Source organism: Berghia stephanieae, chromosome 1 (genome assembly GCF_034508935.2).
Source record: "Berghia stephanieae isolate SIO BIC M18660-M18661 chromosome 1, UCSD_Bste_1.3, whole genome shotgun sequence".
NCBI lineage: Eukaryota > Metazoa > Mollusca > Gastropoda > Nudibranchia > Aeolidiidae > Berghia > Berghia stephanieae.
Genome location: NC_088360.1, coordinates 99382171 through 99453301, shown reverse-complemented (window position 1 = coordinate 99453301; position 71131 = coordinate 99382171). Strand labels below are relative to the sequence as shown.

The window sequence follows — 71131 nt, the reverse complement described above, 5'->3', positions numbered from 1 at the left end:
AGGGTTTTACGGCGCTTGCAACACATTAAGGTCATATCAGCGCCAGTAAAAAGGAAGAAAATGGGATAGTAAAAAGTTCTAGAATTACAATTAAAGCACCCAAGAAAAGGTAAGACAAAGGGGAATTTGTTCAAATAGGAAACAGATGTAGATTCCAAAAGCAAGCACACTATCAAAGTACTTAGCTTGAGATCACCTATAAGTCCTATCGAGACACAAGCACAAAATCCAACAAAGAGGAACACACTCAAATACTTACATTATACATTTAAAATAACACATACAATAATACATAACAGAGAGATGATTTACAAGGAAAAAAATATCATCCCCAAAACAATAACTATGCATTTGACTGTTTCCCTCCCAGCCAGGACTCCGACCAGGGCCAGGAAAAAACCAAGTAATTTCATTCCAAGACAAAGATAGAAAGCATGTTGGAAAACAGATATAAGGGGATAGAAGACACAGTATGTACCTCCCTGCCCACTATGGGAGAGAGAGAGAGAGAAAATAAGTAGGAGTGAAATATCTGTTCAATGTTATAGTTATCATTTAACGTTATAACAAGAATTGACATATTTATGGACAATAAAGATCTATTATTATTATCATTATTATTATTATTATTATTATTATTATTATTATTATTATTATTATTATTATTATTATTATTATTATTATTATTATTATATACTGAATTCCGTAAATATTTTTTTTGTTAAAAGGATTTAATTTGCCCATGATGGTATTTTCTAGGGGGCAGAGAGTCTGACTTGTTTTCGGCAACTACTAATGTAGGCAAAATCAAGTGATCGAATGGTGCCAATGGTGTACGAGTCAGTGGCATATCTATCGGTTTTTCAACAGGTTCACATTTCTACCAAGGATTCAACCCTATAAAATACCAGATTGAGTCTGTGGGTCACATATTATTTGTATTTCTTTTTATATATATACAATATTATCATCATTATATATTAAATATTTTGTCATATTCGAGCGGTGTGGTGTCCGTGATGTCATTTTCATATTGAAATAATGTAAACATAACAGAGCAGTGTTAGTACTAGCAAGTCACTGATTTCAAAACAATACAACAATGCATCTTGAAGCAATCGTGAAATATAACAATATACATGTAGTAATACTTTCACTTTCAATGTTCCTATTCATTGTATCTCCTCTGTACACACAAACCAAATGGACAGCCAAAAATACAAATGATATTAGCCGAGGACAGATCTGGATGATGAAGGGCCGTTACTGTAAAATCATCTCTCATATCTCCTTCTAAACCTACGCGGTGAGGAGAATGAGGCCAGAGTGAGAAATTTAAATTTTGAAGACTTTCTAATACTCCTTTCGTTTTTTTTATTTGAGGAGAGGAGAGCAAGTTGATGACGAATTAAAAGTAGGGAGAGGGAACGACATAGAGGTAGAGGAATTATGATTTCAATTTTTCAGTGGGAAAGGTTTGTTTGTTTTTGTTTTTATGATATTTGCAACTCTATAATGTTATTTCAGTACCAGTAAAAAGGGGAGATGATAGAGAGAAAAGTTATAGTTGTGAAGTATAAAGCAACGATAAGTATTGAATTGTAGGGTTTAATTTATTAGATGAAGACAGATACTGTGGTCGTTTGGGGTTTCCCTTTTATCAACAAAACACGATGAATAAAACATTAAGGACGAATGAGACACGTGTGAATGGCGCAGTAAAGGTATAAAGCACCAAAGTGAAAGCAAGACAAAGCGGAGTGGTTCAAATAGGGAACAGACGATTTCATGATCAATCATCGATGCAACTATTTTGACAATTCCTAAAGGTGCCATCTAGGCACAAGCAAAGGGTCCTGCTTTGAAGGATACACTCAAATGTTTACAAAGTACAATATATTCATCTGTAATACGTAACAGAGAGATGATTTACAAGGAAAAAAATATTATCTCTCAAAAAAGCTACTATACATTTGACTGTTCCCCCCTCTTACGATCCCCACCAGGACAAGGAAAAGAAACAAGCAATCTCAAACCAGAACAAAGACGCTAACCACCATGAGAGGTCGAAAGACCCCACCCTGTAAAAGCTATGTAACCTACTTGGTAAAAATGCTTTAGTGCTTAAATACCAATACCCTTCAGGTTCAGTTATTAACAACAAATTTGTTATCCTCTCGTGTTCAAAACTTATGAAAAATATGAATTGGCACAAATGGCAATGTTTGTGTGCAGTGGGTTAAACAGTGTTTTTGATACTTATAACGTCTACTAACTACACACTACATCAAAGTCATAACAAGCACATACAAAGGGCGTGATGGCAAGTAACAGACACATTTTATGAATTGGCACTAATGGCTAATGAAGTGATCATTGAATGAAATATGGATTAGTATGACAAACCAAATAGTGCTAAAAATTATCAATTGTGATGCATCGTATGAATCTGGTATTGTGTCGGAGAGATGAAGAAAATTGAAACAAACAAAACTAACGCTCTTTTGTGAAGCATGCATTTTAACTTAAATTTTATAACATGATTTTGAAAGTCAAGATCAAAATAATAATAATAATAATAAATGGCTTTTATATAGAGCTTTACCCCGTTGTCACAGGCTCTAAGCGCTTTACATTGATATAAAACAAAACATATTACAGTGAGATAAGTGTGAAGGAAACGTGATACGAATTCAATTTAACAACAACAAAATATGAAAATAATATTGCAACATTATGACGTAAAAAGATAAAACTTTAAGCGAGATTTGAACGTTGTCAACGAATCCGAGCATCTCATGTGTGATGGGAGAGAGTTCCAAAAATGGGGGGCCGAAAATTGAAAAGACTGTTCACCTATTTTATATCTTAACCATCATGTTTTTGTTCCCACATGACAGTAACCATAAATAGATGTCAACTTGAGTTGTAATAAATATTTTAGATTTTTAGATGAACTAAAGTAACATGTGATTGCTTTGTAGTGGTTATTATATTTTTTTTAAGGTGGGGGGGGGGGGGTTAATTGTTGTGTTTTATGTTTTGATTTTGATTTTGCATTTTTTTTAGGAGGGAGGAGGGGGGGGGGGGGAATTATACAATTGTCTTTTTGGATTTTTTAAAAAGTGTTATTTTTCTTTCTTTTTTTGTTTTTTGTTTGTTTTATTTTGCAAAGCAGATTTCTACGTTGATTACAATAATACTTAAATGCGCTTTCTCTGTATTAATAAAAATATCGAACTTAGTACCTTTAGGGATAAAGCAATGAGCCACGCTGCCCCATTTTGTCATGATGCATCTTCAAACCACCTTGAAACCCCGTTAAAGGGGATCATACCTTTCTTTTGCACACTACACCATGCCATGCTGAGCAACACATCCCCTTCTTTTTTTTCCAATACAATCTATGATAAAGTTTCTTGTGTGATCTTAAAATCATTCATACAATCAATATATATCAGTCAATAGGTTGCATAACAACAATTATACAAATGAAAAAAAAATATATCTTCTTAATAAATGAAGAACATGCATTAACTCGGTTATGCATTATCTAAAAAACTTGAATGAAAACTTAAAAGTTTTAAAACATCTGAAGAATGTTAAATAAAAAAGGCAGTAAGTAAGTAGAGTTTGGGAAAATACTATAAGTAATTTCACAATCCCAAGCTTCAAGCAGTCCCCACCACTCTCTTTAAGAAAGCAAAACAAAAAAAAAAAAATATATGAAAATTGAAAACAAATGGGAAAATATCTAAAATTCATAACGGGCAAATTAATACTTAACTGGTGAAAATATGGAAAACAGTTCAATAAATTTACTTTAGGAAATTTCTAAATTTCAAGGTATTTACTGTAGGGAAATAGCAAGACACTATATTAGATCTCCCATCACAACAATAAATGCCCATGGAATGGAATTTCTCCCTATTTCAATAGCATTCAATTGTGACCCACCATCTCAAAAAAGGTATTATGTCGAGATGGTTTGTGCCTCTAAAGTGAATTTGGAGTTAAAAGGATATGAAACAAGAACTCTGAGTTGATTGAAATGTAAGAATGTACTTTTATCCTATATCATAACATATAGAAATTACCTTTATCCTCTATCATAACAAATAGAAATTACCTTTATCCTCTATCATAACAAATAGAGATTACCTTTATCCTCTATCATAACAAATAGAAATTACCTTTATCCTCTATCATAACACATAGAAATTACCTTTATCCTCTATCATAACAAATAGAAATTACCTTTATCCTCTATCATAACACATAGAAATTACCTTTATCGTCCATTATAATAAATAGAGATTACCTTTATTTTCCATCACAATGAATAGAAATTCTCATGTTATCAAGTTTCATGTTTGCAGCTATACACTCAATTTCCAGTACCAAGCTCACCCCGACATAATATCACTCTTGAGATGGCTGGTCAACTTTATTGATAGTGCCAATAGTTTGCTACCCCTTGAATTGGACGCTAGTCTATCACAAATTACTTTCAGTCAGTTCAACTAGACCCTATTCCCAGAAACATAAAACATACACGAATGTTTCCTTTTAGTGAGTCAAGACCTGAGAAAAATTTTTTAAAAATAATAAATAAAAAAAATAAACCAAGTAATATTGTTTCAGGAATAGGATAGCTACATAATAAAAAGACACAGAGGAGTGAAATAGACAATATCAGTATCACCGTCCAGCATTACCCTGTATTCATTGTCGCGTTATAAAACCCTGGAATGTGACGTCTTTTAAAAGAAAAATGTATCCACAATGCCCATCTGATGCCTCGCTGCTAGAAGATGTGGACCGTAAAAAGGAATATACAGAAATAAATATGGACTAATAAAGCTTCAAAAAAAAAAAATATATCAATCACAGAAAGTTTCGGCTCAGGCTCAAAACCCTTCTTCAGCAAATAACACATGAATATACCGATTTAAAATCCAGATGGCAGAAAGTGTTTGACACATTTTGACCTCAAGTAACAGGATCTTGAAATGACATTCTTTCCTGCTGTCGGTCCGGATTTCAAGTATATTATCTTAATATTTTCAGTTTTTAAAAAAAATATAGACTGTTGAAGGGATTTGAGCCCGAAACGTTCCATCTTTGGTATATTTTTCTATTTCAAAGCTGTTATAATATTCAATTTTAGATCAATAGTTTTTTATACGCCAATCTGGTTATTATGTCAGAATGAACTCGAAAAAGAAAATTGAGTGTGAAGTCAAAATGATTAAAATAAAAGAAAAATTAAAATATTTGAAGTTTAAATTTTGAGAACATTTTAAAAAAGACAATGCAACTTCTCCAAGAACGCTTGTCATGTGTGTTTAGATCACATGACTATTCCTGCCAAATCATGGGCATGTGGTTAGTGGGTTGGGCTTTAATATAAGCTGAAAATAATAATTTTATGACATGTGGCACTTGTACGGTTAGAGTCTGACGCTCTTTATATATTGGTTAAAATTTTGGTTTTAAGCATCTGGTCCATTCTGACATAAAACACCGTTTTGAGACGATGAGTCACAAATGTTAAATGACTTTTATTTGTTATATTATATGCTGCTATTCACTGACCTATATGAAATGAATATATAGTTAAAATATATGGATGCATAGACATGCACCTTGTATTTCAATTGCTCAACTATATCATATATATTTAATTTGTGATTGGAATATCATAATAACAATATAACATTATACATATATCAAACTTGGCCAAAAAGATGAAGATTAAAATAAATAAATAAAGACTGACGACATGTACAGCATCAACATACTGGTACCACAATTTTCCTGTTTGAAATAGAGAAATAAGTGATATTTATTTATTTTCAAAAGACTTGTAGAAATGTTTTCTAAAAGCAGAGATAATATCAGTGGTAAAAACAATTAAGTAATCTTCATTGTATTCTTAATTCTGAGGGGAAAAAACAAGCTCGTTAAGCTGATTATTGAGCTATAATACAAAATTATTTTTAAAAGGCGGGAATTCTGTTTAAAGACGTAGAATATGTCCGAAAAGTTTCCACCTTAGCTCAAGAATTTGAATTGACAACAAGCTTTCGCATGTGTGGAGTAGAACAAACAGAACCAAATTTCATTGGTGAAAATCTACCCTGTTGTATAATTCAGGCACATGAGCATTGATCGAAACTACCGAAATAAAAATTGACGCTTTTCATAAAAATCACTTAAGACGTGCACTCGGCATACACTATCCTGCAAAGGTATCGAACAAAAGTTTATATAAAAAATGTGCAAACAAACATTAGTACCAACTGAACCAGTGTGTGTGGCAAATCAGAGGTCAGTTTTGAATAAATGTTGATGATTGATAAGAAGACATCATCATCCAATATCCTTATCAACCAATCTCTCCAGACAGTTGATATCAGGCTAGTGAAGTGTTGCTACAAATTCATACATGATAACAAAAAGTTATGTCACGCTTCTACTCTATCGCCAATGTACTTCTCATCTAATAAACAAATTGTCATTTTGATACATACGATGGGCATGGGTGTCATCATGCCTCATAGGAGACAAAGTAGATGTATGTCATGATAGGATAACAACACATGCTGTAAATCTTACACAAGGTAAAGTTTTGAAGCTCAGATCTTGAACAATAAAAAAATAAAAGGAAGAAAAAGATAAAATAAAAGATGGAGAAAAAAATCCCCCTCCGTCCCTTCCTGGAACAACACATTGTCCCATTATACAAATTTATCAATTGGAAAACTGTGCCCCCCCCCCCCCCCCACCCTTCTCCTTCCAATAAAAACCAAAACAAAACAAAACAAAAAAAACAAGATACACAACACACGTTGTCACCAATGGTCTTGCTACAAATAAAAAAAAGATTAGTTATCACGACTAGAGTAATCTTTGTGGCCTGTTCAAAGTCACAAATTTCGATTCTTGAGCTATAAACCAACAATTAATTGGATAAGTTGATGAAACAATAAGATGAATTACGTTCACCTTATGTAACACATGGTCACTTACTTCCATTTATCGTCTCAAGTAAAATTGATTCATTCATCGTAACAATAGCATCAATGTTAATGCCAAACAATTAATTGTTACTTGTAGGCAATGAGCTTCGATGCAAAGAAAGGAAATGCTAATTTCTAAAATCTGTGCTAGTTTTCACTTGCACCTATTGCTATTCCTTCCTGAAATATAAATTTGTACACAAAAAAATATTATTTTACTCTAATGTCCCTGAAATTGAAATCTATTATGTATTCAAATAGGTCACATCAAGTCTACACACAATATGTATTTATTACTCATCTATCCACACACCACACAGCTAATAATATAACATCATTGCAAGCACACGGAATGATGGAATGTTTGATAATACAGGTGCAGCAGCAAATTGGACAATCTTCGTCCTCAGTATAATATTGAGGTGACAGAGCCAAATAACATTTGTCAAAGTAACACACGTACATTTATGTTATATAGAAAGTCCAGAAAAATGGTAAATATGTTAAGTCTGATGGGAATTATATAATAAGAAAACAACAACAACAAAAAATGAAAAAAACAAAACAATAGTAATAATAATACTTAAAACAAACTATCAAATAGCAAATCCAAAACTTCCTGCTCAAACTCACGAGATTCACAATTTCGGTTGGTTGGATTGCAATGAAGTGAACAGTTAATAGTTGTCTCGCTTACTGACTATGTAATATTTTCACTCTGAGCAATTTGTTGTTTTTTTCTCAAGACTTCACTGCTGATATTGAGTAATATGAGATGTGCATTAAAATAAATTGTTATTCAGAGCCACAAGACTCATGGAGCCTAAGTTCACCCTGGTTTTGATCGTGTTTTAAAATTAACATTAACAATTCCTTACTTCCTCCTTTGGGCAAGATGCTAGTCTTATCACAAAATATTTCCAGCACGATCTAAAGGAGTCAGCTACCCAATCACTGCAGGGTGGACAGAAGGGTCAGGAAAAAAAAACAAAACCTTCAGGTCCCTTTGCTTGAGAGGCAAGTACTGTATCATCTGAGATACGGACTTCCCAGACCTGCCTACTTGGAATTGGAAAAAATCGTAGTTTTCAGGGGTTATAACATAGTAGACATTATAACTACCATTACAAATTACCAATTTGTGTTTAAATACATTAAATGAATGCTTTAAACTCCTTTATATACTAACTCTGGCAAAAAACCCCAAAAAAACTTCGTTTTAGAGAAATTTATTGAATTAAAGATCTTTATATAATTGTCAATTAGGGCCAAAAAATTCGAATTTCTACGAAATTTTCATAGTAGTAAGCAGATCCGGGCCTCCCCGCCCCCTCCTTCCCCTAACACTCCACCCTCTGAGCATTACTGCTCTTCATATTTTAAACGCAACACACCAAAAGTTCAAATTTACAAGTGAGTCAGCTTCATCTTGGTTTATAAAACAAACATAAGTCTATCTCAGACCCAGACTCCAAAAACTGTATCTGGACTATTAACAAAACAAAAAGATGTATGAGCAGACGTAACTGCATGGCATGCTATAAATACACACATTCCTTTCTTCTTAAATATTCATTTTTTGTTAAAGAAAGCAAATAAAAAGAATAAAAAGAAAATAATACATATCACGCAATACTAATTTGTAAGGTAACAAACAGTCTATCACATTTCATTAGTAATGTCTCAAGATAAAATAACAAGTGATTTTTTCAAAACTCGTAATCTCCTTATATTTTGAGTTATCAAGTTTTAACTCAAAAAAGATTTTTATCTAAGGCTATTATATCTATGATTAAACATCGATTTGTTGTTAGTTCGAGGATATTTTTGAGTCAACGAAACCTGGAAATAAAGTTTTCATTTTAAACTTGCTCATTGGGCAAGAATCTCAGAAAAAAAGTTAAAAAATTGACTTAAAACGAGTTTTGGAAAATCACTATTCACATGTGTTCACCCTCATACTTGGACAAACACTTCATTCACATTCCAAAAACCACATGTCAAAAAATTGACTTAAAACGAGTTTTGGAAAAACACTATTCACATGTCTTCAACCTCATTATTGGACAAACACTTCATTCACATTCCAAAAACCACACATTACATAAAGGCACAGACATAATACGATGGTACATACATACACTTTGACAGTCTAACGCTGTTAATATTATCATGTAAAAGAGATTCTAAGCTGATAAAAGCAGTGGACTACAAAAAAGTAGTGACCAAAAATGAACAAAAACAGCTTCAAAAAAAGAACAAAATACCAATCACAGAATGTTTCGGGTTTAAAACTATTCATCAGCCAGTGACAAATACAGTAAAAAAACATTAATACATCACTTAAAATCCAGGAAAGTAGTAGTCAGCGAGGATGAACTCGAAATGTGACCTTTAATTATTCATGTTTATCCTGTTTTTGTTATAGTCTGAAGAAGAGTTTCGAGCCCAACACTTTCTGTGTTTATCATCTTATTCTTTTTAGAAGCTGTGATATTCGTTTTTGTTTATTACTAATGTCATCATGGTAAGCCAAGCAATCTCAAATGAAAAGGACACATTTTTAAATGTAACTTTGGCTTCTTAAAAAAAAAGTCAAGTAACTCTGTTAGTCTGGGTGCCAACTCACTTAACCCTCTCGTGTTTAGATTCTTTTTGGGGGAATAGATAATGAGTTCCCTATATGGCCATGTCAATCATGTAGACATCCTTTGATGATATAAGCCTACTCTTTGATATCTGTAGTCGCCTTTTCGTTTTCTACGGTCACTCATGGCTAAACTCCGCCCAGAAACGATTTCATAGGTCCGTCCATCACCAAATTTCAAACTTTTGTTCTCGTGAGTTCTTAAGTTTTTGACCGAAGAACGATTGGCTACTGAGCATCTTGACCCTTCAACGATTGGTCGTTCTGGCAGCTCACGTGTCAACAGCCGTCAACAATGAATTGAATCATCGTTTAGGCAGTGGAAGACGGCCATGGAATAGTTGCGTCACATCGCCACGTTGTTGAATAAATTATCCAGGCATGGTCGATAGGTAAAAAAAGCCAAATTATGTTCTAGTTACATTTGAAACAAACAAAGTATATCACTGATCTCGTCTCTTTGAGATATAAAGAATGATATAAAAATCAAGAAAATCGGCCGATAAATAAAAAAGTTGCTAAAAAAAGCTAAAATAAACAAAAGCAATTTTTAAAATCTAATTTATTCGTAAAACAGTTGGTTTTCAACCGATTTTTATGAAACAAAGACCAATGTACTTCTTTTTTCAAGCTGATTTCAGCAATGTGACTTTCAAATTCCTCAGAATTATATTTTTTACTTTTAGATTTTAGCTTTTAGGCCTACTCAATAAGGTGTTATATTCCTTGCATAACAATAGCGTAATACATCGACGGGGAGAAGCGTCTTTGTTTCGGCCAGCTGGATAGATAGCCTGTGATTGGTCGAAGACTTTGAAACGCTTGATTCACAATTCTACACGAACGGACCCTGGCGGTCTATCAAAGAGGTGTAACAAATTTATTTACCGACTATTTTTCTTGGTGCTAAAATTACAAAGTAATAATTTCGCATCAGAAAAAATAACTCTGAAGTTCCTATCTCTTTATTACAATAAAATTGATACCTCGAATGACAAAATCGACCCACAAATAAGGGAGTTATAAATCATTCATAATATTTTTTAAAGTTTACAATAATTGTCTTCAAAGTCATTTTTCATCACCAAAGTCGTAATTTTTTACCGATTTTTACCAAACAAAGTGCAATGTCAATGATTTTCACCCGCACCTAAAATAGAATTTAAATCGCAATTTCTACAACATATTTTCTTTTCTGTCGGCAAATTTATAAAAATCAAAGCTGAAAACACCCTGCGGCAGTGACAGGGCCTGTCATTTCCTTCACAACGATTGGATTTTACTTACTGAGGTCAGTCTTGGCTACCCCGCCCATGAATATTATGCCGTTGTCGGTTTTTGTCGGGTTGAATCTTAAAGAGTTAATAATGAATCTTTAAAGGCGATATGAAATAGAGTAGAGAGAGTAAGATATTGTCACGATAAATCATGTTTGATTAACAGGGTTAGACTGTACCATCAAATCTCATTAAATTCCTGCAAACAGTAAATTTCATTCATATCCATACAGGCAACCTTTCAGTCTTTACATCTTCTAAGGGTTAATTTCTTTCAAATTCATTCATGCAGTCTTAACATCTTCCAAGGATAAATTTCATTCACATTCATTCATGCAGTCCTTACTTCTTCCAAGGGTAAATTTTTATTCACATCAATTCAAGCAGTCTTTATGGCTTTCAGTTCTTCCAAGGGTAAATTCACTCCCATCCATGCAAGCATGCAGCCATTATAGTCTTCAGTTCTTCCGAGGGTAAATTTCATTCACATCCATACACACAGTGTTTACAGCTTTTAAATCTTCCAACGGTAAATTTCATTCATATCCATACACACAGTCTTTACAAATTTTACATCTTCCAAGGGTAAATTCCTCCATGCAGCCATAACAGTCTTTAGTTCTTCCAAGGGTAAATTTCATTAATCTCCCATTGTTGATTCAGAGCGGTCTCATCACAGGCCTGAAGATGGAGCTTGTCATCAATCGTGGTCCCAACACATTTGTTAAGTGAGGTATGACGGATTGCACCAGTTGCCTGGAGAGGACAAAAAAAAATGAGATTGTACAAGTTAACAAAACAACTAGTTTAGCCACATAGTCATTAAAAAATTGTTATGTAAGAATTTCTGATAAAACAGAGCAAATTGTGAAGGCAAAATTAAATCACTGTCAGTGTAGACTGTCACATAACAATAAATCAGCTTTATTTTTCTAAATTTTTATTTTAGTAATACAAACATATGTAAGAATTTCTGATAAAACGGAGCAAATTGTGAAGGCAAAATTGAATCACTGTCAGTGTAGACTGTCACATAACAATAAATCAGCTTTATTTTCCTAAATTTTTATTTTAGTAATACAAACATATGTAAGAATTTCTGATAAAATGGAGCAAATTGTGAAGGCAAAATTGAATCACTGTCAGTGTAGACTGTCACATAACAATAAATCAGCTTTATTTTTCTAGATTTTTATTTTAGTAATACAAACATAAGAATGACGTTCATCTCACTCCAGTGTATATTTTGGTAGGCTTAGAAAAACTTTAATGTCTAATATTAGATCATCATTCTTTCCCTAATGAACTTGTGCCTTAATGGCCATAATTTTTTACTCCTTAGTATTATTTATATTTTCATAAATGCATGATCATGAGTCATCAACACATTGCAGTTCCTCCCACTAAAAAAGTTGACAATTTTAATTCACTTCAATAGTTTTGCCTTCAATCTTCTTAACTTGAACAAATTCCTTGCTTTATGAATTAAACAAAAAAAAAATATGTGAAGGCGTGTAATAATAAGTTTTAATCATGTTTATTGGGTTATAAATGCAAGTGTTGATTTCAGACTTTCATCCGAAAAGATCTTAAATCAAAACTTGTGTTTTTAATAAAATAAAATTGCTTTAATCCTATATCAACAATTGGGATATGACAGAGAGCTTGACATCTGTTTACCTATCTCCATATCACATATTGCATAAAACTTATCCAATTTCACTTCATCAAAAATCGCCCATACTAAAAATTAAAATAAGGTAGAGGCAATTTATTTCTAAAACTAACCATTCAATGGTGGGGGTGGATAGTTGATTTTATAAAAAATAGATACTCATTTACCAAAATTAGTATTTATTACACATTACACACCTTATCAAATGCCCATGGTCCATCAGGCTGAATAGAACATACGTGTATGTGTAGCGTGTCACGATTCTCCTCCATGATGCATCTCTCTCCAAGACCTAGCTGACCTTTAGAGTTGATGCGGAACAACTTGAGGACAAAAAGTTTAAACGTTTCAAATAATAATAAGAAGAAAACAACTCTTTTTCTTATAAAATACTTGTGCAACAAACTGAATCAATCATATTTTCCCATATAATACAATTAAGACAAAAGACAATGAAGTACCTGCATGAAGTATTTACATCTGTCAAATTGTAAAATAACAAGTCAGAGAAACCTTCAGTCTATTGATGTCGAAATAAAAATTGAATACATTATCATTGTTTTGTTTTGTCTTTTTTTTATATTCAAAAAGGAGGACAGTTGTCTTCCAACTAACAACACAATATTTCAATAGATGGAAAAAAACAACTTTACTAAACAAAATAACAAACAAACAAGAAAAAAATTTCCTTTAAAAACAAAAGACAAAAAATGTCAAAAGATCACAGCAAAACCCATCATATTTGCCTCTGTGTCTGGCACTTTCACATAAAATCCTATTTTAAATTGTCTTCTGCTTACAATAGTTCCTGCTCCCTTGATCTATTCCTCTGGTTTACAAACTGAGGACTTTGTGATATTTTAAGAAGCGATGAAAACCTTTACAAATAGAATGCATCATACTTAAACAAGGGAGTTTCTTTCTGGTTCACTTTATACTTATGACCATTCTTATCTCCGAATGCATCATACTTAAACAAGGGAGTTTCTTTCTGGTTCACTTTATACTTATGACCATTCTTATCTCCGAATGCATCATACTTAAACAAGGGAGTTTCTTTCCGGTTCACTTTATACTTATAAGCATTCTTATCTCCGAATGCATCATACTTAAACAAGGGAGTTTCTTTCCGGTTCACTTTATACTTATAACCATTCTTATCTCCGAATGCATCATACTTAAACAAGGGAGTTTCTTTCTGGTTCACTTTATACTTATAACCATTCTTATCTCCGAATGCATCATACTTAAACAAGGGAGTTTCTTTCTGGTTCACTTTATACTTATAACCATTCTTATCCCCACCCTTGAAGTTTGAGCTCTGCAATAGGTAATTCCATTTTTAGAAGAATTTCTGCCTGAATAAATTTTTGCTAATAAGATTTCAATGCTATCAAAAGAAAGAAATGGCAGCGAGGAAAATATCTAGAAGTTTGTCACCCTGGTAGTATGTGGTCTTGTGGTATGACACTTGCTTTCAAATTAGAAGGTCCTGGGTTCGAGCCTCACTCTGTGCATAGTTGAGTCCTTGGAAACGGTTATTTACTCACATTCTCTCACTGTACTCAGATGTAAGATGAGTACCTGCCCGTTAACAGCGTTGCCTCTGTCGGAAACATTGTAATATCGCCTAACAGGTGTCACTTTGAGCATGTTTAGTGGATATTGTGCTATATAAAAGCTCAATTCTAGTAGTCTGTCCTTCAGAACCATGAGGCCCATGGAGCCAGAGTTTATCCCGGTTTCTATTGCGTGAAATGACAATAGCAATTGCTTGCTATCCATTTGGTAGGACACTAGCCTATCACAAAGTACTTTCTGCCAGATCTTACAGACCCAGCAACCTATTCATACTGGGTAGACAGGAGGATCAGAAAAAAATATTGACTGGACTACGATCAACCTCTGTCCCCTTGCATGTGAAAAGAGTGCTTTACCAACTGAGCTATCGGAATGCCCTAGTCACCCCGGTGCTTAAACAAAAGTGAATTGTACAATAATTATTTATATTAAGTCTTTCGAAATAGAAACAAACATTAAACAAACAAAAAAAAATTAAAACCCAACATATTTCTTCTTCAATTAAAAGTGAAAAAAAAATGCCATTACAACCATAAAAACTTTATAATTTCGCTGTGTTGTACAATATATTATTCAATATTTGGACATCAATTATAAATGGCTTGTCAATTGACAGGCCGGGGATGGCTGTAAATGTGAAAGCAATGTTGTATGGATTTGAGCAGAAATAAAAGTGGGGGTATCCTAGTTGGAATAAATCATAAGAAACTTAATTATGTAATCATAAATATAATTATTGCAAAGCGAAAAACTACTTAATAACTTCATGCATAACCGCTGATATTAAATTTCTTGTGTAACAAAATATATACAACCAAAAAAAAAAACAAAACAAAAAAAAACACAAATTAAATAATAGCTCAATCCCAACTTTATCATCTAAAAAAAAAGGAAGGAAATTTATCAAGTCAAATAAATATAAGATAAAAATTTCAAATTTTTAAAAGATTATGAACAAGAATCAATGCCCTCTTTGAAATATTCCATGGGTGAAACAACATTGAATGTTTAGTAGTATATATGGAATTTGTGATGGACAATGGAGAAATCTACAGAGCTTGGAGCAAAATACAGAAATAAATGCACTTTCAAAAAGTCATTTGGAAAAAAATTGTGCCTACCATAACGTCATGGTGCTAATGGCATATTTGGTTAAATGTTTCACAATTTGTTTTGATTATGTTTGAGTTACGTGCTTTTATTTTAACTGTTTTGCTAATTTAAGAATGATAAATAAATAAATACCACATATAAAAAGGGCAAATGTATCATTTATTCCATTATAAAAATAAATGTCAATTTTCTTTCGCGTACCATGAGATTGAAAATCTTTCGAATTGAGTTGTTTCATAAGAGAAAGTCAGAAGGTTAGGGGTGAAGGGGGGATAACTCAAATTACAAAATTTAAAAAATATTTTGAGTGACTGACATGTACATTTTGACTAGCGATCTTTACAATGCACTTTTACTAATGAATAATAAAAAAAAATTAAATAAATCAAAGAAGAGACTTCATAAAATGTCATAACTAGTGTATAACGCCATTATAATCTCAACTAATATTTCATGTTTCAGAAAAAAAAAATTAAATTTTCAACTTCTGATTCACCTAAACATGTTACCATTTTTTTTTAAATGTCGGTGTCAAAATCATCAAAAAATAAATAAATAAATAAATAAAGGTTGTCCCGGAAGGTTTTTGTCATTAGAAGACTGGCAACATTTATGTATTCTCAGTACTTATTTTCAAATATCATATTGTCAGACTGAACAAAACGGGTAGTTGGTGAGTGAGTGAAAGAAGATCTACAGGCCAGAGACTAAATTATACCTGAAAATACCACGCTCCTATGTTGCATTCTCGAAGCTCCAATGGTCTATAGAAACCAAAGGAGCTCCAACACTTATTCGTTCTCTTCATTCTGATCTGATAGCAGCATTTAATAGTAATGACATGGGACAAAATAGAACAAATAGTTTAATGGCAAAAATCACATAACAAAGAAACTCAGCAAAGCGCATCAGCAATTAAGATGGAGGGCATAATATTTTAAAACTTTTAATGCCATAAATCCATCTTATTAACTGACAGGCCAACTTCAATCCAACATTTTTTAAAAATGTAGACATCTTGAAATACTTCAAAATTTCGATTTGATTGTCATCGACCAAAAAGTGTAAATTTACAATTTCAAAATAATATAATCAAAGAAGCGAAAAGGAGTTCAAATTCAAATGCACAGATTGCAATTATAGTATTGAAATGAAAATTATCTTTTTTCTTTTTAATTTAACATAAAAAGGAATATTAAGGAGCTGTCTACATTTTTCCTTTCATTGCATAATACAGGACTCAATGCTTGGGCTAATATTCTCTTTAATGTCGACTAAAATTGCAGCCAAAATTGTCACTATATGTTTTGTCTATCTATGTCAGGTTTAGCATGAAATGCCATAAACATTCACATAATTCCTTTTGTATTACTTGCAATGAATCATGACAGCATCAATTTCAACTCGACCAAGATATGTCTTTATTCTGTGCAAAAAAGTCATTAAAACAGCCGATTTCTATCAGCTAAAAGTTGAAAAAGACGAATATGACTATCAGCTAACCATTAGCCAAACATATGACTATCAGCTAACCATTAGCCAAACATATGACTATCAGCTAACCATTAGCCAAACCGAGTGTACCCTGCATTATGCAAACATACCCTATGCATAAGTTCTTACCTGGTTACCCCCTTGACCGTGACAATAGTAGACCCCGATGGGTCCCCCATGTACCTGCTGACCAATGGTGTCCCAACATTTTCGGTCAGTGCCTCTGTGCCGAACCTTTCAACAAAATGGCTTGCATGAATGGATCAGTACTATCATAATATCTAAAAATATAAACTTAATTTAATCCTGTTCGCCCAGGGGTATTTTCTCATTTTATATGCTTTACAAAGGGAATAAGTAAGGAATTTGAAATATCAACATGAGTTGGAATCAAGACATTGTAACCCCCACTGGTGAACCACAGTATAGTTTGTTTGTTTTTAAGGTTTTTACAGCGCTTGCAACAGATTTTGGTCGTAGCAAAGCCAGTAAAAAGGAAGAAAATGGGATAGTCGAAAAATTCAAGAATAAGAATTAAAATACCCAAAGGTAAATTAGTTCAAATAGGGAGAAGATGTGGATTCCAAGAGTATACCATCAATGTCCTTAAGGTCGAGATCACCTAAAAGTCTCTCCTGACACCAGCACAGGATACCACTAAAAAGAGGTGTACACTCAAATTTTTACAAGATATGTTCAAAACAAAACATATTACTATCAATACGTAACAAATGATTTACTATGAAAAAAATATCACCTCTCAAAATAAACTATACATTTGACTGTTCCCCCCTCGGCAAGGGCAGGACAAAACCAAGTAATCCCATTTCAAGCACAGATAAAAAGAAAGCAACTGATAGAAGACAGTAAGTGCCTCCCTGTTAACTGAAGAGAATAAGTAAAGAATCTAAAAATAACAGCATGTGTTGGAATCAATATTTTAATTCCAACAGGCGAATCACAGCAAAGCTTATTTCTAACTTTCATTCCAAATTCAAATGTGTCACCAACTGATATGGTAACGTTAAAGTTTGATTTCTAACTATTAAATTCTCAAATTTGTCACTGATAAATTTGTGATGTATTCATTTCACATTTGCAAGGAGCAATTATCTTATCATGATTTTGGCTGAAGAAATACAAGTTTTGCAATCTTTAATTGAGATAAGTTTTTTTTTAAAAACTTCACCCATGACCGATAGTATTAATTAAACTGAATAATAATAATTAAAATTTTTTTTTTTAAATAATAATAATAATAATAATAATAATAATAATAATAATAATAATAAAATAATAATAATAATAATAATAATAATAATAATAATAATAATAATAATAATAATAATAATAATATAATAATAATATTAATAATGGTGATAATAGATAGCTTATACTAATGGACAAAAATTTTAGTAAGTTTTTATATAGTTAAGATACTTTTCACTGATGAAATAATATTTCTATATATATATCTTTTAAAACATTTTTGTTGACCAAAATCTTTGCCACATTTATCAAAAGGTGATAATAATATAATACAAAACTCTGATCCAACAAGACCATGGATTGACTCACCTCTCCCCATGCAATGTTAGGGGGCAAAGCAGGGAATTTTTCGTAAACGTCGTAGGCAACATTCTCCATGAACCATCGGAAACTCTTGCATTTTTTGTCCTTTTTCATCTGCAGCTGCTTGCTGACATCACCGTAAGGCGCCCCTCGAAGCCAGGGCTCTCTGGTATAAAAGTATTCCCTAAACTCATCCTCCATCCACACCTCCACCACTCGTAGATAGTTCTGAAAAGGACAAGAAAAAAATAAATACATGATTTTATGAATATCGCAACAAGTGTCTATAACCAGCATTTTTCTGTTATGAAGCAAATGCTAAAAGAGAATGTATAATTTAAATTTTGATCAATAGAGATGAAATTTTGGGTTTACACACTTTATGATATCAGATTCCTGTGTGTCAGAGAGTCAAACCTGGGATACTACTGATATAACACCCACCGCCTGGTTGAGAGAGAGGTAGAGAGGTAGAGAGAGAGAGAGAGAGAGAGAGAGAGAGAGAGAGAGAGAGAGAGAGAGAGAGAGAGAAGGAGAGAGAGAGGGGGGAGTAAGTGAGCAGATGCACCAGCCACTGGGATATCCAGCCATATAAAAACATGGCTTTCAAACTAAGTACCTAATGTGGGGAATCTCTTCTCTTCTCTCAACTACTGAGGGGACCACAATGAGGCTGGCTCACCTAACCCAGCGAACTCTCAAAGAGCGAGCAATTAAGCTATGGATTTTTCTCTGTATGGTACAAGACAAAAATGGCAGCATAAAGGAACATAAGGAAAAACTTCTTCTCATCATTATTGATATAAGTGCCTGATCCTTTTCTGACTGTTTATTTATGGTCCCTAACACAAGATTATAAAATGGTAAATGATATGTTATGACAACAACAACAAAAATATTAGAATTTTGGTCTTTATGGAATTGAAATTTTAGAAGAAAATGTTTCTGTCCCAGAGCCTTTATCAGAAAGCATATAAATAAAAATGATACATGGGAAGTATTTGTAACTGTAAGTGTCTGTATCAATTTACAGCAAAGAATAAAAACACAACAGTATAAAAGAAGGGAAGATTGAGATTACAAGGTTGGAGCCTTTTCCAATTTCTGTAACCAAAATATAAATAATAAAAAAAATAAAAATAATTGCAATACAGTCACCACAACATGTCATAAGGTATAAGGTATAATAAATAGCGCAAAGATATCTTTATTTTTTTCATCCTGAAAAAAGCTTTGCATTGGACAAACTCCTGAGAACATAAAAAGAAAGAAAAAAAATTAATAAATAAAAAATAAAACAAGATGATATCAATTATACATTGCAAAGGTAGTCAAATTTTAAGTTATCACCCAAAAAAATTTTTTTTAATCACACTGTATCCTTAATATAACGAAAGAGGAAAAAAAATCCACTAAGCTTCATTACTGAGGAATTGTTTTCAATTCCTTTTCCCCGAACTTACCGCATAAGAATGGGGGACTTTCGGCTGAGGTTGTCTTTTCTTGGGAGCTCCTCCCACTCTTGGTCCACGATAGATGTGTCCTACATGGGAACAGGGTACCCACTCTGAACTTCCTCCACACATCCACACCTTATTTATAGCAAAACAGGATACGATGTAAGTTAGTCTTTGGAATAAAACCATAGAATTAAACGAATGAGAATACGTACGAAGCCTAAAAAGTGTCCACCAATGAAAGCATTCAGCGCCATTATATCTTGGGCTGGGAATGTAAGCATTACCATTCATTCGGTCTCTATGTCAACATAACGACACAAAAAAAACAACAAACAATATCAAAATCCACAATAAAATTATTCAGAACTGTTGCGTATATCCATGGCACAATGAAGCTGTCAAAAAATGAAGTTAGAGAATGTGTGTAATCATGTATTATAATAACCTATAATGTGTTTTCCAACCACCACATCATCACTGTCACTACTACTACAACCACCATTACCACTTCATCACTACCGCAATAACTACAACCACCACCACTGCATCATTATCACTACCACTACACCACCACCACATCATCATCACCACTACAACGACCACCACTCCATCATCATTACTACCACTACTACTACACTATCACTACCACCACTATTACAACCACCACCACCACATCATCATCACGACCACTACAACTGCAACAACCACCACCACATCATCATCACTACCTCTAATACTACAACCACCACCACAATATCATCACTAACACTACTACTACAACCACCAGTACCACATCATTATCACTACCACTACTACTACACCACCACCAGCACATCATCATCACTACCACTACTACTACAACCACCACAACCACATCGTCATCACTACCACTACTACTGCAACCACCGCCACCATATCATTACCATTACCACTACTACTACAACCACCACCACATCATCATCACTACCTCAACTACTACAACCACCACCACAATATCATCACTACCACTACTACCACAACCACTAGCACCACATCATTATCACTACCACTACTGCACCACCACCAGCACATCATCATCACTACCACTACTACTACAACCACCACAACCACATCGTCATCACGACCACTACTACTACAACCACCACCACCATATCATTACCATTACCACTACTACTACAACCACCACACCACATCATCATCACTACCACTTCCACTACAACCACCACCACATCATCATCACTATCACTACCAATACAACTACAACCACCACCACATTATCATCACTACCACTACTACTGCAACCACCACCACCATATCATCATCATTGAAATATTTTTATTTTTTTTAAATTGAGCTTTATATAGCGCAATATCTACTAAATGTGCTCAAAGCGCTTTACAAGGGGTCCCTAGTCAACATTTAACATGTAGGACGGGACATGACGCCTGTTAGGCGATATTACATTTGTTCGGACAAAGACAACTCTGTTAACGGCCAGGTACTCATTTTACACCTGAGTACGGTGAGAGAATGTGAGTAAAGAGCCTTTTCCTAGGACTCAACTATGCGCAGAGCGCGAGGCTCGAACCCAGGACCTTCCGATCCGAAAGCGAGTGTCATACTACTAGACCACATAGCCGCATAACGACCACTACAACTACTACAACCACCACCACCACCATATCATTACCATTACCACTACTACTACAACTACAACCACCACCACATAATCATCGCTACCACTACTACTACAACTACAATCATCACCACCACCACATTATCGTCTGACCTTATTGCCTAGGACGTCGTAATCATTAATAGAATGTTGTGTGGTTTTGACCGTGAAGAAAACCTTAAGAAGTCACATTTATATCATTTTAGAGACATCGTTTTGAATAATTCTGAGTTAAACGAGCGAGCAGAAAGTTATTTTCTTAGATTTCATGAACGGCCGATCAGCGCTTGTTTACTATAGTAACGCGATTCCCAGCCCATTTCTCAATGGCGGATATTTTTCTCATTGAGGCCGCTGGTTGGTTAGCCAATAAGAGCACCGTACGGTTTCCATTGGGTAAATTCCTTGAATAAAACACAAGTCTCCACCTACAATTGTGTAATAGGCAGTTTAGATAATTGTATTCACTTTTTATATAAAATGTTTTATTTAGGTTCGAGCCTCACTCGGAGCATAGTTGAGTCCTTGGAAAAGGCTCTTTACTAACATTCTCTGACCGTACTAAGGTGTACCTGGCCGTTAACAGCATTGTCTCTGTCCGAAAAAATTGTAATATCGCCTAATGGGCATCATGTCCCGTCCTACATGTTAAGTGTTGCTGTTGGCCAGGGACCCCTTGAAAAGTGTTTTGAGCTAAATTTGAATTTGCATAACTAAAGGCCGAAATATTGTTTCTTTTGTTCAACATTTCTCTATATTATATAAGATGTTTTTACTCAATGTATTCTTTACATGGATTTTTAAAAAATAATAATTGAATCGAGTATCAAGTTATAGGAAATTCATAAAGAACTGAACAAGTGTGTATGAAGCATGCCAGGCAAAGCAAGAAATAAAAAAAAACATCCAAAAATCAGTCTACCTCGAGGTCGACTGATTTTTTGCGATGGTTTTTTTCTTGTATTTTTCTTTCTTGCTTTGTCTGGCACCTTTCATACACACTTGTTCAGTTCTTTATCTTACACCAGTGCCTGCTCTATAATTTCTTAATTTGATATATGAAAGTTATCAAGCAATATTAAACATTCCACAGATATCAAGTATCTAATATTAACTCATATCGGAATATTTAAAATAACCAAAGAAATGATACAAAAAATCTCACTTTAAAGGCTAGCTCGTAATTTTCCCCTCCCCAAATCTTGAGTCCTGGGTCGTATGCTCCCATCTCAAAGAAATATGCCCTATCCATGGCCAGCAAACCACCAGCATGAGTAGGGGATCTGGGAGGAATTTAAAGGATGAATAAATCATAGGAAAAAGTTGATGTCAGATCAATAGGTTTTTGGCTGAATAATGCTAATAATAATAATAATAATAATAATAATAATAATAATAATAATAATAATAATAATAATAATAATAATAATAATAATAATAATAATAATAATAATAATAATAAAAATAAAAATAATAATAAAAAAAATAATAATAACAATAATGCTGATGAAATGACTGATTATATAGTTAATAATAATAATAATAATGCCAATAATAATAATGCTAATAATAATAATGCTAATAATAATAATAATAATAATAATAATAATAATAATAATAATAATAATAATAATAATAATAATAATAATAATAATAATAATAATAAAAATAATAATGAAAAAAATAATAACAATAATGCTGATGAAATGACTGATTATATAGTAGTAATAATAATAATAATGCCAATAATAATAATGCTAATAATAACAATGCTAATAATAATAATAATAATAATAATAATAATAATAATAATAATAATAATAATAATAATAATAATAATCATAATAATAATAATAATAATCATAATAATAATAATCATAATAATAATAATAATAATCATAATAATAATAATAATAATAATAATAATAATAATAACAAAAGTAATCTGTCTTCAACCTACGGATAGGGTTCACTGGAATGTTTTCTAGCTTCCAGAACCTTCTTTGGTACTAAGCCTTCCTTGTACAGGAATCCCCATTCAAAGATGCCTCGGTGAAGATTTCTGTCATAGGTAGAATAGTATGCCATTGTATCCCAGTTGATACCATCCACCACTGGCACAGCAAGAATTGTTCTAATAGAATGAAATAAAACACATTATTTTCAATGGGACTGAAGCTAGGAATAGCACTTTGGTTTTGGGAAACAAAAAAACTATTTTAAGAGGGTGAGTCAAAAAGTAATAGGACTCTGTTTATTACTTTAAAACAAATTAAATCAATACCATGCATCATACCTCAAATTACAGCTTGGCATTAGCCGAGTAGAATGCTACTTCTCAACATAGTATCCGCCTCTCTCAATAGACGCAGTCCACCTTTTTGTAAGGCCATGTATTCCGTCTTCGTAAAACTAAGTTGACTGAACTTTCAGCCAATTTTTCACTACTACTGTCTTGGCTTCTTCATCATCTTCAAAGCGATGTCCCCTCATTGCCTCCATCAGTGGACCAAAAAGATGGAAGCCTGAAAGTGTCAAGTCTGGTGAATACGGAGGGTGAGACAGCATTGTCAATTGTTTACCTCCTTTTTCCTGACTTGTGTGTGGAAGAACATTTTCATGAAGGAACAGTACTCGTTCCATCTCCAAATCCGGTCTAACGACGATTTCTTGCCTTCATTTGCTTCAATGTCTATTTGTACCTGCTATCTCTTTAAGAGAAGTTCTTCTATCATATCTGATCAATGCTTCTGTCTTTATTTGATTTACTGAGTTGATACTGCTTGGACGGTGACCATCACAAGATTTGTCAGATAAAGACATGGTTGAGCGAGTTCTGGTTAGGTGTTGAATTGCATCTCATTTTGTTCTAAATGACGAGATATATACGTTAAACGCACCTAAAAACACTGCATCTACAAAATGCATGAATTTTATAAACTTTCCCAAGGCGTTTAAAAATGTAACACGAGGTTTCTTCTTCGAAAACGAGAAATTCAATGACAGCTTCCTGTCACTGATGGTCATTTGTGGAGGCAGCCATTTTGAACTGCCATAACTTTGTCAAAATTTAACAGAATTAAAATTTTCAACTTTTGATTTAAAGAGTATACATAAAAAAGAAATGAACTCAGTAGGACATTTGTCCCATTACTTTTTGAATCACCTTCACACTTTAAAATATATATATATATATATTGGTTTATAACAAAAATATTACAAGGCATCCATATTATTCTTTGTAAAAAAAAACAAACTTAGCAGTTCAAGAATATTTTTTCTCCTCATGCATCCAGCTTTACCTAAGAAAGACTAAAAATAGATTTTTAATACAAAACAACAGGGGTGAAATGTGATCAAATTCAAGACGCGTTTTCAATTTATCTTTATTCTTTTTTTTTTCTTTTTTTTTTTTTGGGGGGGGGGGGGGGGGGGGTAAAATAAGGATAAAATTCAAGATTGTACCTGTCATATTTAATCCTTGCCAACAGGGGAGGTAACCAATTCTTGTTGCATTCACAATGAGCGTCTAAAAACACAATGACGTCACCAGTAGAGTGCTCTGCTCCTATTGTTCTGGCAGTGATTAGACCAAAACGTTCGGGGTTTCTAAACAGTTTTACCAGACCATTAAACTGCTTTATGTAATTCTCCAGCTTTTCACCAAGGAAATCTAAAAAGTTGAGAAAAACATATATGCAAGTTTAAAAACACGATCCCAGAGAATGGAAAACTAATCTAAAAAACTTTTCTTAGATCTACAGCATTAACTCTATCTCCCCCCCCCCCCCCCCCCCCCCTTTTCCCAAAAAAAAAACAAAAAAAAAACATTTATGAGCATTTTGCATGTCTCAAGTCTCATCCTACATGCTCAGCATTGCTGTTGGCTTGGGACCCCCAGGTATAGTGCATTGAGCACATTTAAGAGGACATTGCCCTATATTATAAGTTCACTCTTACTTTCTTATTAATAAAACAGGCCAGTAAAATAAAAGCAATTCTCACATAACTTTTATACATTTTAGCTCTACCAAAACGAAACAAAAAATTAAACAAAATAAAAAAAAATAAATTAAAGGAATAAATAAACCTCTGCTTAACATTTCTTGATTTTATTATTTGCGTTTACTTATCTGCAAATTGAAATAAGAGCAATCTATTTATGTGTGATTGTTCTAAAGAGCCTTTAAAGAGATTGGAAAACATATTTTTTGTATTTTTCTATTTTATCAAACACTGAAAAACAAGAATTGGACAAGAATTTTATTATAAGTATAATCAACAAATAGTCACCATAATATATCCGCTTGTTGTTGCACTGCACTTTTTAAGACTTTTAATAGTCTTTCCCAATTTGTATGTAATGATTAACATTTGATATTTCTTTTATATATTACAGAATGGTGTTGTGATACAAAATTATAATTTCCACACAAGGATCAATAAAGTATATCTTATCTTGTCTTAAAATTATCTACCATCACCAGTCATATTAATCTGAAATCTATCCTCACTCACCGTAGTCACTCCCATCATCGATGAGAACGACCTCCTTCAGAAGCCTGGGAGGTGTGGTGTGTATCACACTATGGACTGTACGTAGCAGAGTGGACCAGCCTTCGTTGAAGAATACCACAATAACACTAGCCGTAGGTAGATCCTCTGGGTAATGCCAGTACTTACACCTAAAAAATGGAGGGAGGAGGAAGCAATTCATTTCTTCTGAATCTTTAGTAAACACTTAAACGACAATTCAGTTATTAAATGTCAGTATACAAAATCTGGTTTATAATGATGCAGTATATCACCCTATTGATAAAACTTAATTTTGCCTATATTTTGTCTCAGAAGTAGAGTTCTTCAATTTATTTTTAAGCCTTAAAAACTCACAAAAATAACTATAGGAATCACCCTGAACCTTGGCTCCAGCTGACAATATACCAGCTAATGGAATTAAATTATGAAACACAAAATTTTCAACCTGTGAAACAACTCGAAACTCATCATCTTCACATTTTAAAAAGAATTTTAGTAATCTTTCTGATGTTTTTAGTAACCTTTAGTAATCTTTCTTATGTGTCGCTATGAATCCTTGTGGAAGTTCTAGGATTGAATCCCGCTCTAAGCGGTGTATAGTTGAGTCCTTGGAAAAACCTCTTTACTCATATTCTCTTCAATACTCGGTTGTAAAAAAACTTTTAAACGTACCGGGTCGTTAACAGCATTGTCTCAGTCGGAAAAAAAAAAATGGTAATATCGTCTAACGGGTGTCATGTCTCATCCTAAATATTAAGTGTGCAGCTATGTGGTCTAGTGGTATGACACTTGCTTTCCGATCTGAAAGTTCTAGGTTCGAGCCTCGTGCTCGACGCATAGTTCAGTCCTTGGAAAGGGCTCTTTACTCACATTCTCTCACCGTACTCAGGTGTAAAATGAGTACCTGGCCGTTAACAGCGTTGTCTTTGTCAGAAAAATTGTAATATCGCCTAACAGGCGTCATGTCCCGTCCTACATGTTAAATGTTGCTGTTGACCATGGACCCCTTGTAAAGCGCTTTGAGCACATTTAGTGGATATTGCGCTATATAAAGCTCAATTTTTTTTTTTAAGTGTAGCTGTTGGCCCTTTTAAAGTGCTTTGAGCACTTATGTGGATATTGTGCTTTATAAATGCTCAAGTCAAGTCTTTTTTTCATGTGCACCTTGCTTTTTGCTAAAATATAATACAACCATCATGACTCCACTGCTTACTCTTCCATCCTGGTATCTGGTAAAGTTCTATTCCAGGCCATTTTGTCACTGGCCACCATATTAAAGCCATACTCTCTAGTCTGTCTATCAGCCTCTTCTTTTTCCTCGAGCTTGGTGACAACTGCTTTGCCTCCTTCCCCTACGACATAAAACAATAAAAAGAATTTTTAGTAAAAACTAAGAAAACTGAGCTTTTCTATATATAAGGCAATATCCATTAAACTAAAATGTTATATCATAATCCTTCATACATAATTTAAAATGATTAGAAAAGATAATACTAATAGCAATAACAATTATATAGAAGATACAATAATGTATACATAATAATTAATAATACATAATAACATAATAACAATTTATAAAGTACTTTTAAACTCAATATAGAAATCAAGCCATGATATACCGGACCGTTCGACAATGACAGTCATTTCCTCACCTCCGGTTTAAAACATGAGCCTCGCCGTACGTTTTTTCGAAAACGGTAATATTGCATGTCTGTCTCTTTATCCAAATTACTTGGTGGTGGATAAATTTTCTGAAAGGCACTCGTTCTTGAGAGCATCTTATATGGAAAAATCGCTTATAAAATACTCATAGGGATTGGTGTGGGTTTGTGGGGGGGGGGTGGGGTGGTTACATGAAAACAATAAATAATACAACTATGCTCTTAAAAATAGCATATAAATGTAACTCTAAAATGGTCTATATTCATTTAGTTTCAGTTTAGCAAGTTCGAGAATTCCCGTGGCATAATATCAATTCCATTAGATTTTCAGCAAATTTATTTCAAAAATGTTTCACTTTGGTGTTTGATACGCTACCACTCAATGTTCACACCACCTCTAGGTAGAGAGGGCTTTTGTTCATAATCTATCGTAGAGGTAAAACGTAAGTTACCCTGGCAGTAAATGCACGCTTGTTTTTGTCATTCAGTATAACTGATTGTATCTAAAAACGTCTATCTACAAACCTTGTGACAATACACTTTCCTTCAATATCGATAATTTATTATATTTGGAATACTAACTGGGACCACTTTCCTTCTTAAATCCCATATTTCAATTGATTCAAGAATTAGGGTCATTAACATTCAATACTCAATTGAAAATTGGTAGATATTCTTTCAGCCAAAAAACCCAAAAAAATATAAACTAATTTACTTAAAAAAAATTCAAATTTGGATTTTGTTTTTTTTACGCTAAACACGTTTGGAGAAAAAAAGAGGATGGCGATCAATACTAATAAGCACATTTTTATTCAATTATTGAATAACGGATTTGACAATGAACATGTGTAAAACATCATCGTCATGCCATTTTCATGTGTATGGCAAACAAAAGTTATTCTCCCTATCTCAGCTACTTTAATCTCATCCAGGTCTTACCACTTCTTGTATATAGCTTTATTGTTTATGTTCTCGTTTTTGATGTTATGCTGAGGGTTGAGATCAGATATTTCTATGTATAGTGGATGTTTGTTTGAAGCGTGTGTCAATCACTATCGATATTCTGATTTCAAGGTTGCTGTTTTGTCATATCGTCAGTTTAGTTTATCATCATTTATTCTGAGTAGCTTAGATGAGTTACGTAAAATTGTATCCTTATATGCTGTATGGTCCAAGTTTACATCACTACAGTAGGACAGATCAATTTAGTGAAAAGAGAGCGAAGGGAGATATTAGCAAAGAAGAGGAATGAGGGCTGTGCCTTGACATCATGTTCTTGCTTCCGTGTATCCTGTAATTAACTCGTGTACAAATCTATTTTTCAGCCTGGGATCTTTTATTATTGCTTTGTTATCAAATTTCTTCATGATTCTTGACAATTATTGAAACTGTTAAACTATAGGTTTTTCACATCTTCCTTGTGCCAATGGCCAGTCTCTCAAACGATTCCAACGTGTCCCCACGTATTCCTTCTTCGATCGGAGTTTCTTTCATAGATCAATGGCGGAGAAAAGAATGGTAGAGAAGATCCTGTTGACACATCTAATAAATGTGATCAAAGCTGATTTCTGTACACAAAGCCCTGCAACTGCCTTCATACAATTTCTAAGAGGTTATATTGATTTCAGGGAGCAAAGTGCCGTTTTACAATGTTGCTCGATACGCGAGCCTTGTAATCCAGAAAGTTGAAATAAGAGAAAGTCCTTTATGCTATCACAATGATCAGCAATTGGTAGTGGTTGAAGTTTTCGAAAACCTCCCGTTGGTCCGCGTTTGCATCTGTGCATCTAATTCTTCTAAGTAATAGGTGAAATTTCTGGGATAGATAGAAATGATACTCGATAATTACAATTATGAGGGCTTTCTTTGGAACTATAAGACTTTCCTCACAACCTGGTGATATCCTATTCCAGCAAAATCTCTTAAATACGGTTTCTACTCAGATTTTTTAGCAAAATTTTAGAGCTTGGGTATATCTGGTCGGTCGAGTTTCCATTTTCATCTTGGATTAATGAACTATCTTTTGAGGGACACAGTAATTAGGATAATTATTCTGCAGGCTGGTGTCATGTGGTATGGTCTGTTCAATAAGGATTGAACTGTTACATCCATCGTTAATTGATCTTTTCAAAATAGTTTTGCCATCTATCTTTGACATGTAACTATGGTTTATTTTTCCAGCATGATGGTATTCTGATAAAGAGTCATTGTCTCATGCATGCTGCTCGCTTTCCGATAGCTGTCAGAAGGCTTTATGTCTTTCTTCAAGACTTTTGACTTCCTTAAGGCTCGATTAGCAAGTGAAGTTCCACTAGTGAAAAAAAAGAAAACAGAACGTTGGTTAATTAGAAGCTGTTTCTGTGAAATGTAACAATCAGCTGCTCCTTACAATAATCGTGAGGTTTTACGTATGTTAATAAAAAGTATTAATATATAAAATGTGTTAAGATCTAGACGTCTATACAAAGTTCAAAGGAATACTTATAACTTATCTTTACCTATGATTGTCAATTTATTTAAAAATAACAGTTCACTTTTATTATCTGATCATTAATCCTCCCCCCCCCCCCCCCCCTCATCTTTTTCAATGCATTTATCACGATTTTTATTGTCAAAAAATGGATATTATTTATTTTTTACTATTATTATTATTACAGTGGTGATCAAGAGTAAGATCAATACACTGATATTATATGATTATTACTAGTATTAGTATTACATCGATATCACGTGTTTCAACTGATTCACAATGATCATTTCTGTTATCCACGATGCTTCGGTTGATCAATAAGCAGACCATTTTCAACAAATTTCCATTTTAAATAGTATTAGCTATCTGGTAGGCGTCCTTTTTTTTATCGCAGCACTGGAGAGAGAGAGAGAGAGAGAGAGAGAGAGAGAGAGAGAGAGAGAGAGAGAGAGAGAGAGAGAGAGAGAGAGAGAGAGAGAGAGTGTGTGTGTGTGTGTGTGTTTTGGTGTGTGTGTGTTGGTGTACATAAAACTAATTTATGCAACGTTTTACCACGAAACAATTTTCATTTTACCACCTCAGTTTAATCTCTCATCAGTTCTCTCTGACAATTGAACTTTGAACCTATAACTTTAACACAGCTACGTCATTCCATCTTCACGATTCGCACCTCATCGCGATATTCTTTTATGTTGACTCGTGTACAGTCAACGGGTTTGAGAGAAGATAGATATTGAGTGACATCATCAAAAGCGATGTGATCAAAGCTGGCGGATGGTTGTGTAACATCAAAGACCAGTGACTGGTCTACAAGGCCTATCATATTCGTCGGTATGTGTGATTTGAGTAGGAGGAGCTTTCTTGACTTTGCTGATGACCGACTGGTGGATAATTGAAATTAGAATTGTCCTTTTTCAGCAGCCAATTGGAAATGGGCAATTGTAAAAAAGCTGATTGGACGCTCATGGAAAGAAAGCAGTTTGAGGGACATGGAATGAAATTGCCGGAGAGCGTGGAGTGGGGAGGAGTAAATTATATTGAATGAATTGATAGTAATTTGGGGCGTTGGGAAGTTAAATAAAACTCTCGGAAACAGGTGATGAGTCAATTCTTCGGTCGCAAATGATTTAGTAAAATTCTTTATTCTTTCTTTCTTTCTTTTTTTAAATTTCCTTTCTGTCAGAGTGGACATATAAAGGCGAATTCCAATTTTTTTTTTAAACGGGCATTTAGAACGATATTTTAAAGAGAAATTATTGCGTTTACCAAAATTAGCAGGCGTTTAGGTGATAGCCACTATATTATTTTCATGAAAATGATCATTATTATTATTATTATTATTATTATTATTATTATTATTATTATTATTATTATTATTATTATTATATAGTTTAGATCTATACAAACGTCAAAGGAATGCATATAACATATCTTTTCCTAAGAATTGTCAATTGCCATTACTAAAACCAGTTCGTTATGATCATTTGATGAACAAACCCCTACAATTCGGTGATTACGCATTTTTTTAATTGCTGTCAAAAAGGATATGGCTGTACAGGTGAGCGGATATCTCAACAATGCTTCATTACAAAACGACTTTGATTATATATTTTTACTCTGTGAATATTGATGATTATTGCAGTATTTCTCATTTATTTGTATAAACTCAGATAACTATGTAATGTTTGATTATATCGTTTGAAGTAATTAAAATTTCGGACCCATTTTTATGGTTATTTCCTATAAAATCTAATCCCAAATGATCTACTAAAATTATATCAAATAAAAGTATGTAAATCACTAGTTATGACTCTAAAATATCTTATTGCAACATCTAATAGCATCTTTACTACGCCACTTTGAACTTGAGAAAAAAATCGTCAAAATAGGAAAAGTTGCTAGTCACCCTTTCGGCACAGGCCGTGACTCACCATCTGTTATGAACTAGCGTCCGGCAAACTTTACCTGTCGAACTAAAGTGAAAGCAGTAAACGGCTGTGTACATATTACAAATGTGTCACTTGTGAAAGTGAATAATACGAAACTGCTAGAAGCTGTGGACTGTAAAAAGTAATGAAAAATAAACATGAATATAACAGCTTAGAAAAAGAGCTAAATATCAAACACTGAATATTTCGAGTTCAAAACCCTTCTTCAAAAAAAAAGAGCTAACTACCAAACACTGAATGTTTCAAGCTCAAAACCCTTCTTCAGCTTCAAAAAAGAGCTAAATGCCAAACACTAAAAATGTTTCAAGTTCAAACCCTTCTTCAGCCGATAAAAAAAAAAATGGTTAAAAAATGAATACATCACTTAAAATCCAGACGTGTCTTCATAGGGATTAGAAATATACTGCCATAGCATGTTCCATACTGTTATTCATTGTGTAATTCGTAGATTAGTTATGATTCAACTTTGTGGTGGTATTTTACTTGGGCAATTTGTCTGGATTTCAAGTGAGATGTTTATGTTTTTTACTGTTATTGTTACTGGCTGAAGAAGGGTTTTGAGCCTAAAACATTCCATGTTTGGTCATTTCAAAGCTGTTTTATTCACTTTTGTATATAATTTTTGTGTCATGGTATCACTCTCTAAGTCAGAAAATTATTTATAATAATAATAATAATAATAATAATAATAATAATAATAATAATAATAATAATAATAATGATGATAATAACAATAATAATAATAATAATAAATAATAATAATAATAATAATAAATAATAATAATAATAATAATAAATAATAATAATAATAATAATAATAATAATAATAATAATAATAAAATCCAAGCAATGACATTACCTGGACCGGTTCGAACAATGACAGGAGGTTCATAGTTTCCTATCACTCCCGGTTTAAATACAGATGCCTCGCCGTACGTCTTTTTAGCAAACGGTATATTGTCATTGTTTTTAGAATCCAGAACATTCATTGGTGGGTGGATAAAATTTTCCTGCACAAAAGGCCCTCGGTTCTGTGGGGGAAGAGCATCCTAATCAAATGGAAAAAAAAAAACAAGGTTTATAATACATTACAATACATATGGAGGAAGGGGTGGGGGTGAGGGGGGGTGGGGGTTAACAGAGTAGTAGGTCAATACAATAGCAAACGATATACAACTTATTACTGTATTACTGTAAGCAGCTGAATTGTGATATCAAAACTAGGTGACTTAATGTCTTTGAATTTGCAGTGCCTTAGAGAAGTTTCGAGATTCTGTGCGCTATATAAATCATCAAATTCCATTATATTTCTCAGCAATATTCCATCGTCAAAAATGTTGCTCTTTGGTGTTGTGGTATGCTTACACTCATTTTCCAACCTCTAGGTTTAGAGAGGGCTTTTGTTCATATTCTATCGTTAGAGGTAAAATAAGTACCTGGCTAATAACTGCCTTGTTTTTGCTTTAAACAGTTAACTGTTGTACTCTGGACAAACTCTGGTCTACTCAAACCTTTGGCAAAAAACCTGTCCTTCAAATATCGATCAATTTAATTACCCTCATTTTGGAAAAAAAAAACCCTCAAACCTGGGACCCGTGAGGTCTTCCCTTCCTTAAAATCCCATATTTCAGAGTTTTTACCAAGATTAGGGTCATTTAAATCGATCAATACTCAAATGACAGAATGTTTTGGGCTCAGAACCCTTCTTTCAGCCAAAAAAACCCCCAAAAAACCCAAATAAAAACAGAAATACATTACTTAAAAACCCAGGTAGATGTCCCATATTTGGTATTTTGTTCTTTTTTAAAGCTATTATTATATTCGTTTTTGGAGAAAAAAAAAGGAGCAGGATGGCGGCATCAAAGACTACATAAGCCAACATTTTTTATTCCAATGATGAAAAAGGATTAGACATTGATAACTATGCTGTACAAGGGTCATCATCATCATTGCCTTTTTCACCCTGGGTCAGGGTATAGGCCACAGACAAACAGTTTCCATCCTTCCCTATCCTGAGCTATCTTTTTAATCTCATTCCAGGTCTTACCACTTCTCTGTATATCAGCTTCTTTAATTCTTCTCCATGTTCCTCGTGGCCTTCCCCTTGATCTTCTGCCCTGAGGGTTCCAGTCCAATACTTTCTTTGTTATAGTGGAGTCGCTCTTTCTAAGCGTGTGTCCAATCCACCTCCATCGTCTTCTTCCTATTTCCTTTCCCACTGGTTTCTGCTGTGTTCTTTTCCATACTTCGTCATTTTTTATTCTATCCATCAATTTTATTCTGAGTAGCTTACGCATGCACTTGTTTACGAAAATCTGTACCCTCCTTATACATGCCTGTGATGCGCTCCAAGTTTCACATCCATACAGTAGGCAGACTTCACATTTGAGTTGAAAAGTCTTAGCTTTAGTCGAAGGGAGATATCTTTAGTTCTCCAAACTCTGTTCAAAGATGTGAATGCAGCCTGTGCCTTTCCTATTCGTGCTTTCACCTCTGCTTCCTGTGCCTCCATCCTTGTCAATTATACTTCCGAGATAGCAGAAAGTGTCTATTTCTTCGAGTTCCTGATCTTTGATCTGCTCCCTTTGACGCGTACCTATCCTCAAGACCTTTGACTTTGCAAGGTGAATTCTTAGACCAATTGATTCCGAGGGGCTGTTTATAATTGTGGTTTTTGCTTGCATCTGGTCCTGGGTGTGGGACAAAAGAGCCAGATCATCTGCAAAATCCAGATCATCCAACTGTGTCCAGGGGATCCACTGTATCCAATTTCTTCGTCCTTTGGAGGTTTCTTTCATTAGCCAATCAATGGCAAGGATGAACAGGAATGGCGAGAGCAAGCATCCCTGTTTGACACCAGTCTTAATTTCAAAGTTGTCAGTAAGCTGATCTTCATGTACAACCCTGCAACTTGATCCTTCATACATTTCCTTAATGAGGTTTACTATCTTTTCAGGGAGTCCATAATGTGCCAGAATTTTCCACAATGTTGCTCTGTCAATACTGTCGAAAGCCTTCTCGTAATCCAGAAAGTTGACAATAAGAGAAGAGTTCCATTCTATAGACTGTTTCCACTATGACTCGCAGAGAGGCAATCTGGTCGGTGGTTGAACGGTTTTTCCGAAAACCTGCCTGTTCCTCCCGCAGTTTAGCATCTGTTGCACTCTTAATTCTCTCTAAAATAATACGGTTGAAAACCTTTCCTGGGATAGAAAGAAGAGTGATACCTCGATAATTATTACAATTACTGAGGTCCCCTTTCTTTGGAAGCTTGATAAGATGTCCTTCCTTCCAATCCTTTGGGAATATCCCGTCATTCCAGATTCTCTCAAATAGTGGGTGCAGGGCCTCAGCATTTCTTTCAGCATCCGGTGGAATCTGGTCTGGTCCAGCAGCTTTCCCCCTTTTCATCTTGTTAATGGCACCCACAATCTCTGCTATCGATGGTGGATCACAGCTAATTGGTAATTCATTCCTTGCAGGCTGGTTGTCTGGTGGTGGTCTGTTCAGAAGGCAGTTGAAATGTTCCCTCCATCGTTCAGATTGAGCCTCTTTTCCAAAAATAGTTTTGTCATCTTTGTCTTTGACTGGTACCTCTGGTTTCCCATATTTTCCAGCAAGTGTCTTGGTAGTTTGATAAAGGATCCTCATGTGTCCTCCTGTCACTGCTGCTTCCGCTTTCTCTGCAAGTCTGTTCATGAATGCTTCCTTGTCTTTCTTCACAGATCTTTTGACTTCCTTAGCTATGGCTCGATACTGCTCTTGTGCATCCAAGGGTGATCTGAGAAAATACTTGACTTAATCGACTGAATGTTTTTAGCATGCTGAGCTTGCTCTTTTATTTTTGACTTGCCTAAAAGTTAAATTTCAAAATACAAGAAAATGAATAAAGAATTTACTCTATAGGAACTTATTCTTTTAAAGTGTAAGAAGAGCCATAAGAAAACGAAAGATCACATGAATTTTATGACCAATGATATTCAAAAGCAGTACACATTTATCTTTATATGAAAATCTCTTGACATATATTATTCAAAATTACTTACATTAAGACGCTGTATAAATGACGAAGGCCTTTCTTTTGGATGAGTTGATCGCATAATCATGAAGAAAAGAAACAGAAGCACAAGCCCAACTATCCCAAATCTTACGACTTGTTTCAATTTGACTTGAACGACTCTCATCTTGAAAACCACAGATATGTAAAACCCTGTGATCAAAAGTCAAACACAAATTATAATGTGATGAGCAATAGGGAAGCACCTAGAAGAATCTTCTTAATCATTATTCATAAAATATACAAAATTGAATTTATTAAGAAATGACCGTGGTTTCAATATAGTCAAATTATAGACTCTACTCCGACTAGATAAAAATACCTAAGCAATGCAGTAGTAGGATTATTATTATTATTAGTAGTAGTAGTAGTAGTAGTAGTAGTAGTAGTAGTAGTAGTAGTAGTAGTAGTAGTAGTAAGAGTAAGAGTAAGAGTAAGAAGACTAAGAGTAGTAATTATAGTAGTGGTAGTAGTAGTAGTAGTAGTAGTAGTAGTAGTAGTAGTAGTAGTAGTAGTAGTAGTAGTAGTAGTAGTAGTAGTAGTAGTTCTAGTAGTAATAATAATATATGACATTTATAACGCACATTTTCATCACTGGGTGATGCTCAATGCGTGAAACAATAATACAGTGACATTATTATCACAAATGAAACATTATACATACTACATCAACATAATATTATACAACAATGTAATAACTAAACATAAAGTCGTTAATACAAAATAGGTTCATAATACATCCACATATTATGTCAAATACGGAAATAATATAACATAATGATATAATAACATAAACTAAATTAACATTCATATTGGGGTCACATTACAAAGTAACACTAATCAATATGTGTTTTAACAAAGAGATGTTTTAACTTTGATAAGGACTCCGCTTCGCATTCTTTTAGGAAGAGAGTTCCAGGTGCAGAGCGTAAACTCCTCGTTGGCTTATAAGTTTCTAAAAATTCAGTAATAATATGCACTGGTGCTTGATCATTTGGGGAGTAGTAGAGGTAGTAGTAGTAGTAGTAGTAGTAGTAGTAGTAGTAGTAGTAGTAGTAGTAGTAGTAGTAGTAGTAGTAGTAGTAGTAGTAGTAGTAGTAGTAGTAGTAGATAGTATTGGTACTAAAGTAAAATATTCTATTATATGTGGAAACCCGGTACTACCGCAAACTCGGGGACCCAAATAATTTTGGGGTTTTGGGAGGGGGGAAACTTTTTTTAACGACACCCCTGTCCCTACTCTTTTTCCTCCCAATTATTAATTCTGTTTTGCAATACGCGACTGGCAGTTTCATTATTGATTCCTTTGGTGCAAACGAAAATTGCATTCGTCATATTACAATTGAATACAATTGTATTGAATAAAAGTTAAAAATGCATCATACGACACGTCCACTTATTATTAGAATGTGGCTGCTACTTGAACCTTTCTTGAGCCAGTCTCAGCAACCATATCAATATATAAACATCAACATTGCAATATGCACGACATAAACTTCTAAATTCCCGTATGCTTTCTGCGAACAGAACCGAACATAACTAGGAGACGGTTTTGGCTTATTTACCTCACTTCTCTTAGTGTATATTTATATTCTTATAACAACATTCCTTCACTTTGCTTGTAGTTGTAGTGTTGGCAGAGTGGCAACAATCTTTTCTTCGGAGTTACTCTTCCTTCTGCTTGACCCCGGAAAAACAATATTCCGGATTCAGGGTAACCTTTGGGCTATCACAACAAGTTTCAGTCCAGGGTTACCAGTTTGGCATTTTAAATGCCAGATTCCAAAAATCTGGCATTTTTGAAAACCGTTTGGCATTAGAAAAATCATTTGGCATTTGGCATTTTCATTTGGCATTTTCTTTTCTTGTATATTATACTTCAAATGACACCTTTTCTCAACCCTGGTGTAGTGGTTTAGCACTCCACTTAGTAGTCAGTAGGTAAAAAATTACCCCAACAGGAAATTTAGTATAATTCAAAAAAAAAAAAAAAAAAAAAGAAAACACGCAAGCCACCAGGATATGATAGTAAATTGTCTATCAAAAGTGAGTAGTTTTCTTTAGTGGGGTGGGAGTCAACAGACTTTGCATTTTTTTTGAGTGTTTTGGCATTTTTTGAGTCTTCCCCTGGCATTTTGTTCAAAAATAATCTGGCAACCTGTTTCAGTCTCAAGAGTTATCTGGGTTCTAGATTTTCATGCTCTCGGCACTCGGCATTGGTCTTCACTCTTAACCCCAGTCACAGTATCTAGCGCTCAAAAATTATAAATAGGTACTTTAACTGGTTACTTATTAATAAGACTATTGCATAGACAATTACAATCTTGTGAAAAACGGTTCAGTTGAGGCGTTCTCAGGTTCTAATTCTAATTCTAGATCTAAACTGGCTGTCGGGGCCGGCCGGGGAAATAATCAATCAAATATATTATTTACGTACCATTATTTTATTATATAATTATTATTGTCATTGATAACGAGTTACTGGTCCAAACAAAGTTCTCAGACCCTCCTTTCCAGGCTTGCCAAACTAACCTTGGATATGAGCAGCCCTGCCGAAATATTGACTCAAACTCAAACTCAAACATGGCTTACATTTACATTGTTGTAATTGTAATGACCAATGAATGAATGGACAATATTTTGCGTCATTTATTTTAGATTTCCATTACAACAATGAGCCCATAATGAACTGGTTAATCAACCTGCAATAAAGTGCGCGTCGCAGTAGTCACTTAAAACTTTAAACTTTGTTATTTCTCTTTTCTTTTTTTTTTTTTCATCCTAAAATTTTATAATACAAGATGGAAACGAACTAATAGATCCAACCACACATTTGAAAAAAAAAAAGCTAAAATAACAATAGAACCATTAAATCTCTACGCTGGGATCAAGTCTTGGAAAGAAAAAATACATATTGAATAAATATCATATAGAGGGTCTATTTTATGCTACTTTAAGTTTCTCCCATAGTTCTTTTTTTTTCAGTACCAACACCATTTCTTGGACAGTGAGGGGGGGGGGGGGGGGGGGGGGGTCACTTTGCTTTAGAAAGATTTGAGTAGCCCTAGACTAGATACCACAGGTCGCAACAACTAAGCCCTGTCTGGGGATAATGCAAATTCGTTATCCCCAGACACCACATATATTTGCAACTCTGCTCCTTTAAACAATTATCCACATTCCAGAATATGGAATGTTTCCAACTGCACATAGAAATAAGAAAAGTTAATAAAATATCTATAAAAACATAAAATTAACCAACATTGAATCAGTTGTTACTACATATACACTATATGCGTCGACTTCGAAGTGGGTGTCATGGCCGAATGGTTTAGTCGTCTGCCCTGGAATTTTTACCAGAATCGACATGGTGGGTTCAAATCCTGGTTCCGTCACTTTTTTTTTTTTGTGGGAGAAAAGAAATTCATGCTCAGAAACGGAACAAAAGGTCAAACAAAAAGGAGAAAAGAATAGACTCGCACAAAAAAAAAAAAAAAAAAGGTCGGGGGGGGGGGATTGGATGGGACATTTATCCCTAGCAACGTTCTGTAAAAAGACGACGGAATTTTTTAAAAAATAAATAAATAAAAGTGCGGAACCAGGATTCGAACCCACAACGTCGATTCTGGTAAAACTTCCAGGGCAGACGACTAAACCATTCGGCCATGACACCCCCCTTCGAAGTCGACGCATATTGTGTATATGTAGTAACAACTGATTTAATGTTGGTTAATTTTATGTTTTTATAGATATTTTATTAACTTTCCTTATTTCTATGTGCATTCAGAAACATTCCATATTCTGGAATGTGGATAATTGTTTAAAAGAGCGGAGTTGCAAATATGTGTCTGGGGATAACGAAATTTGGTTGTCTGGGGATAACGAATTTTCATTATCTCCAAACAGGTGTCTGGGGATAATGAAAGCCTTTTAGCCTTTTCGTTATCCCCAGACACCTGTCTGGGGATAATGACAGCCTAAATGTAGTTGATGGACTAGTTCTACATGAAGTGGGTTCTTACAAGACAGGTTATTAGTTGGTGACCTTTGTCTTCTTCTTCTTCCATTAAGGCCAAAGCTTCAGGCTGAAAATTGTAAGGCCGTCTTTTCAGTAACAGGGGTTACAGAGGGAAGCAGGGAGCGATGTTTTGAAGTCATCAGTCAAAAGGGCTTGTCTACAAATGGTTGGTAGGGAGTTCCAAAGTTGGGAGGTGGAGGGGAAGAAAGAGTAAAGATGATGGTTTGTTCTTGAAGCTTCTGTGATGGACTTTGTTGAAAGCTTTTGAGAAGTCCAAATAGGATTGCATCTGTCTGTCCTCGATTCTCTAGTGTTAGCAAAAAGTCAAAGGAGGTTGATAGAAGCTGTGTTTCACATGATCATCGAGGTCAAAATCCATGTCGAGCGTCATTGAGGATGTTGTTTTCTTCCATTTGTACTGTGCCCAAGATTAAAAATATAAGTAGCATTATTCCATTGAAAGTTAGAGGAACAAAGAAAGTGGTGTTGGAATATTTTTTCCCTTTTATTTTTTACACATTAAGCTTGTGTTTCTCCATATCCCCTGTCAAGAGGGAGAATATTTCCCCTCCACCACTAAAGCACTAAAGTCACACATAATTTGTAAGCATAATTTTGGGCTTCTGAATAATAGCTGACAATCCTGTTCTTCTTTTTCCTCTTCTATCTCAAATCTGAAAAGCTGTGGATGAAACAATGCCTGACAAAGCAAAGAGAAAAATACAAGAAAAATTCATCAAAAAAAATTCTGCCTGTTTCGACTTGGGATTGAACCTTAGACCTCCTGATTATCGAGGCAGGCAGGTTTTTGGAATTAGTTTTTCTTGTATTGTTATTTGCGTTTTGCCTGTCACTATTTTATAACAGTCCTTTTCAGATTTTTGTCTTACGCCAGTGCCTGGTCCTTAAATTGTTACTCATCTTCTTCATCACAGAGAGAATACACAGAACCAGCTGCTTTCACATTATATCACTTAAAATTAAAATTAATAAGATAAATTCATCCCCTTGAAGAGGCCACATGAATGCAGCTGGAAGATGAACTTGATACCTTATGGGTAAAAAGCAAATACCATACCACTGTGCCACGTTGCCTCCCTAAGTGCCAAATTGCTTTTTATATTTTTACTTCAAGGTCATCTCACCATGACTATCTCCAAGATTTCTACCCTAGTGTCTGTTGCTTGGCTGAGACAACAAATTCTACCTGCTGCCCAGAAGCTCTCTTCCAATCTCCGTGTTCTCGATACTGCATGGTCACCAGCACCTGATGTTGACGGTTATCAGATCTATAAGGAGTAAGTTGTTTGTTTTGGGTTTTTTTAACAGTTCAATTTTTTGGAGGTTTTTCATTGTTTGATTATTCTTAAATGTAGTTAATCTCTAATTTAAATAAAATTCTGTTTATTTTTATTTTTTTCTTGTAATGTCCACCTTCAGTGATGAAATTCTGACATTAACCTGTATGTCATCTGCATTAACATTTGTATAAGAGACTGAAAAGAGCAGATTTTGATTTCTGCTAAATTTTATGAAATTCTGATGTTTTCTAGGATAATTTTTTAAAAATTTTAGTCGAATGTCAATTCAAGAAACATGCTGGATCAATTTTAAAAGAGCTAATGACAGATGGGAAAAGACGATAATAACAACAACAAATTGAAACCATTAGATACATATAAATTTTTAAATATTAATTCCGTGAAACAACTTTTGTCAGTGTGTGATGAAATACTAGGGAAATCTATACCACCACCTCTCCCTTTTTTTTTTTGTAATGATTCTGAAATTCTGAAAACTTTACTTTGCTTTTCTTAAAATTATTTGTTTTGTTTCGTTTTGTTTGTAGGTCTTTTTTTTTTTTTTTTTTGAAAGGGGAGGTTTAAACACAGATTAATCATCAAAAGTCATGAGTCACATCTTTCTTTTTTTTTTTTCAAATTTCAGAGGACACATTCCCACTGCCTTGCATTTTGACCTGAAGGAGATTTCCCCAGCAGTAGGAGGAACATTCCACAAATACTCTCTCCCGGAGCCAAAGTTTTTCAAACAATATGTAGAAGACTTGGGTATCTCCAATAACACCCATGTTGTCGTCTACGACAGAATGCTTCACAGACCCTCTTTCCGCACATGGTTTCTTTTTAGGGTATGTTTAATAATTTTATAGCAACGAACATATGATAATATTATAGGCGGTTAGAAGGTAAAAAGAACAAAATAAATCAAGGCCAAGGACCACCCGACTCTACCATGTAAGTGCAAGAGAGATGATTTTGAGAAAAGAATTTTTAAAACAAAACAGAAAAACTTGAACTTTTATATTGCGCATTATCCACAAAATGTGCTCAAAGCGCTTTACAAAGGGTCCCTGACCAAAAGCAACATGTAACATGTTGAACAAGACATGAAGCCTGTTAGGCGATAATACAATTAATTCAGACATAGGCAATGCAGTTAACAGCCAGGTACTCATTTTACACCTGATTACAGTGAGAGAATGTGAGTAAAGAGCCTTTTCCAAGGACTCTACTATGCGCTAAGCGAGGCTCGAATCCAAGACCTTCTGATCTGAAAGTGAGTGTCATACCAATAGACCACATAGCTGCACAAAACAGTACAACTTCTGCAATAATACTCGCAATGTGTGTTTAATTTACATGACTGTTCCCACCAAATAACAGGATTGTGGTTACAAGAGTAGTGTGGGGTTGGGCTTAAATTATAAGTATAAGCACAGTTAGAGTTGGATGCCCTTGAAACATGTTTCTTCTAATCACCTTTTTCTTTCTCTCTCTCTCTCTTTTTTTACAAGGTCTTTAAATGTTCTTTTTTTTTTTTTAATATTGAATTCCATTAAAAAAATATTTTTTTCGCATGGGTGTATGATCTGATAGTGATGTCGTTTCTTCTTCTCTTTACTAGCCTATCCTGCTTCTTTGGTTTGTGATTGTATTTTTGACAGGGGATATTTTTTTTTCTGTAAATCTTCTGCCTGTTTGTTCTTGGTTATTTATAATTTAGCTTATGATGTCTTTAGGTTATGATTTTGATTTACATTTGTACTATTTTTGTTAGATTGTTTGTTTTTTTGTTTCAGCGGTCTCTCATATAACCTCAATTGTGTTGGAAGAGACCTAAAGCAACAAACAAACAAAAAATTTTTTTTCATTAAATCCAGTTTCAGAAAGTCACAATTTTGTTTCTCTCCATTTCTCTACTTTCCCTGTCTCCGTTCTTTCTTTCTCTGTCTATCTAACAATATTATATGAGAAGAAATACAAGAATTATTGACTTTTGTTATAGATACACTCAAGCGCGGTTTCCTCGAACTCATTTGAATGTCCCGAATTTTTAAATTATTCTTTGTTATCCTTCCAATCCTTCCTCGAACACGGTTTCCTCAAACTAATGTTACCAAGCCACCATTTTTAAAAAATTAAAATTTTATTTTAAAGAATTGCGGCCCTTGATTACAACCACTGATGATTTACTGTGATATTCAAAGTTACTTATATGAGTATCGTGTGTATCTATCTACACTACATGTGTGTACAGACACACACAGCCACTCACACACTCCATAGGAGAAACCTCTCTGCTTATTTTTATCACTTCGTCATTAGTTGCAATTTCAATGCCATGATGTGCTTATGGTTGGATACAGCATTAAATGTATGTTATGATACAGCAATTTCCACCCCCAAACCTCCCGAACAGACACACACACACACACACTTGTAACATATGAATAAAGTAAATATAATAAAGTTCCCTTTATTTGTCCTCATGCGGATATTTGTCTTAGGTCTTTTATGCTATGCTTTTAAATGTTTTAATAAGACAGCTCCTGTTTACCTACAAAACATGGCTAATCTCTATGCGCCGGAGAGATAACTTAGATCCAGTGGTCATGATCTCTTCCAGGTTCCTCGCTGTAGATCGTCTTTTAGTGAGAGATCTTTTAGCCAGTCGGCACCCGTCTTATGGAACCAACTGCCTTCATCCCTCAAAAAATGTCCGACATTTGAAAACTTTAAAAAGAAACTTAAAACACATCTCTTTAGGAAATCATTTGATGTTTAACATTTCTATTAGGCCTACATGTTATAGATATCCTAAATTTTCATCTTGTAGCACAGTGCGTGGTAATTAAATTACAAATTAATGCTATTCCAATATGATAGATTTTATGCTTAAATTATCAATTTATTGTTGTGTTTTATTTGCATTGTAAAGCGCCTCTGAGCACATTGTGGATCTAGGCGCTATATAAATTCATTCATTATTCATTATTATAAAGGGAAGACTGGAATAACCCAGGTCTCAACTGCAGCACAGCACTGCCAATTGAGCTAGGGAGTGGTTGCTTATTGACGGCCATATAACTTGGTGGATACAATGGATAATCAAACTAGTTATCTTTCGGGTATGAAGCAAAGACCATACCGCTGAGCCACAATGCACCCCACCCCCAATCCTCCCCATCAAACAGCACAGCAATGTACTGTTTCCTCAAACTACGGTTTCCTCAAACTTTTTTGCATGTCCCAAGGAGTTCGAGGAAACTGCTGGAGTGTAGATCTTTTGTAAAATCTATCTCAAATATAACATCTTTTCCTCCTATCAAAACAGTTGTGACATCATTGATTTCATCATGTCTAGACTATTGTAACTCCTTGCTTGTGGGCCTACTCAATATAATGATAAACAAACTCCAGAGAGTTCAAGGCAGTGTGGCCAGACCAGAGTTAAGAAAATCAAAATGTGATACTCTACAGAAATGTTGCGAACCCTTTACTGGCCCCCAGATAGGGCTAGGATAGAATATAAAATTTGCATTTGAAAGAACTGCATCGACTTATATTAAAGACGATTGCCTCTTAATCACCGTGCTAAGATCTCAGTTTCATTAGTTATTAATCACACCACCAACCAAGCTTATAAGTTATGGTGATCGGTCATATCATGAAACAAGCCCAATTGTTTGGAACTCACTTCCTCCATCATTGCGGTTCTCTTCAGGTCTTGAAGTTTTTAAGAATAACCTCAAGACCCATCTTTTCTCAAAGTATTTACTCTCATGTGCTTTAATCCTGTCAGTGAGTGTGAGTGGGTGTGTCTCTCTGTGTGTTTGTTACATTGTGCACATAGAGAGGTTTCCCTCTTTAAGCTCTATACTGTTGCATTGTGTACATAGAAAACACTGTGTTATGTTATGGTTATGTTTATATGAAGCACTTAGAGGTTTACCCCTGTAAGCTCTAGATAATAAATAGTTATTAAGTAAGTTGGTTGTTAGGTAATTTTTATAGGCATTAAATCTGACCATTAATCGCAACATTTGATTTATAATTTCAGTGAAATGTTGGTATTAGGTAGATTTGAGGTACTGCACTGTTCCATATTATTTATGATTTCATTGGTAAATTTTCTTCATTTCTTTTCCTAACAGTTATTTGGTCATGACAAGATATCTGTACTAAATGGAGGCCTCCTTCATTGGCAGCAACATGGATTACCATTGACAACAAAGGAACCAGAAGTTGAGGTAAATTGTCTGTCACTCATATAAAATAATAATAATAATAATAATATAATAATAATAATAATAATAATAATAATAATAATAATAATAAAATAATAATAATAATAATGATAATAATGATAATAATAATGATAATAATGATAATAATGATAATAATAATAATAATAATAATAATAATAATAATAATAATAATAATAATAATAATAATAATAATATTTTATTGCATCCCAAAAAGGAATTTTTATGTACATACAGACATGTTATAATTTACACAGTAAGATAAATAGATAATGGAAATATGATGTATATATATATTTATAAAAACCTCTGAGGCATGGTCTGTAGTGAGGCAAAGGGAGACTAAAGCCAGTTAGCTAGTTGCACGAGCAAGCGCCGTGGCAGTCAATCATCTAATGAACACTTGTGCAAAGCAGAGCACCAGCCAAGCTAGGTTTTTGTATTACTTTGCATCAATTATGGACGATGCCTCATATTTATTTTGCTCAGATACAATTGGCCCTCTGTTTTTAACTAGGAAATATAAAAACTTCTGGCTTTTAAAAGTTTTTCTTGCTTTTAATTATGACACCTTGCATCTATTGAGACCTCATATTTTGTGAGAGATGAATCTGAATCTTGGTGTTACTCAAAGTCGACTCCTTTCTAAGTTCTGTCCACTTTGAATTATCGCAACATAGCTAATCCCAACTTTCGCAACATTTCCCCAGAAACGGAATTAATTCCATATAAAAGTCACTGGTTAATTGCAACAAACTTTGGTTAATCGCAACAAATTTTAGAACTCGAAAAATGGTAAATTCAAGAAATCAATCGAGCAAAATGTTATGATTAAAATTCATCATCAGCTTTTTTTTTTTTAAGTTTCAGATATTGAACGGTATGTTTCCAAACATAAAAACCACAAATGTATACTTTGATAAAAGAATTCCTCAAATTTTGTTTAAATTTCCTAATGATCAATATTCCCCCATTGGGTACTAATTCTCCAATCAGTATGGAAACTTTGAACCTGACTTCCGTCGACATCTCCTACGTGATTTTGATGCTATGACGGAGAATGTGAAGTCGAATGCAGAGCAAGTTGCAGACTCCAGGGGTGCCCCTAGTTTCTATGGCTTAGAAGGTTTGAATTAAGTTTGAACATTGTCACCCATCGAATCAATACTGTATTACGTTTGGGTTGGTTTATACACTCAGAGAAGAATTTTGGAATAAAAAATATATGACATGAACATCTATATATGAATAAAATATAAATATATTTTGACCTGTCTCTCTCTCTCTCTCTCTCTCATCTATATCTATATATATCTCTATTATCTTCCTCTCTTCTCTCTCTCTCTCCGCTCTCTCTTCTCTCTCTCTCTCTCTATCTCTCTCTCTCTCTCTCTCTCTCTCTCTCTCTCTCTCTCTCTCTATCTATCTATCTCTCTCATCCAGATTTGTCCTGAATTTATATATTTTTGGTAATTTTACTCTTAAAATTAAAATCCGAATTTTTCTTTAAGAATTTTATTTTTTAATTATTTTCCCCTGTATATTAGAAGAGTATTGATGAAAACACTATTAATGTACAATCAATTAATCTTTTTCTAAATTGATTAAGATTTAAAAAAAAAAAAAAAAGTATTTAACAGTAATGACTCTTGAATGAAAACTTTCCATGAAAAGCCCTGATATTTTGAAAGGCCAATCTTTTTTCTTTAAGGGTGTGAGTGAAACAGTGTCTGGATTATTTGCAGCTATGTGGTTTTGTGGTATGACACTCGCTTTCAGATCGGAAGGTCCTGGGTTCGAGCCTCGCTCGGCGCATAGTTGAGTCCTTGGAAAAGGCTCTTTACTCACATTCTCTCATTGTACTCAGGTGTAAAATGAGTACCTGGCCGTTAACAGCGTTGTCTATGTCGGAAAAAAAATTGCAATATCGCCTAACAGGAGTCATGTTTTGTTTTACATGTTACGTGTTGCTGTTGGCCAGGGACCCTTTGTAACACTTTGAGCATGTTTAGTGGATATTGCGCTATATAATTTAAAAGCTCAATTTTATTTTTTAAATTTTTTTTTTTATTTGAGATGATTTTCCCTTGTATTTTTCTTATTGCTTTGACGGGCGCTGTTTCATACATTCTGATCCCTAATTTGTTACTCTTTTCACTCTTTACTGTTTACAATGCCTTTATCTCGTATCCTAGTCTAAATAAGTTTCATTCTTTGTTATGAAATATTTTTATCAGATCCTTCCGGTGGGCACATTCCTGGATCGGTCAACATTCCATCTAATATTTTAGTCAATGAGGATGGAAGTTTTAAATCAGCAGACGATTTGAAAACAGGTAAGATTAATTATTGCTTACAGGTAATATGTTTATCTTTTGTCGAAAGGTGTAAAATCAAGACCAAAAAGTCATCATAAACAACCTTTGTAAACAGTTGAAACTTGAAGGAAAAAAAGTTTTATATAGCACAATATCCTCTAAACGTGCTCAAAGCACTTTACAAGAGGTTCCTGGCCAACAGCAACATTTTACATGTAGGATGGACATGACGCCTGTTAGGCGATATTATGATTTTTTTCGGAGAGAGACAATGCTGTTAATGGCCAGGTACTCATTTTACATCTGAGTATGGTGAGAGAATGTGCGTAAAGATTCTTCTCCAAGGACTCAATTATGCGCCGAGCAAATCTCAAACCCTTCCAATCCGAAAGCGAGTGTTATACCACTAGACCGCATAGCCGCACTTGAAACTTGAACTGATATGCCTACTTGAAATGTTTAAAAAATTGTAAGTGTTTCTTTCTGAAAATAATAGGACACGAAACAAAATCTACCTTTGAAACAAGTGATAAATTTACCTTCAGCAAGATTGAATAACATTTCTATGTCCCTACACTATGTGATGTAGTACATGTCACATTTTCATTTTGTCACTATTAATTGAATTAGAGGAACTTATTTTGCTCTATAGATGTAGCCCAAAATTCTAGATCTACCCATTTTCCATAGACATTGACAGGTTTTCTTTAAGTAACATGAAACCTTTGTGTTTAATACCAAGTGAAAGCTTAATACTTCCTGATATTTTTCAAAATTTCTTTTTTGATACACTTCATTAATCATTTTGAGAGATGTATATTTCAAGTTATAAGAACCTATATGGGTCGTCGTAAAAACGCCACCCCTGTGAGCTAGAGCAAAAGTGACTTGCTCAAGGCTACACAACATGAAAAGATAGACTGGAACTTGTTACCTTCTAGACATAAAACAAATATTAATGATGATGTTAATAATAATAATAATAAATAAAATAATAATAATAATAATAATAATAATAATAATAATAATAACATAATAATAATAATAATAATATATAATAAATAATAAATAATCATAATATAATAATAATAATAATAATAATAATAATAATAATAATAATAAAAATAATAATATAATAATAATATATAATAAATAATATAATAATAATATAATAATAATAATAAATAATAATATATAATAATAATAATAATAATAATAATAATAATAATAATAATAATAATAACAATAAATAATAATAATAATAATAATAATAAAAACATAATAATAATAATAATAATAATAATAATAATAATAATAATAATAATAATAATAATAATAATGATAACATAATAATAATAATAATAATAATAATGATAACATAATAATAATAATAATAATAATAATAATAATAATAATAATAATAATAATAATAATAATAACAATAATAATAATAATAACAATAATAATAATAATAATAATAATAATAATAATAATAATAATAATAATATTAATAGAACTTTATTGCCCAAAGAAATTGTGGAAAGGTCATACTCATTAGCCACACTCCTTTTTCTCCCTTTTTTATTTCTTCACATAACTTTGTTTTTTGGGGGTTTTTTTTTTTCTCTTCATCTTTTTTGATTTTCTATTTTTATATTTTACTTTTAATTTTTTTTTTCTGCTGTTGTTAGGATTAGGATTCTTGTTTATTCTTATAGTTTGATATATGTTCTTACAATCGTGTGGCTAATGTATTGTATATTATTCCACACCAGTTTTTGACAATGCCAAAATCGACCTGAGCAAACCCCTTGTTGCCACATGCCAAACTGCTACAACGGCCTGTCAGTTAGCAGCGGCTGCCTTCATGTTGGGAAAGGAAGATGTGCCTGTATACAATGTGAGTATCGGGTAAACCAGACTCAGCTTGTAGATTGTGTTATAATTCAGCTTTTACTTTAGAAAAAAAAAAAAAAAAAAAACAATGAAAAAGTAGAATAAGAGTTTCAATGTAATACACATAGACAAATGATGTAGGTCGTTTTGTCTTTGGAAAGGATTCTGGTCTATTCTAAAGTACTTTCTGCCAGATATAACAGACCCAGCTACCCACTAACCGCTGGATGGACATGGGGGAGGGGATCAGAAAAAATAAGGCTTATGAAAATGCCATAGATTCAGCGATCATTGGCTATCTATAGAAGATCATATTCAAAACAAGATTTGTGCAATTGTTTTTAAATAGTCCTGTTCGCCCTGGTTACTAGAAAGGAAATGCTTAATTTCTACATTCCAGCTCGAGAACTAAAATTAATTGCATTATTGTGAATCTGAAAATGACTTGCAAAATTGGAGAGGCAATCTTTTTTGAATTTGTCTCCCCTGTTCTGGAACTCCCTTCCAAGACATATCACTAATGATCATGCAGAATTATTGTACCAAAAACCTTTCTTTATGATATATATATGATATTGTAGAATTGTTTTGTTTCATTTTCTGTTGTATGTTTTGACTGATGTTATGTAATCCCAAGCGCTTTGAGCTTGTTGATATACAGAAAAAGATGCTAAAGGAAATTTATGTATTATTTGCTTATTATCTTTATATAGTGGTCATCCTATATTTTTATTTGCCTTGTGTATTATTGTTAAATACATAAATTTTTTAAAAATTCCCTTTATTCATCCCCAAGGGGAAATTTGTCTTTCGGGTCTATCCCAAGGGAAGACTGTAATAACCCAAACATCATCCGCAGTGCAGTGCAGCAAAGTGAGCGAGGGCAAGGTGACTTGCTCAAGGCCACATAACGAGGCGGGTAGTCGGACTCTGTACCTTTTGGGTGCGAAGCAAAGACCATACCGCTGAGCCACGCTGCCCCCACCATGAGTATTTTTAATAAGCAGAGTGATATTCAGGATACAAGAAGGCGAGGCATCGGGTGGTTGGATGGGAGCATCACCCTTGAATCATATACCTATGATGTTCGCATGGGTGTACGATCCGATAGTGATGTCGTTTCTTCTTCTCTTTACTAGCCTATCCTGCTTCTTTGGTTTGTGATTGTATTTTTGACAGGGGATATTTTTTTTGCTGTAAATCTTCTGCCTGTTTGTTCTTGGTTATTTATAATTTAGCTTATGATATCTTTAGGTTATGATTTTGATTTACATTTAAACTATTTTTGTTAGATTGCTTGTTTTTTTGTTTCAGCGGTCTCTCATATAACCTCAATTGTGTTGGAAGAGACCTAAAGCAACAAACAAAAAAGGCGAGGCATGAAGTGATGTGGCAGTGGTTAAGCTATTGCAATGTGACCCAGAAGGTCACAGGTTCAAGCCCCACATTAGGCACTTTCATTTTTTTCTTTGCACAAGATTAATAACCTCAACAAGAGTGATTCCTGTTGACATCAGCATCAGACGTTTGTTTAATAGGTTATCTTTATTCCCTCATGGAATGCCTAGGCAATGGCATTTAATGATGCAACTCAAAGTGTAGTTTGTTTCTTTTTACACAGTTCTGTGTTGAGGTAAAGACAAAACCCTTCTTTTGTGAAGATTAGACTTGTTTAATTATTCAATCCACATTTTCAAGTCCATTTTTTGTATATCAAATTTTATGCAGTATATTACTCTTTTTTATTATTTTTTTATTTTGCAGGGTTCCTTCACAGAATGGAGTGTGAGAGCTGCTCCTGAAAACATTGTGCGATTGAAAAATGAAGAATGATTGATAAAATAATCCACAACTTTTTTAATGTATATTTGACTCACCATTTCAAAGCGCTATTACGTCGGGAATGGAAGTGAGTAGGAAAGTGCCAGAAAATAGAGAATAGATATTTCGTGGCGGTGATGGAGGCTCAAATCCGCGACCTTACAGGTACGACATGCCACCTTTCTGGGAAGAGTGTCACTCTACCGTATGAGCTATCCACCAGTACCACTGGTGCCCCCATCGCCGCGAAATGTTTATTCTCTTTGTCTTCCGGCACTTTCCTATTCACTTCATTTCTTATTATTGACATAAGTTCCTGCTCCACTCACTCAAGTTGGTGCAGAAAATTGAATTTATAGCCGGTAGCATGAAACACAGGACAAGAAGCCGTTGAAAGGCAATTACACAAAAGAAAATGGAGATGAATAGGACACACATTGAGAAAAGCCAAAGTTAATATCACAAAGACTGCAATGGAATCCATCCAGAAAGAGGAAAAAAGGAAGACCAAGGTAACCTGAAGCAGAGACCTTCTGGTAGAGCTGGAAAGGTCTGAGATGGAAAGACTAGCCAATGACAGGTGATGATGGAAAAGTTTTATCGGTGGTCCATCCCCACTGTGGGATGAGGGCTGAAGAGAGACTATGAAACAGGAGATTAATTTCTATTTGCTATGGTGGAGAATAAATACCTTTTCTTACAATGCAAAAATAACTGAAAGATCGCCTTTCTTATCATTTTCATTCTAAATTCACTTCTCAGGGTTCAACTCCTCCTGACATAATTCCGTTTTGAGAAGATGAGTCTCGTATATTATGGATACCTGCCTTAATTATTAAACATTGAATGATTCCATGTTTTATCTTAATAGTGCCATCTTTTGATGTGTATTTCATTAAACGTGGTTGTGCTTTTTAAATCATAACAAAAGAATAGGAGGTCATTTGATAAACTCACATATGCTGAAATTATCTTTTGCAATGAAAAGTTCCATTATATTCAAGTTTCAATAAGTTTATCATTTTTTAGAAACTTTTTAAGAAAATTAATTTAACTATTTCTTTTTTTTATAAATTATGGGTAGCATAATAATTCATCCAGTATTTTTATTTTTCATATATTTTATTGCTAGCACTACTTAAGAAAAGAACTCATTTTTTTTTTTTTCACTCTTACAAAAAATGATATAGCTGGAGTTACCCCATTTTCTGTAGTGTTAAACAAACAAATCATTTGTTGCTACATTTGAATAGGACGCTAGTCTATTGCAGTGTACTTTCTACCAGATCTAATCGACCCAGCTACCTCATCCCTGCTGAATGAACTATGTAAAATACCCCATAGTACCCGGCCGTCGATTCAAACCTATAAACCTGATTTAGGTTATTTTGTGGTTCCAAGACTATAAGGTACCTACTTGGTACACTACGCCTCAGGAGAACACACTTAAGGCTGAATGGTCATTTGATAGTTTTGAAGTTTGAATTGAATTTCATGTTTACACGTTGCTATGTCGTTGTTATAGTAAATTTTTGATAGTTTCAACCTTTTCGCATATCAAAGGTTTACCTTCATCTTCACATGTTCCTTTCCTTTGCCTTGAATGAGATAACAGTCCTTTAAAGTCATTAGCCTATAGCACAGGAATTTTTCATCTTATTTATTTTATAGCCTGAAAAGATGGGAAGAATTGTTTGCTCCCCTCTGAACAGGACAGGTCAGTTGCAAAGTATATATTTCCCATTTCAATCAGTGATGGATGTAAAGAGAGATTACGGAAGAATTTCAACATGACTTTCTGAAATTGAAATTGTCTCTGACTTGTTCCTTTTTTCTGATGCTTGATCGCTCTCCCAGTGATGTTAATCTGTTTTTTTGTTTGTTTCAAATCATTATCAACGTAGCACGGATCAAATAAACTTCTTAGCCCTTGGTCTGTTTGAGGCATCTCACGGATTGTATCAAGTATTTGTTGGTTGAATTTTTTTTATCCTATGTCAATGTATGAAGTGATACTGCAATGTACGTGCAATAAGAAAAAATAGATTTAGTTATATTACAACATGTGGATAGTGTTTAAGATTATGAAACTAACACAAGTAGGAAATGAAATCCTAGATTTTTGTGCTCGATTATCCAACATGGTGCTTTTCTGTAGATGTTTTTGCTGTTTAGTTGATCGAGGGGTTTTTGTTTATTTTATTTTTTTTGTTTTTAAATTATTTTCATTTTTTTTTTTTTAAATAAATAATTTTATTTCATTTGTAGTTATTATTTTTTTAAAAATAGAATATCTTTTTGGTTGTGAATTCCATATGTCTACAATTTTTGTAGGTAATAAATAATAATGTCTAATCAACTAACTATGCTCAATTGTTTGGGACATATTTTTTTTACTTTGGGGGGGGGGGGGGGGGGGGCTCTTCTTTTATCTATCATGATCCAAGCAATAGCTTTATCACATAATCTTCAAAATTATAGATGTGACCCAAATGTGTCAGTCTGGCATTATGTCAGAATGAACGAGATGAAGAAAGCTGAGTTTAGAGTCAAATTGATCAGAAATATAAATATTGAATTATAGGTCTTTTTGATATTTGAGAAATGACACTCACTCTCTTCACTCATACCTGCCAACCCTTCCACTTTTGGTGGAATCATTCCTATTTTCGCTCTCCCTTTTCACTATTCCGCTATTGTCTCTAACATTCCATGATGACAATGGAAAGAAGGAGAGAAGAAAAATAAAGGGGGGGGGGGGTGGTGTTAAAAAGGTGATATTTAAAAAAATGATTGCCAAGAGATAGCTAAGTAGGAAAATTAAATGCACCGCTTTACCCCTTCCCCATACCATTACTTAACACATCTGAGATGAGAGAATACTGTTTTTATGTGTTTAGTGACAAAGTTGGTGGTCACTTTGATATAGAATTATCCATAAATAAGATTCCTATTTTTTGTCTCAAATTCCTATTTTCCGATGTTATGATTCCGCTTTTGGAATGTGAAGGGTTGGTAGGTCAGAGCGCTTAGAGCCTGTGACAACAGGGTGAAGCATTATATAAAAGCCATTTATTATTATTATTATTATTATTATTATTATTATTATTATTATTATTATTATTATTATCTCATTTTTAAATCAAATTATGCTTAAATGTTCTGCTTTAGTTAATTTTTTTCTTTTTTAAAAATGAAAGTTATGGTGCTGGGTGGGGTTCCCGACCACCCATTGTGGGCAGAGAGATACTTGCTGTGTCTTCTATCCCCCGGTATCTGTTTTCCAATTGCTTTCTGTCTTTGTCTTGGAATGAGATTACTTAGTTTTGTCCTGAACCTGGCTGGAGTCCTTGGCTGGGAGGGAAACAGTCGAATGTATAGTTTTGAGAGATTATATTTTTTTCCTTGTTTTTTTTTGTAAATCATCTCTCTGTTATGTAATGTTTTTATTATTATTATTTTTTTATTTTTTTTTAACAAATGATTAGTAACCATTTGAGTATATTCCTCTAAGTGGGAACTTGTGATGGTGTATGGGTAAGACTTTAAGGGGATCTCAAACTGAGTACACTGATAGTGCGCTCTTGGAATCTACATCTGTTCCCTATTTGAACTAATTCCCCCGTGTCTTACTTTTCCCTCAAGTTCTTTTAATTGTACCTCTAGAATGTTTTTACTATCCAATTTCCTTCCTTTTTATTGGTGCTGATGTGACCTAAATGTGTTGCAAGCGCCGTAAAACCCTTAAAAACAAACAAAACAAAGTTATGATACGGGGAGGGGTTCCTGACCTCCCAGAGTGGGCAGGGGGGTACAAACTGTGTCTTCTATCCCCTTATATCTGTTTTCCAACATGCTTTCTGTCTTTGTCTTGGAATGAGATTACTTGGTTTTGTCCTGGTCCTGGCCAGATGCCCTGGCTGAGAGGGAAACAGTCGAATGTATAGTTAGTTTTGGGAGATGATATTTTTTTCATTGTAAATGTTCTGTTATGCACTGTATTATGCTTTCTTTATATTATATATGATTTGTAAAACATTTGAGTGTGTTCCTTTTAGCGGGGACCTTGTGCTTGTGTCTGGATGAGACTTTTAGTGATCTCAAACTAAGTACTTTGATAGAGTGCTTTTGGAATCTACACTTGTTTCTTATATGAACCAATTCCCCTTTGTCTTCCCTTTTCTTGGATGCTTTATTGTAATTCTAGAACTTTTTACTATCCCATTTTCTTCCTTTTTACTGGCGCTGATATGACCTTAATGTGTTGCAAGCGCCGTAAAACCATTAAAAAGAAACAAAACAAAGTTATGATATGATGAAATTTTGAGAATATCAACATGAGAAATTATAAACGGAGACTTAGAAGGAATAAAAAACGATGATAATAATGTAATATAATTTTTTTTTAATTCATCCAACCTGTGATGATTGAAGAAATATTGTTGATGATTTGATGACCTTGAAGGATTAAATTATATTCACTTCTGTGAGGTCGCAGGGTTATCGGTCATTAGCATGTCAGAGGTCATATTATCCACTTGATATATTCATTAAACTTTTTCTATCCAAACTTGGAGAAATTTGTGCTTTTTGTTTGTTTTTATGTTTGTTGGTTTGTATTTTTACAAGGAGTCGACTATGTGCTGAGCGAGACTCGAACCCAGGACCTTCCGATCCGAAAGCTAAGATGCCATCACTCTGAAACCGGATAATTATTTATAAAAAGTATGTATCCAGTCCTCAGGAAGAGTGGCTATACACTTCCAATGATATAGGAACCAGCTTTTTGACATCACACATTTGTTTCCTATTGCTTTGCTGTGATAATAAATTATAGAGTATTTTTCTTCACAAAATAAAAAAAAATCTAAGCCTTTTTTTTCTCTGCTTTTGACAATATATAAATGTTTTAGAGAAAAAAAATGACAATATATCGATGTTTTAGTCTCCTACTACCGCATCAGCACGTTGCCGTCGTGCAGGAGCTTGCGTGCCCCAATGACCCTGCAGGTGATACCAGCTTGGATGCAATGGTGCTGGAACAGAAACAGGATAGGGACCAAACGAAGGATGATCCAACCCGGCGTTCAGACAAGGCTTGCCTTTTCCTGACCCACACTTCTAATCATGAAAGGTACAAGGAGGAAATTTATTCATACTGGCTCGGACGGCGCCCAGCATAAAAAGGTCCGTGTAGCTGCTGAACGAAGTCCTGCAGCCTCGAAAAATAAACAATACAAGACTTCAACTACAATGACAAAACAACATCGTACTAGGAGAAAGATTGAGAATAATGTCTCTTAATGTGGAAGGCATTTCAATGCAAACATGTGACTATCTCAGCAGACTTCTTAAAGACCATAGTATTGATATCCTGCTTCTGCAAGAAGTACACACTTGGATCATCAGTCAGCTCCACCCAGATCCAACATTGCCGGATATACAGAAGTCAACAAACAATCCCACCCAAAATATGGCATAAGCTCATACGCCAGAAACCCAGAACAAGTGTTGGCCTTGGAGGTACAATTGATGACACTGGTACACAGATAAGCACAATAAAAGTTGGAAACCTGGAGATCACAAACATCTACAAACCTCCATCGATCAAATTATATTGTTGATAATATGTTAATAACCGGAATACAAAAATCTTAGGTATCTCGTCTCAATTCAAAAGAGTAATTGTACTTTTTCAGATTTTTACTGCAGTCTCTTCTAGTGTAAATGCCTTTAAAACTGTTAACAAAACAAAATATTAGTAGACAACAAATGGAAGCTACTAAAGAGATTAACGCCGCGAAAAATTTTTATTCTCTATTGTCTTCTGGCACTTTTCTATTCACTTCATATCTTGTTGTTACCAACATAAGTGCCTGCTCCACTCACTTTTCTGAATTAAAAATTCACCCCATACACCGGAGCATACTCAATGTCTCAATCGTTTCTGTGTTATATGTTTGTGTTGAGAATATTGGCTATTAAGCTTAACTGCTGGTCAAAATTATTCGCGATGGTGGTGTACGAACGAATCGGCGGTCTCAAGAAGTGGGTGAGAGAGGGATCTAGTAATGACTTTGAGTTTGAAACGAATATTTTTGTGTTCGTGGATAGCTCACACGGTAGAGCCACACTCTCACCTGCCAGGCGGAGTTGTCGTACCAATAAGGTCGCAGGTTCAAACCCCACCACCGCCGCGAAAAATTTTTATTCTCTATTGTCTTCTGGCACTTTTCTATTCACTTCATATCTTAAAGAGATTAACATGATTTGTATATTACGGCTTATCACTCCTACTTCCCGTTCCTACTCGTGCCTTCCTTTGAATTTGTCAGTGTTCATGACCCCGGCTACCATTTTCAAACTGTGTTAAAATTGTGAATGATGCTCAGGATCGGAGGGCTTTTTTCTCCGGTTGATAGGCAAGCACTTAAGGTGGTCATGGGTCTTCGGTTCACGGTCAGCGGTTGATTTCAAGGCTTATACTATAAGATAATAGCTGAAAAAAAAATTAAAAAGGGAGGGAAACAAGAGGTCACATAGAAACCATGAATATCCCATATTTCATTAATGAAAATAAATAAAATTCACTTTCCTCATCCCACCGTGGAAATTTGTCTCTATGATCTTTTCCACGGGAAGACTGGAATAACCCAGGCGTCAGACACAGTGCAGCGCTGCAAATTGAGCTAGGACGAGGTGACTTGCTCAAGGTCTTACAGCGCAGCGGCGGTGATCGAAACCTGGTACCTTTTGGGTACGAAACAAAGACCGTATCACTGAGCCACACTGCCCCCCCCCCCCTTTTTTTTTTTTTTCAAGACGAAGCATATTGCAAAATGGCGAGTCATTATTTTCATTTTGGCCGGAAAACTTTCACCTTTTTAGATTGAGATATCCCCAACTTATTAAAATTCTTAAACATTAGGCTTTTCTAACTTAATAAAACGGAGGAAAACATTGATTGATGTTGGCCGATGATTGTAAAACGACTGGAAAATCTTGAAAACCAACATAAATGTATAAAATAGGACAAAAAATAAGGCAAGAAACAACATAATTGAGAAACAAAAGATTAGGTTTTCTGATGAGAGCCAGCATCTTGTGCTCTAAAATTTTAAACAGAGAATATCCATGCGTGCTCCAATCGTGTAAAACCCTTTCCAGATAATCTTTCAATTGTCCTAAATTTTAATTTTCTGAGCCAAAATTAAATACAGTAAGTTGGGAACGTGACAACCGTTATCTCAAATACCAAAGAGAAAACTATTTCCAGACATTTGTTAGCAATTACTGTAAATATTCTGAGCCAAATTTAAATACGCAATTGCGATCGTGACTGCAATTATCTCACAGTCCTCGTGACTACCATTATCTCTTTTAGACCACATATCGAGGGTAGGGTGCAAAGTCGAGTTATGATAGTTTTGCGCTGAGAGATATGTTGTGCGTTGAAATACTGCGCACATTGTGTCAAATCGACATTCATTAGCAAAGACTATCCCGCACAAATCTTTGGGCCTCTTTTTCGCTCACGAAGTGCCCGAATTCGCGTCAAAATATGGGACGAAGCCGTTTCGTATATGCTAATTTAAAAAATTAATTACGACGCTGTTTATCGATGAATATGACTGAAAGTTGGCACACAGTTAGAAAAAAAAGGTCATTTTAGATTATGTCAAGCGACAAAACTCGTGCGATTACCAAAAGACCGTTAAAAATAGATTTTTACTCTTTGGAGTAAAATATTTCTAAAACTACCGGGCGTGGAGGTTTTGTCGCTGACAAGGTAATACATGAACATTTCTTCTTTTTGGTTGTAAAATTTCATATGAATATGACGAGTACTTTTCCCGTATTTTACAAAACACCATCCTAATTTGCTCTTCAAGTTTCAATCTTTTAATCGACTTATGACGCAAGATACAACCAAAGGAAAAAAAATGCCGAAAAAGCGTCCCATATTTTCGCGTTTTTTCCTCTTTGCAGGTCATCCAAATAAATGACACCTTTGAAACTGCATAACTTGTTTATTTATGAATGGATTTTCAAAATTCAAAAACATTTTTACTCAGTGGAGATAGGGCTTTGATTTTAGACAAAAATTTTCCTCAAAAAGAGAAAAAAAAACATTTTTCATAGTCATTGCTACATTCATATCGCATTAAAAGCCAAAAAGTTATTCAAATTTGAAGAAATATCTTATCTAATAAATTGTTACAAATTTGTTGAAATAAGACTATCGTAACTTGACTCAAGATAGTCTTACAACCAGTTTTTACTTTTCCCTTCAAATTTATGTATCGTAAGGAATAGTTACAATAGTATCTTTGCCAAATAAGTGTCAAACTGTTTAACATAAAACTGTTTGTTTGTTTGTTTGTTTGTTTTAGGCTGTAAACCAGGCTTTGGATATTTATATAAGCACGCGTTTCTCGCTTCTCGATGTTCATCTCAACCCGTAGAAAGTTATCAAAATCATAGTTTATATGTGTACAAAACATCAGTTCCAAATAAAAATGTTTGATTATAAGCATGGCTTTTATATTAAGATTCTAATCTATAATTTCTGCAGTAATTTATATCCCAGTTAAATATTTTAAATCTTCAGCGGATTAAATGACTGGATCAGGGACTCAAAACTAGACCATTTCAATGATCAACAGCTGGTCTCTCAAACATATTGGTGCTTTGATACTGTAAATGGTATTCGGTCAGTTTGATGAGGAAAAAAGGGAGACATTGCCCATTGTGATAAAATGTTTCATTAGTGTTCTATTTGTACCTAAATGTTGTCCACGCTTAGTTTGCATCAATAGCTCACAAAACGTTACCAAAACATAAGAAGCTATGCATCATTCATGATTGAGATTACTATTAAAATAAAAACGAAAGACAGTAGACGCTCCTCTAAGGAACTCCCTCTTTTTGATTGAATGATTTAAAAAGAATGAGTCCTTCTTTGACCTGGAAAGGGTAAGTTGTTCACAAATGCTCAGACAAAAATATGAAGGTTTATTTGCTAACCAAACTTGTGAAGGTCCTTGAAGATATCCAATTTTCAAATTGTGTTGAAATTCCTTTTTGAGGCCAATAAACATTGCTATCATTTGCACGCAAAGATATCACGAATTAAAGTACTCAGTAGAACAAGGTTATCAATGTTTCCTAAAGCCGTACTTGAAGTCTGACAGTCTCTGTTTTCCAAATAGAACTTAAATGGCAGACGCTTGTTGATCATTTTGTCTATTAGATTGATTTTTACTCAGTGAAGGTAGGGCTTTGATTTAAACGTAGTATTTCCGTGTCGGTCAGGTCTAGAGAATTTGGAAGGCAATTTTTTCACTGTAATAAGTGAAACAATTACGCAGCTATTTTATCACAGTAATATTTTTTATCAAAAAGAGCTCTATAACCGCCAAGTTGTTCCAAACAGCAATATTTTGCTCATTAACTGATCGGATGATAAAGAGGCGTGGCCCTCGTGTTGTGAACAAAATCATAATCAGAGTAAAATTTAGTGTGCGCATTGACACAGGGACTCTGATAGGGAATGAGATTAGCGGAAGAGTAGCGTCCCTTAATTGGTCGTCACCGGCGGAAAAGTTATTAGAGAGAGAGAACGTCATGTTGGTTGTGCCCGGGACTCTGGGAGGTGGACACCAATATGGAATGAACCCAGGACTATGGGAAGTGACCACCATTGGCGAGTGAGTTCAAGGCAATGAGAGGTGGATAGCACTGGGGAGTGAGCCCGGGACAACCGTATATGGACACAAACTGGGGAGTGAACCCGGACCACTGGATATGGACATCAGTGGGGTGTGAACCAGGGGCCATGAGAAGTTGACATCACTAATGAGTAAACACAGAATCACTAGATTAAATGGTCTGAACCTCCAAAACAACATCTGCAACACCCTGCACTGATTATTGGAGATTTTAATAGCCACTACAATAACTGGGGATACAAAGAAGCCAACCCACCAGGCATCGAACTACAGGCATGGATAAACCAAGTCGATGCTCATCTTCTTTACACCCCAAATAGCCGTGGAACTTTCAGATCAGCTCGCTGGAAGAAAGAATCAAGAATCACAAACCACTTGAAACAGCTAGAGAAGTCCTTGGAGCATTTCCAAACAGCCAACATAGGCCTGTTGTCATAACAACTGGAATAGAAATCGCCAGAACGGAAGCTATTCCCAAACCAAGGGGAAACTTCAAAATAGCAAACTGGGAGGAGTACACGTCATACATAGAGAAAGTATGCCCGAGAATTCTATCATCGGCTGATAACATACAGACATTTAGCAAACTGATACTGACAAGTACTAAAAATAAACCCCAAGAGGAGTCAGACAGTGGCACATTCCATGCTGGTCAGACGCGAGTGAAAAACTTCTCGAACAAGATGAAAGAAACCCAAGACCAGGATGTAGCAGAACAGCTATTTAATACCCTTCAAGAGGACAGAAGACAAAGATGGATTGACACAGTAGAAAACTTGGATATGAGACACTCGAGTCAACATGCTTTTTTAAATTTATTATTATTATTATTATTATTATTATTATTATTATTATTATTATTATTATTATTATTATTATTATTATTATTATTATTATTATTATTATTATTATTATTATTATCATTATCACTATCAATATTATTATTGTTTATATTTTTCAATGACTGATTAACCCAATCCGTTCCTAGGTACAATTAAACTATTTCGCATAGGGTTGTTGCTCATCATATATATTACAGGAGGGAATTCCCCATCCTTACTCATATTTCTTGGCAATAATATTCTTTTACTGTTCTTGATTATATTATTATTATTATTATTATTATTATTATTATTATTATTATTATTATTATTGTTATTGTTATTATTATTATTATTATTATTATTATTATTATTATTATTATTATTATTATTATTATTATTATTATTATTATTATTATTTATTATTATTATTATTATTGTTATTGTTATTATTATTATTAATATAATTATGATTATTATTATCATTTTTATTATTATTTTTTATTATTATCATTATTATTATTATTATTATTATTATTATTATTATTATTATTATTATTATTGTTCTTTTTATTATTATTATTATTATTATTATTATTATTATTATTATTATTATTATTATTATTATTATTATTATTATTATTATTTATTATTATTAGCATTATAACTACTAAGAGTCTCATCATTTTATTATATAATGCCAATGAGATTATTATCAATGAGGAGTTTTATGACCCATGCGATGACCCGTAATCAGAGGCAGCGAATATGTAGATAGCAATGATTACTAGTGCGGGGCGGTCCTTGGCAAGCTTAAGGACCACGGTCCTACGGTCCTAGGAAAATGAAGACCGCAAGGACCGGTCCTAGGACCGGTCCTTTTCGACATTGAACATTCCTGAGAGACTGTTGGAAATTCGAACCGGTTTGACCTTTGAGACCGTGGGATCGTTCATTCTTGAACCGTTAAAGACCGCTACACGATGAAAACCGTGGTCTACAGGAGTAAAACACACGGAGTAGTCACACTCATTTCAAATTGTAACCTAATTAGAGAAGAGGGGTGATGCCTTCTTTATTTGCTCACCGTACTTCATTGTTACTTCGATAATTTAATAAAATTTGAAATTTATCCCATTAACGGAGATAATGGCATCGCCCAAGGCGTTGATCGAGTTGTTCGTGGCGTTGATACACACACGCAACTCCTACCCCCCCCCCCCCCCCCCCCCCCACACACACACATTAGAGGGCAGCGAGCATTGAAGAGTAAGAGAGAGACGTGAAGTTATAATAAGAGGGGGTGGATGAGGTAATAAGAGGGGTCGATGGTGACTTTTCGCCAGATCTAACAAACTCAGCTACCCATTCATTGCTGAGTAGACAGGGATTCAGAAAAAACTCGACTGCACCCGGGATCGATCTCTGGCCCTTTGCGTATAAAGAGAGTGCTCTATCAACTGAGCTATCGGGGTCCCCAAATATTCTATTGGACTTTTTTAAAATTCAGACGTTATAACTGGGTTTTTTGGAAGGAAGAAACTAATGAAACTCATATTATTTGATTAGTAAAAACACCAAACGAAATTTTAATATTATTGTATTATTTTAAATGACAACACTGCGATAGAAAGGAGTGGTGACAAGAGATGGACAAAAGAAAACAAAAAATCGGATTTGCTTCTTGCTAGGTTCGACACACACACACACAAACACACACATCTTTAGTAGTCACATACATTTCAAACAATAACCCATTAGAGAAGAGGGGTCATGCCTTCACCATAGATCATTGTCATTGCGATCATTATGGTGTAGTAAATTTTGAAATTTACCCCGTATAATGGAATCGTCCAAGGCGTGCGCCTCCTGTTCCCCCCATCTCACACACGAAAGGGCGATTTGCTGAGTGGAGGTTGGTGGTCGTCTGCCTGTATGTAGCTAGGGGAATTAGGGTAAAATTGTGCAAATTAGTAATGAAAGCACCAAATTTGGTACAAAGTAACTTGAGACCACTATTAATCGATGTTGATATAGAACCACATTGAGAAATTCCTCTAACAGTGTAAAATAGGGAGATGAAAATCCGCCTATATGAGCTATATTAAAACAAAGGGACGTAATCCAGGAAATATTTGTTGACAATTCGGCGCTTTAATAATATATTATTTTTAGTCCGTGTAAGCGGTTGATTATTTTGGCTTAAATAATTATCATTGTTAAAAATGTGACTTTATGTGATATAGGACCGTATGGGCCGGTAGTATAGCTTTATTATGAGGACTGGAAGGGTGGTGGTGGGAGAGGAGGAGATGGTGCTGGTGTTAGTTTTTATTGTGTTGTGTTGGTCGTCATCGTGGTGAAGATGATGGAGGAAGTGATGTTGGTGATAATGATGATGATGATGAGGTAATTGTGGTGATAATAGTAGTGATGATGATGATGATGATGATGATGATGTTGATGAGGTGGTGGTGGTTGTGATCTTGGTAGTGATGATGATGATGTTGATGATGATGACGAAGATGATGATCAGGATGATGTTGTGGTGGTGGTAGTGGTAGTGGTGATTATGATGATGATGATGGTGATGATGATGATGATGATGATGATGATGATGATGATGATGATGATGATGATGATGATGATAATGATGATGATGGTGGGGATGAGGATGAGGTGGTGGTGATCGTGGTAGCGGTGATGATGAAGATGATGATGATGATGATGATGATGATGATGATGATGATGATGATGATGATGATCATGATGACGATGATAATGATGAGTATGGTGATGATGAAGTGGTGGTGGTGATAGTGGTAATGATTATGGTGATGTTGGTAACTATTAATTCCGAAAATGAAAGACTTTCTTGGTGACGTATATTAACATTTTTAGATGATGAGGATCCAACAAAAATCATATTTATTAGACAAATGACTGTGGAACACATTTTTCTTGGGAGGCTTGAGAGAATTCAACAGCAGCCTTTTCTAGTTTATTCTGATCTCTTTGAATTATTTTAACGGCGCAAGATAAGCCAATACCTCGTTGTCAGCCTTTTTTCATGGCAGTGTGTTCAAGAACTATATGTTGTCTTATTGAAGGCTAAAAATGTTTCCTTTCCTGAGATTAGCTGTCGAGGCCTGGTTGTCTGTCTCTGAACCTGATTGGGTGAACATACGACTGGGTGCAACTTTCACTGCATTCTTTGCTATACATCTTGATGAATTCTGACAATCTATGGACTCTTTCTCTCTCCCCTTCTCTCTCTCTCTCTCTCTCTCTCTCTCTCTCTCTCTCTCTCTCTCTCTCTCTCTCTCTCTCTCTCTCCTCTCTTCTCTCTCTTTGCTCTGTTCTATACTTGGATGTTTTATATATAGCATGGCTCCAGAAAGGAGCGATTTTGTGAAACACAACGAATAACAGCTTGCAACAACCTAACAAAAAACATGAATAAACAACTCCAAACAGATGCTATATTATTAGACTTTAGTAAATCATTTGATAAAGTCAATTACCATACTCTGGCTATTAAACTGCGGAGATATGGAATCATGAGTAACACACACGACTGGAAAATGGATTTTCTCACTAATCGTAAACAACTGAAAGAGCAATGTCAGACTCAGCTCCAGTACTATAGGTGTGCTCCTAGGTACCGTACTGGGTCCCCTCTTGTTCCTTATTTACATCAATGATTTGCCTGAAAGATTGCCACCTGGACTGAGACTATTTGCGGATGATAGCCCTTTGTACAGAGCATAAGAAAGACTCAGAAATTCTTCATCGGGACCTTGATTCCAGAAAATTACCAATTAAAGAAAGATAATACACAATACACAACAACACACTAGAAGACGTCACCAAAGCAAAATATCTCGGAGTAACGATAAACAATCGCCTGACCTGGAAAGACCACATTGCAAATATATACAGGAAGGCAAACTCCACCTGGGATTCTTGAGAAGAAATCTCTTCGGCTACAAAGTAATCATAAAAGAGAAATGCGATAAAGTTTATGTTAGACCAACACTCGAGTAAAGCGGTAAGGTATGGGGTCCCGATCACACCTCCGAAATTAGGTAAATAGAATCAATCAAAAAAGTTGTAAAATTCGTTCAACAAAATCCTCAACCAAATTAAAGTCATATATGACACCCCATTTGGAACCATTGAAGGAAAGGAGAGAGAAGAATAAACTAAATGTATTCTACAAAGGTCAGAAAAACCAGGTCAGGTGTCATTACACGGCCTCCAACAGAACAAGACGAAACCTGGCAAATTTATGTTGCCACAATCTAGAGTTGACTACCCTCTTCACTCGTTTCTGCCCTCAACTATAAGACTTAGGAACAATTTGGATAACTCCCAGTAAAACAATTGAGTATGCTGCTGCTAAGCCTTCCACGAGGAAGTTTCAGCTTGAAGAGGAAGAGGAAGAAGAAGAAACAATTTCAGCAACAGCAAAACTAGAACTTTGTTTGTTTTAGTAATATTCAGCATTTTTTGATGTTCATAAAACGGACATGACAAATCTTCTGATAATGAACTCCCTGCGCAATCAAATCGGCATTTGAGAATATGGAGAGAATCTGGACATCGTTTATAATTTCTGCAGCCACGCGGATATTTTCGTTCATGTCTTTTGTCATTATTGAATGGAGGGAAGTTTCATCTTATTGTTGCGAAGCATACAATGTGTCCTATTTCTTGTGGTAACGTCATCTGAGGGAAAACGCATATTCTGTCTCCTTGGACAGTGGGATGATGAGAGATTGTCTAGATCGGGATAATTTAACACGTTTTCTTGTTATTTCTCATTTTTCACAGCGAGCCTTCTGATTTTTTGTGGCCGTATATCAAGAGCGACAGAATTTGTGCCATTGGGTAGCATTTTGCTTCAGGACCTCCAGTGTATCCTCAGAACGGTCTTCAACAGACAAATCTAGCTTGTCACTATCATTTGCATAATCCATTAAAAGTCTTAACACCATTAGAACGCTACGCTACAAAAGTCACGTACCATTGGCCACAATATTTCCGCTTTGACAGAGCTGGGCATTCTAATTTTTATTTTTTTAACCTCTTGACAATTTAATCATTTTGACCAATCCACCTCAATACTGCACTTTGCCATTATATAATTGTCAGTAGTTAGTAAAAGATTTAGTACATTGTCAATGCCATGATTTAATGGGTTAAGTGACTTGATCACGGGATTGTTGGTGATGGGGTTGAGGCGGTTCATGACGGTCATGTTAAAGAAGATGACGACACGGACATTTTCAACCTGAAATTTGATTTGAACCATATTATTACGCAAACCACAATAATAACATAACTGTATTGAATTAGTGTGACACATAAAATTGATGCTTAAGCGATTACTAGTTGCTCGGTATGCTGCTAATGATGATGACGTTGACGATGACGATGATGATGCTGATGATGATGATGATGATGATGATGATGATGATGATCATCATCATCATCATCATCATCATCATCATCATCATTATTATTATTATTATTATTATTATTATTATTATTATTATTATCATTATTATTATTATTATTATTATTATTATTATTATTATTATTATTATTATTATTATTATTATTATTATGAGGTGGGTAAAAGGCGACAGAGTTCAAGTAGACACCGTTTCGTGACCTCGCCGACCCGAAAGCAGACGACACAAGTAGCAACCACAGAATGCGATGCATTGTTTATAGATATCTTCACATGAGCGGGAGTCTATTAATATTTCTAATTTAATATGACATTAAGAAAATAAATAATTATACTCTTTGAAAGTTATCGGAATATACAAAAGATATGAGAGGGAAAAAATCATTTGTTTTTTTTTTTGGGTTTTTTCGTATTCGTATTCGACCACCAAAACTTTGATTTCGATTTCACAACAATATCATGTTCGGGTGTGTCTTTTTTACGAAACCCGCCGAAACCCGCCGAAACCCTGCGAAACCCGCCGAAACCCGCCGAAACCCGACGAAACCCGACGAATCCCGACAAAGTTATGGGGAGTAGGTGGCTGTGGGGAGTGAACCTAGAACTCAGGGAAATGTACACTATTGGGGAGTGAACCTGGGACTGGGTTTCGGCGGGTTTCGTAAAAAAGAACCAGTGCTTTTTTACGAAACCCGCCGAAACCCGCCGAAACCCGGCGAAACCCGACAATATCCAGCAAAGTTATGGGAAGTAGACAACTGTGGGGAGTGAACCGATACTCAGGGAAGTGTACACCAGTCGGGAGTGAACCTGAGACTAAGGTTATCGGCCGGTTTCGGCGGGTTTCGTAAAAAAGAATTAGTGCTTTATTACGAAACCCGCCGAAACCCGCCGAAACCCGACAATATCCGGCAAAGTTATGGGAGTTTGGCAACAGTGGGGGGTGATCCTGGGAGTCAGGGAATTGCACACCAGTGGGGAGTTAACCTGGGACTGTGTAAAAAGGATATCAGTGGGAAATAAACCTGGGACTAAAGGGAGATGGATACCATTGAAAGTTGAAGCCGGATATGGGAGTTGAGTACCAGAGGAGAATGAACCTGACACTATAGAAGGTGGGCGCCAGTGGGGAGTGAACCTGGGACTCAGGGAATTTCACACCAGTGGGGAGTGAACCTGGGACTGTGTAAAAAGGATATCAGTGGGAAATAAACCTGGGACTAAAGGGAGATGGATACCATTGAAAGTTGAAGCCGGATATGAGAGTTTGGTACCAGAGGAGAATGAACTTGACACTATAGGAGATGGGCGCCAGTGAGGAGTGAACCTGGGACTATGTAAACAGGATATCAGAGGGAAATAAAACTGGGACTAAAGGGAGGTGGATACCATTGGGAGTTGAAGCCGGATTTGGGAGTTGGGTACCAGAGGAGAGAGAAACCTGACACTATAGGAGGTGGGCGCCAGTGGGGAGTGAACCTGGGACTATGTAAAAGGGATATCAGTGGGAAATAAACCTGGGACTAAAGGGAGATGAATACCATTGAAAGTTGAAGCAGGATATGAGAGTTTGGTACCAGAGGAGAATGAACCTGACACTATAGGAGGTGGGCGCCAGTGAGGAGTTAACCTGGGACTGTGTAAAAAGGATATCAGTGGGAAATAAACCTGGGACTAAAGGGAGATGGATACCATTGAAAGTTGAAGCCGGATATGGGAGTTGAGTACCAGAGGAGAATGAACCTGACACTATAGAAGGTGGGCGCCAGTGGGGAGTGAACCTGGGACTCAGGGAATTTCACACCAGTGGGGAGTGAACCTGGGACTCTGTAAAAGGATATCAGTGGGAAATAAACCTGGGACTAAAGGGAGATGGATACCATTGAAAGTTGAAGCCGGATATGAGAGTTTGGTACCAGAGGAGAGAGAAACCTGACACTATAGGAGGTGGGCGCCAGTGGGGAGTGAACCTGGGACTATGTAAACAGGATATCAGAGGGAAATAAACCTGGGACTAAAGGGAGGTGGATACCATTGGGAGTTGAAGCCGGATTTGGGAGTTGGGTACCAGAGGAGAGAGAAACCTGACACTATAGGAGGTGGGCGCCAGTGGGGAGTGAACCTGGGACTCTGTAAAAAGGATATCAGTGGGAAATAAACCTGGGACTAAAGGGAGATGGATACCATTGAAAGTTGAAGCCGGATATGAGAGTTTGGTACCAGAGGAGAATGAACCTGACACTATAGGAGGTGGGCGCCAGTGAGGAGTGAACCTGGGACTATGTAAACAGGATATCAGAGGGAAATAAACCTGGACTAAAGGGAGGTGGATACCATTGGGAGTTGAAGCCGGATTTGGGAGTTGGGTACCAGAGGAGAGAGAAACCTGACACTATAGGAGGTGGGCGCCAGTGGGGAGTGAACCTGGGACTATGTAAAAGGGATATCAGTGGGAAATAAACCTGGGACTAAAGGGAGATGGATACCATTGAAAGTTGAAGCCGGATATGAGAGTTTGGTACCAGAGGAGAATGAACCTGACACTATAGGAGGTGGGCGCCAGTGGGGAGTGAACCTGGGACTCAGGGAATTGCACACCAGTGGGGAGTTAACCTGTGAACATCTAAAAAAGGATATCAGTGGGAAATAAATCCGGCTTCAACTCCCAATGGTATCCATCTCCCTTTAGTCCCAGATTTATTTCCTACTTATATCCTTTATACATAGTCCCAGGTTCACTCCCCACTGGCGGCCACCTCCTATAGTGTCAGGTTTCTCTCTCCTCTGGTACCCAACTCCCAAATCCGGCTTCAACTCCCAATGGTATCCACCTCCCTTTAGTCCCAGGTTTATTTCCCACTGATATCCTGTTTACATAGTCCCAGGTTCACTCCCCACTGGCGCCCACCTCCTATAGTGTCAGGTTCATTCTCCTCTGGTACCAAACTCTCATATCCGGTTTCAACTTTCAATGGTATTCATCTCCCTTTAGTCCCAGGTTTATTTCCCACTGATATCCTTTTTACATAGTCCCAGGTTCACTCCCCACTGGCGCCCACCTCCTATAGTGTCAGGTTTCTCTCTCCTCTGGTACCCAACTCCCAAATCCGGCTTCAACTCCCAATGGTATCCACCTCCCTTTAGTCCCAGGTTTATTTCCCACTAATATCCTGTTTACATAGTCCCAGGTTCACTCCCCACTGGCGGCCACCTCCTATAGTGTCAGGTTTCTCTCTCCTCTGGTACCCAACTCCCAAATCCGGCTTCAACTCCCAATGGTATCCACCTC

General features: G+C 34.9%; 2 protein-coding genes across 2 annotated transcripts; one reads left to right on the top strand and one right to left on the bottom strand.

The window, feature by feature from the left end:
- Positions 1 to 11311: 11311 nt before the first annotated feature.
- LOC144962529 (N-acetylgalactosaminyltransferase 7-like) lies at positions 11312 to 37878 on the bottom strand. Its single transcript, XM_078895538.1, has 13 exons — positions 37758 to 37878; positions 36182 to 36345; positions 32995 to 33184; positions 27269 to 27407; positions 26038 to 26204; positions 24985 to 25192; positions 23480 to 23653; positions 22685 to 22802; positions 19848 to 19976; positions 18391 to 18612; positions 16942 to 17046; positions 12822 to 12947; positions 11312 to 11705 (listed from the first exon to the last, which is right to left on the bottom strand). Exons 2-13 carry the CDS (start codon positions 36317 to 36319, stop codon positions 11565 to 11567), a joined length of 1857 nt encoding a protein of 618 aa, XP_078751664.1. The 5' UTR covers positions 36320 to 36345; positions 37758 to 37878; the 3' UTR covers positions 11312 to 11564.
- A 469-nt stretch (positions 37879 to 38347) lies between these two features.
- Positions 38348 to 54041, top strand: LOC144962528 (thiosulfate sulfurtransferase-like). Its single transcript, XM_078895537.1, has 8 exons — positions 38348 to 38464; positions 41346 to 41508; positions 42158 to 42359; positions 45666 to 45761; positions 46773 to 46902; positions 48014 to 48112; positions 49870 to 49994; positions 51755 to 54041. The coding sequence occupies exons 2-8, from the start codon at positions 41357 to 41359 to the stop codon at positions 51821 to 51823; spliced, it is 873 nt and encodes a 290-aa protein (XP_078751663.1). The 5' UTR covers positions 38348 to 38464; positions 41346 to 41356; the 3' UTR covers positions 51824 to 54041.
- The last annotated feature ends 17090 nt before the right edge of the window (positions 54042 to 71131 follow it).

Coding starts and splice junctions, on each gene's coding strand:
- LOC144962529 (XM_078895538.1), bottom strand. CDS start 36,319: ATGAGAGTCGTTCAAGTCAAATTGAAACAAGTCGTAAGATTTGGGATA. Junction 33,185..36,181: donor CATTTATACAGCGTCTTAAT/GTAAGTAATTTT, acceptor CCATTTGATTAG/GATGCTCTTCCCCCACAGAA. Junction 17,047..18,390: donor CTAACATTGCATGGGGAGAG/GTGAGTCAATCC, acceptor TTTTGTTGAAAG/GTTCGGCACAGAGGCACTGA.
- LOC144962528 (XM_078895537.1), top strand. CDS start 41,357: ATGACTATCTCCAAGATTTCTACCCTAGTGTCTGTTGCTTGGCTGAGA. Junction 42,360..45,665: donor GCACATGGTTTCTTTTTAGG/GTATGTTTAATA, acceptor TTTTCCTAACAG/TTATTTGGTCATGACAAGAT. Junction 46,903..48,013: donor TAGTTTCTATGGCTTAGAAG/GTTTGAATTAAG, acceptor TATTTTTATCAG/ATCCTTCCGGTGGGCACATT.